This window comes from Schistocerca serialis, chromosome 9 (assembly GCF_023864345.2).
Source record: "Schistocerca serialis cubense isolate TAMUIC-IGC-003099 chromosome 9, iqSchSeri2.2, whole genome shotgun sequence".
In the NCBI taxonomy this organism is placed as follows: domain Eukaryota; kingdom Metazoa; phylum Arthropoda; class Insecta; order Orthoptera; family Acrididae; genus Schistocerca; species Schistocerca serialis.
Window position 1 is genome coordinate 101,543,623 of NC_064646.1, and position 72,089 is coordinate 101,615,711.

At 40.4% G+C, this 72,089-nt stretch overlaps 1 protein-coding gene and 1 pseudogene across 1 annotated transcript; one reads left to right on the plus strand and one right to left on the minus strand.

Annotated features, from left to right (window-relative positions):
- The first annotated feature begins 854 nt into the window (after nucleotides 1–854).
- On the plus strand, nucleotides 855–4,469 carry LOC126418961 (DNA repair endonuclease XPF). The gene has a single exon (XM_050086007.1). The coding sequence runs from the start codon at nucleotides 1,359–1,361 to the stop codon at nucleotides 4,002–4,004; it is 2,646 nt and encodes an 881-aa protein (XP_049941964.1). The 5' UTR covers nucleotides 855–1,358; the 3' UTR covers nucleotides 4,005–4,469.
- A 23,600-nt stretch (nucleotides 4,470–28,069) lies between these two features.
- Nucleotides 28,070–28,185, minus strand: LOC126420269 (5S ribosomal RNA; annotated as a pseudogene).
- Nucleotides 28,186–72,089: the final 43,904 nt, after the last annotated feature.

The following is a 72,089-nucleotide window of genomic DNA, read 5'->3' on the forward strand; positions in this document are numbered from 1 at the left end:
CAAAAGATTCTGGTTTAATTCTAACCTCCTAGAATAAAGGTGGATCCACACTTGACGCATTGTCATCGTCATGTCAAAATATTCTCATCGGGAGTTCAAATGGTGGTATTTACACACCAAGTCAATGGAACTTCATCAGCATGTCACGTCACGTCAAGGTTTCTCAGGAAGAATATTTCTGCGGGCCGTAGTGTAACCTGCTTGTCAAGCAACTGTTACACTAACTAGACAGTGTGAACTAATAGGAAAGTATTCACCACTGACTGCTATTACGAAAACATCGTAATATGTACTGGAAGACAATAGTAAGTTAATATATTTTGTTTTAGCCATTGAAGGAATGCATTGCAAAATAAATGATACATATCTTGTTCAGTGTGCTTTACTCACGATTTTTCCAGCGGAATAGCGAAAAGAAAACTGGGAGAAAAGCTTATTCTGCATGCAGAAGTTTAAAATAAGAGTCATATAAAATTAATGACGAACAGCAGGTTGCAGAAATAAGTGTAAACATAGTTCAAGTACACTAAAACAGTCCATCTAGACATACTGTAGACAAATCATCAGCTTCTGTCGTGGTGATATTGGACACCTAAATCTTGAATTTCTCTTCGTAATTTTTATTTGTATCTCGCTTAAGATGTAAAAAACTGTTTTTTTAGACATACTGAAATATTTATAGAACTATGACTCCTCCACTTCCGGCTTCTTGTATAGAATCTCGATTGTTTAACATTTTTTTCTAACACAGACTCTCTCTGTTCCTCATCAATAAGTGAAACAGCAATCACTACACGCTACTTTAAATTTCTCCGCATTATGACGATCTACCGTCAACTACGAAATAACGCCTTGAAGTTCCGGCAAATGTCAACGCCACCTAGGAACAAGGTGGCGTTGTAAATGTGGATCAGCTTACTGGTGTGAAAAAAAGGACATAAACCAACGCCATACTCATAAACTCTGGAGGAGAAGCAGCATCTTTGAACACCGTAAAGTAGTAGTTGTTGGTAAACTGATTGTAATGTTTGGTGGTTTTTAGAGAAATATAGTGAGTTGGACTTCAATGGTATGGAGATTTATAGAAAACGAAATCTATTGTGAAGTTCGAAAAGAATTTTCTTCGTCTGTGAAAAGCCGCTCGTTGGTTTTTGTTTTATGTGTAATACTAACAGCACAAAGTCGTCGTGACATCCAGATATCAGTTCATTGCAGTTATGGCCAACAAGAAGCGGAAGAAGGCAACACTTACATTACGTACGTGATCTACACCAAATTGTGTGATTCATATGCTGCGTGCTGACGCATGACATGGAACTTTTATTTTCTTATCAGATATAAATTAAACAGCAAGAAAAATGCTCGAATATGAGAATCAGATGTTTCTGGATGTATTGCACCAGGATGGACTTATAATTACGGCTAAAGGTCTTGGTTTGGAAACTGTGTTCATTAGTTTGTTGAAAGTTTATTCTGACCCAGGAAATTTAGTTATAGTCCTTGGCACAATTACGAAAGAAGAAGAGTATTTTATTTCCGAACTAAAGGCCGATGGTGTGACGCCTATTCCGAAAATTATTACTACCGAATTTCAGGCAGCAGAAAGAGAGAGACTGTATTTGGAGGGTGGTGTCCTATTTGTGTCTCCACAGATATTGGTTGTGGATTTGCTAAAAGAACGGATCCCGATTGCGAACGTCACAGGTTTTCTGGTTTTCCGCGCACATAACATTTTAGAAACATGCCACGAGGCCTTTGCAGTTCGCCTCTATAGGCAAAAGAATAAAACTGGGTTCATAAAAGCTTTTTCAAACTCAGCACAGGCATTCACGGTCGGTTTTGCCCAAGTGGAACATATTATGAAGACGCTCTTTCTCTGTAACTTATACTTATGGCCACGATTTCAGTCAACAGTAAATACCAGTCTGACAAAGTATAAACTCGACGTCATAGAACTGCATGTTACTATGACACCAGCAATGCTTCAGATTCAGGCTGCAGTTTTAGATTTAATAAGTATTTCAATAAAAGAGTTAAAGAATGGAAATTCAAGCCTGGATCTAGATGAGCTTACAACAGAAAATGCAATAGCAAAATCTTTCCACAAAATTCTTCAGAATCAGCTTGATCCAGTGTGGAATCAGTTGAGTGGAAAAACAAAACAGTTGGTTGCTGATCTCAAAACCCTTAGGTATATTTTAGTTTCATTGACTCGTTGTGATTCAGTAACCTTTTATTCTATAATAAATACTATGAGGCGCACTGAATATGCACTCAAAAGTTCTGGTTGGTTGCTTCTTGATTCTGCTGAGACATTGTTCCTTGTTGCAAAACAGAGAGCACAGGCAATCGTAAAGAGCAAAGATGAGGACTCTTCGGAGAAGGATACAGTCGTTGATCCTGAACAAGTGCCCAAATGGCAGGTACTGTCAGAAATTTTGAAAGAAATCGACGAGAATATGAGAAAAGGCCCACGATCCTCACAGTCCGAGAAGATATTAATTTTGGTAAATGACAAACAAACCTGCGAACAACTGAAGCAGTACTTAGTTCTTGGTGGTAAGACTATGTTGCTCCATTTATATCAAAAAATTTTTAAGTGTAAAGTACCAAAGTTCACTGAAGCTGCACCGGAAGTTAAAGAAGAAAATGAAGAGGATGTGGAAATGAATATCAATACAAGTCAGGAGATTGGTGGAGATTCAGAGCCACGTGATTCCTACATGTTGTCTCAGAAAGTTAAAAGTGAAAGTGATGGCCCAGAATCAGATGAAGGTCAGTATGTGGAATTAGATGAAGCTTCCCAGTCATCAAATGAAAGTGAATATTACCCACCTGTAATAATGATTCAGCCATTCAAGAAAAATGGAGATCCTCTTTCCCTTGTAAAGACTTTAAAAGAACACAAACCAAAATTTGTAGTTATGTATGATGCTGACATGACTGCAATACGCCGTTTGGAGGTTTTCCATGCCACTTTTCCAGAAGTCAATGTTGTTGTGTATTTCGTTTTGTATGGATCATCAGTGGAAGAACAAGCTTATCTGACAACATTGCGACGGGAGAAGGAAGCATTTGAATATTTGATTAGAACTAAATCTACAATGGTTATTGCTGAAAATCAGAGTGGTTTGAGTGATGACAATCCTCACCTGGCACGGGACAGCTCCAAAGCTAATGAAACAGTCAATACAAGAAAGGGAGGAATATTAATGAAACAGGAAGAGAAAAAATCAAAGCCAACAGTCATAGTTGATATGAGGGAGTTCCGCAGTGACCTGCCTTCGCTCATCCACAAACGAGGTATTGAAATTGACCCTGTTACTTTGCATGTTGGGGATTACATTCTTTCTCCTGATATTTGTGTAGAGCGCAAAAGCATAAATGATCTGATTGGGTCTTTAAATTCTGGTAGACTATACAACCAAGCTCTTACGATGACACGCCACTACAAGAAACCAATGCTGTTGATAGAGTATGAATTGAATAAACCTTTTGCCATGCAAGGTCAGTATTATCTGAGTGACAGCATGTCGTCAAATGACGTATGTGCGCGGCTCCAATTGCTTACTCTGCACTTTCCAAAGCTGCGTATTGTTTGGTCTCAGAATGCTTATGCAACAGCTCAGCTGTTTGAGGAGCTTAAGCAAGGCCAACCTGAACCAAATTCAGAAACAGCAGTTGCAATTGGGGCTGAACTGGAACAAGAAATTGACTTGGACCGCTTTAATCCAGCAATTCATGATTTCATAGCTAAGTTGCCAGGTGTAAATTCAAAAAACATACGGAAGTTGCTTATTTATGGCAGATCACTGGACCATTTGCTTTCACTCTCAAAAGATGAGCTTCTAAAATTGGTGAATAACAGTGGAGAGGCAGAGAGCCTGTACAATGCATTGCACAAAAGTTACCAACCTTCAGAAGATTCAAAATCTACCAAAAGGGGAGGAAAGTCCTTCAGAGGTAGAGGAAGAGGCATTTCATTTAAAAAGAATAGAACTTGAGTACAATTTGTTTTTACTGTTCAAATTTATGTTTCTAAATTTTGTAAACGTGTTATTTCATATCATATGGTACGAATTTAACAAATGTTATGTCAGAAGAAATTATTATGTGTGCAGCAGTATTAATGAATTGGCTACACAGCTACTATGATGTTCATTAATTACAACTCACACAAGTATGACACAACAGTACTTTCTTTTTTAAATATTTTGTGAATTCCTTTGTTATTCTTCAGCAGAAAGAACTTTGTGACTCAAGTTTTGCGAGTTAGGGGACTGCACAATCTCACCATACAGGCCTAAGTATAGCAATCCATATACAAGTGATTTTGAGACACATGGAGTTTCCATTTATTGTAACATGCTCGTTTGTGCTCCATGTTGGATAAATGTGTAACAGGAGAAAGATTGCTACAAGGAATCTGTGTGCTGTTTTGTTTGTAAATAAAGACCTGTTTGTAAATATTGCAGTGATGGTTTCTGATTCTTAATACACACATAATGAATTATGTAGATAATTATGGATACACAGATATCTTCAAGTTGAGTCACACTGCTCATGTACAATGTGTGTGCATGTTCAGACCGGAGCTGCTGGTTGGACTGGAGATGGCAGTCAAGTGTGCATGAGGTGTGCTTGGTTGTATGAATGCTTTTTGGAAGAAGGCTTTAGCCAGAGACTTAACGTATAACAGCCTGTTCATTGTGTCTGTCTGCTACTCTGTGTGTCATCTTTATGGTGTGTAGCAATCTACTTTTTCCTAATATTGCTAAGAGGATAAAGAATTGGTGCAACCAGTTATGAAGTCTGTTTTTAATGGTCTTTTTTTCTGTGCATACTCATTTATCTAAATTATAACTTATCCCCATTTGTACTTGCTTTTATTTTTCTGAGAAGTTTGTTATAAAGTAACTCATATGTGGGAACTGTTGATCTGGGTCAAATGTAAGTTTGGGGTTTGCATATTATAGTTGTAGTGCTTTGTTCCATAGATCAAATTTGCGATAAATGTTATGATGTGGAACATGTTAACAGATCAGTGCTGGCCATTTATAGTTCTTCCTCTGTTTTTTCTTCCTTTTCTTTTTTTTTAATTGACAAATAGTCTCTATTCAAGAATTTCTCTAGGGTATAGAAACCTCTTTAATCTATATTTGACAACCTTCTGGAATCTGTCAGACATTTTATTTCTATGAGTAGAGTGACAAAGAGTTTTATAGCTGCATTTTTCACCTCTTTCTGTCTCAAAGATAGCTTCATTAAATGGTAATGCAGATAACTTTTATTTCTAGAGTTCTATGTGTGAATATCTGTGGTACTCTGACTTAGCTGGATTGTTGATAACAAATTCCGTAAGTGAATAAATGTGCTGTGACTGTACTGCTTACAGAGAGAGGTACCAACGAGATGGACATTTGTGAACTCCACACATAACTTAAACTAGCCTACTTTCTTTTGTGCAATGAGTACTTTTTGGCTAAGTGAGGAGTTAGCTTAGGATACTGTTCCACAGAACATCAATGAGTGAGTGAAAATATGTTAATTTACTGACTTGTGACTTCTATATTCCCAAAGTGGGCAATTATTCTTATGACAAAATTAGCCAAAACTAAATATTTTAGCAGGTCTGCTGTGTATATTTTCCAGTTTGAATTTTCATGAATACAGTTTTCTGTGCTGTTTAGCATTTTTTTCTTTTTTATATACACCAGGATGAAAACAGTACAAAATTGGGTGACCTGTGTTTTTTCAAAGTTTAAAGCTAGCCCATTTGTGCAAAACCATTTAGTAAGTTTTACTAAAATGTCTTTTACTATTTTCTCTGCTGATTCTCCTTTGTCCAGCTTCATAATAATACAAATAATAACCCCCCCCCCCCCATGAACCATGGACCTTGCTGTTGGTGGGGAGGCTTGCGTGCCTCAGCGATACAGATAGCCGTACCGTAGGTACAACCACAACGAAGGGGTATCTGTTGAGAGGCCAGACAAACGTGTGGTTCCTGAAGAGGGGCAGCAGCCTTTTCAGTAGTTGCAAAGGCAACAGTCTGGATGATTGACTGATCTGGCCTTGTAACAATAATCAAAACGGCCTTGCTGTGCTGGTACTGCAAACGGCTGAAAGCAAGGGGAAACTACGGCCGTAATTTTTACCGAGGGCATGCAGCTTTACTGTATGATTAAATGATGATGGCGTCCCATTGGGTAAACTATTCCGGAGGTAAAATAGTCCCCCATTGGGATCTCAGGACGGGGACTACTCAAGAGGATGTCATTATCAGCAGAAAGAAAACTGGCGTTCTACAGATCGGAGTGTGGAATGTCAGATCCCTTAATCGGACAGGTAGGTTAGAAAATTTAAAAAGGAAATGGATAGGTTAAAGTTAGATATAGTGGGAATTAGTGAAGTTCGCTTGCAGAACTAACAAGACTTCTGGTCAGGTAACTACAGGGTTATAAACACTAAGTCAAATGGGAGTAATGCAGGAGTAGGTTTAATAATGAATAGGAAAATAGGAATGCGGGTAAGCTACTACAAACAGCATAGTGAACGCATTATTGTGGCAAAGATAGATACAAAGCTGACACCTACTACAGTAGTACAATTTTATATGCCAACTAGCTCTGCAGATGACGAAGAAATTGAAGAAATGTATGATGAAATAAAAGAAATTATTCAGATAGTGAAGGGAGACGAAAATTTAATAGTCATGGGTGACTGGAATTAGAGTGTAGGAAAAGGGAGAGAAGGAAACGTAGTAGGTGAATATGGATTGGGGCTAAGAAATGAAAGAGGAAGCCGCCTGATAGAATTTTGCACAGAGCACAACTTAATCATAGCTAACACTTGGTTTAAGAATCATGATAGAAGGTTGTATACATGGAATAACCCTGGAGATACTAAAAGGTATCAGATAGATTATATAATGGTAAGACAGAGATTTAGGAACCAGGTTTTAAATTGTAAGACATTTCCAGGGACAGATGTGGACTCTGACCACAATCTATTGGTTATGAACTGTAGATTAAAACTGAAGTAACTGCAACAAGGTGGTAATTTAAGGAGATGCGACCTGGATAAACTGACTAAACCAGAGGTTGTACAGAGTTTCAGGGAGAACGTAAGGGAACAATTGATAGGAATGGGGGAAAGAAGTACAGTAGAAGAAGAATGGGTAGCTTTGACGGATGAAGTAGGAAGGCAGCAGAGGATCAAGTAGGTAAAAAGACGAGGGCTAGTAGAAATCCTTGGGTAACAGAAGAAATATTAAATTTAATTGATGAAAGGAGAAAATATAAAAATGCAGTAAATGAAGCAGGCAAAAAGGAATACAAACGTCTCAAAAATGAGATTGACAGGAAGTGCAAAATGGCTAAGCAGGGATGGCTAGAGGACAAATGTAAGGATGTAGGGGCTTATCTCACTAGGGGTAAGATAGATACTGCCCTCAGGAAAATTAAAGAGACCTTTGGAGGTAAGAGAACCACTTGTATGAACATCAAGAGCTCAGATGGAAACCCATTTCTAAGCAAAGAAGGGAAAGCAGAAAGGTGGAAGGAGTATATAGAGTGTCTATACAAGGGCAATGTACTTGAGGACAGTATTATGGAAATGGAAGAGGATGTAGATGAAGATGAAATGGGAGATACGATAAGGAGTGAAGAGTTTGACAGAGCACTGAAAGACCTGAGTCGAAACAAGGCCCACGGAGTAGACAACATTCCATTGGAACTACCAACGGCCTTGGGAGAGCCAGTCCTGACAAAACTCTACCATCTGGTGAGCAAGATGTATGAAACAGGCGAAATACCCTCAGACTTCAGGAAGAATATAATAATTCCAATCCCAAAGAAAGCAGGTGTTGACAGATGTGAAAATTACCGAACAATCAGTTTAATAATCCACAGCTGCAAAATACTAACACGAATTCCTTACAGACGAATGGAAAAACTAGTAGAAGCCGACCTCGAGGAAGATCAGTTTGGATTCCGTAGAAATGTTGGAACACGTGAGGCAATACTGACCTTACGACTTATCTTAGAAGAAAGACTAAGGAAAGGCAAACCTACGTTTCTAGCATTTGTAGACTTAGAGAAAGCTTTTGACAATGTTGACTGGAATACTCTCTTTCAAATTCTAAAGATGGCAGGGGTAAAATACAGGAAGCAAAAGGCTATTTACAGTTTGTACAGAAACCAGATGGCAGTTATAAGAGTCGAGGACATGAAAGGGAAGCAGTGGTTGGGAAGGGAGTAAGACAGGGTTGTAGCCTCTCCCCGATGTTATTCAATCTGTATATTGAGCAAGCAGTAAAGGAAACAAAAGAAAAATTTGGAGTAGGTATTAAAATCCATGGAGAAGAAATAAAAACTGTGAGGTTCGTCGATGACATTGTAATTCTGTCAGAGACAGCAAAGGACGTGGAAGAGCAGTTGAACGGAATGGACAGTGTCTTGAAAGGAGGATATTAGATGAACATCAACAAAAGCAAAACGAGGATAATGTAATTAGTCAAATTAAGTCGGGTGATGCTGAGGGAATTAGATTAGAAAATGAGGCACTTAAAGTAGTAAAGGAGTTTTGCTATTTGGGGAGCAAAATAACTGATGATGGTCGAAGTAGAGAGGATACAAAATGTACACTGGCAATGGCAAGGAAAGCGTTTCTGAAGAAGAGGAATTTGTTAAAATCGAGTATGGATTTAAGTGTCAGGAAGTCATTTCTGAAAGTATTTATATGGAGTGTAGCCATGTATGGAAGTGAAACATGGACGGTAAATAGTTTGGACAAGAAGAGAATAGAAGCTTTCGAAATGTGGTGCTACAGAAGAATGCTGAAGATTAGATGGGTAGATCACATAACTAATGAGGAAGTATTGAATAGGATTGGGGAGAAGAGAAGTTTGTGGCACAACTTGACCAGAAGATGGGATCGGTTGGTAGGACATGTTCTGAGGCATCAAGTGTCACCAATTTAGTATTGGAGGGCAGCGTGGAGGGTAAAAATTGTAGGGGGAGACCAAGAGATGAATACACTAAGCAAATTCAGAAGGATGTAGGTTGCAGTAGGTACTGGGAGATGAAGAAGCTTGCACAGGATAGAGTAGCATGGAGAGCTGCATCAAACCAGTCTCAGGACTGAAGACCACAACAACAATAATAATAATAATAATAATAATAATAATCTGCAAACAGGACTATTACTGTCACCTGATTTAAAAAATTACAGATTGTTAACATAAAGCAAGAACAATAGTGGGCGAGTGATTAGTATGAAGGTGACAAAGTACATGTGTTATGCATTCTGCACTGCTCTCTCTTTGCAGCAGGATTTTAATGAGCAAATTTTGCCTCTGGGTGCTTATTTGCTTTGCAAACGAATTTACAAGCATTTGGCCTCTGTACTCTTACCGAATGGCTCATCATTGAGCTCATCATTGATACAGATAAATAGGATGTACATAATCATGTTTAGAGCATTATGAAATTTATTATGAAGGGATTATTCTATAGCCAGTTGCTGAGTTGTTTTGTGACTGTTTACCGATTCCTGTAATTAACCTCACATTCCTGCTTTAATGTAATTGATGTGTCATCTACTGATATGATAGTTTTATGAGCTTCCACATTTGAGCTTAAGTCATTAATGTACAAAAGTAACAGAAGTTGTGCTATTACTGATCCTTGACTTGGGTTATGCTCTGGTAATTCTTCAGATATGTCAATCATTAAAATGAGTCTGCAATCACAGTTGCATTAGATAATGCAGTATCCACCATGATAGCTTTTATTCTATGAAATTTACAATTTTGTGTGTTTCTGCTTCAAGCTGTCTTCAGAATCTGTCATATAAAAAGACAACAATGAGAAGTAGTTATCCTACAAAGCATAAACTGGTAATATATTTACATAAAAGCAACTCACACCATATAAAGAGGACATTGCTGCAGAGTATCTTGTCAAAAATTTCCAGTGTACAGAAATCCCATGGACTACTATTGTTACAGTGTTGTAGCATAGGGTGCCATGAGCACAAGAATTTATAGCCGTTAGTTTATGTTACTGCAGAAACATTACCGTAAACAGCATCAAAAAGTATTAGTGTTATGCATACATTAAGTTTCTATAAAATAATTAAAATACATAACTGTAATGAAATGTGCTATGAACTAGTGTGACAGTGGAAGTATTGTAACATGTGGCACATAATTATAAAAACAAACGTAAGTTCTTATATAGGATGTATGTAAAAGCAAAATTTGCATAAAATAAGTATGAAGACTTTATTATTACAATAGTAGCTTTTTTTGCCCATAACTTCAGTTGAATATGCCTGTGTCACTTATATTTCACATACATTTAGCCAAGTTCATACATATTTGTACACATATTTCTTTTATATTCGTCTGAATTCTGAGGAAACTTATAATACTCCCAATAACCGATGGCCGTTTCAAGAAAAAGTACTGTTGCTGGGAATGGCCTAATTCTCCACTGATTAAACATATGTGGCTGTAGAGAGGATGTTAAGTGTAGTTGTGGTATTGAGCCTAGTGGCATGATCTTTAGTCCTGACACATGCTAGCAAAATTATCATTTTGCTGCAGTGCTCATTCTCATAATGCGGTTGATGCAGTGAACAACGCAGATAAGAGATAATGTGTGTTTCATACATGTAAAATATTCCAAGTCAAGTTATTACAGGGGAGAAATATTAACAGATCATATTCGAACAATTCTACATGCCACTCCTTCTCATCGTCACCTCTATCCGTAGCGGTAGTAGGAGTACCTTACTCTCCGATACTTTTATACAAATAACAGGTCATGTACAGTATGTACCAAACCTGGTTGTAATTCTTTCTGGCTTTCTTGAGTTAAGCTTTTGTGTCGTGTGTTTTCACCTCAAACCCTCAGTCATAGGGGTGTCTTGCTGTCACAGTAAATTTTTCCAGAGAACAAATTATAAATGTGCAAAATTTGGTAGAAATTCCTTCAAGTGTTACAGAGAAATGCAGGTATGTTACTGCCTTTGTACCCCCTCCCTCCCCCTCCCCCAAGCCCCAAACTCTAGGGGTGAAATGTCATTGTGACTGTCAATAATAAATGCAGTCATCTTGAAAACTGTGGATGCGATACAAAATTTGTTGTTGTCAAGTGTTTCTACATGTCACACCTTCGCACTGCTAGGAGTAGTTGGAGTATATCAGCCCACAATATCTTTATACAGGTAATGAGTCATGTATATACAAAATTTGACTGAAATTGCTCCAGATGTTTCTGAGTTTAGCTTCTATGTTACCTCCTTCCCACCCTCACCCCTATGGATTTATTTGGTTCTTACCCCCACAGAAACCTTCTCGTGTACATGCACAACTTACCAAAGTTTCATCGCAATTGACTGAATGGTACAGGAATGCATAGAAGACAAATGTACAAACAAGTATTAATTTTTATGTACTAGATATGGCAAGGGTGTTAGGTAAAATGAAAATGGAGTGTTGGACATTGGTATCATTGCCATTTTGTGGCTGTTGTGTTCACTTGGGATTTTGTCCCTGCTATTGTGGCCAGGTAAGCCACGGCTTGTGGGTTATGTGCACCCACTGTGAATGTTGTGCTATGTTGGAGTTGATGCTTACATGTCTTACAGTGGGTCTTGTCACCCACAGGGCATGACTTATGCAATCAACAGCACCCCAAGTGAAAACAGTGGCCAGGAGATGGTGAGTACCAATTTCTAACACTCCATTTTAATTAACACCCTTGCTGTATGTTCAAATAATAAAGTCATCATTGTGTTACATCATCCCTATTTTATGCAGATTTAGCTTTTACATACTTTTGAAGAACTTGTACTTTTTTTTTATAATTGTATGTCATAGATTAAAGTGCTTCCACTGTCACACTAGTACATAGTACATTTTATTATGTTTATAGATTTTTATTATTTTATAGAAAATTAGTGCATGCATAATACTAATACTGTTTGATGCTATATTAAATAACACACTGATGTCATACAGTGGCTGTGACTTCTTGTACTTAAGGCAGCCTGTGCCACCAAACAGCAGCACTAGGCCATAGTACTCTTTTACACTGGAAATTTTTGACAAGATACTGTGTATTTATGTCCTCTGGATATTGTATGACTTACTTTTACATACATGTATGAAACATTTTGTGCTCTGTGAGATTGTGTTTTCTTTTTATCTGACAGATTCTAGAAATGACTTAAAGCTGAAAATATAAAATTGTGAACTTTATTCAATAAAAACTACTAGGTCAGAATATATTATCTTGTTCAGAAATATTTTTAAGGTTGACATTAATGTGCTTGATGCTTACTGCTTATTAAATTGGAGAAGAAAGGAAGGGAATAAATATCTCTAAATAGGGGACACTGGAACAAGGTAGTAGAAAGAATTTAGTTGAAAACTGAAAAAAGCAACAGGCTTCTGAAAGTAGCATTTGGGGAGTCCTACTTACAATATACCGGTACTGACGCACTGTTGTTCAGGTACAAGATACAAATGCAGAAGGTGTTGAAAAAGTTACCAGGTCCACTGCATTGTGTTTTTGTGGTGTGTATTCTCCAATGATGTTCTGGAAGTATCTGTGTCCATTAAACTTACAGCAAGTTTATACCAGTCATTTCAGTGCCAAAATGTGCATATATCATACATAAGCAAGTTAATGACTGGGATGCTTTAAGTTGTTTCATGTCTTAATTATATAATTTTTAGTGACGACATTGGAACATATTTTCCCTCTGGCTTGAATGGACAGTAGAGGATCAGAGATCAAGATACACTATTTAATTTTGTCACAACCTCTTGAAAGTACATTGCTGTGACAGAGCAGAGGGATAGGGGTGAAGGAATTCTGAGGTGGCATTTATATTTTATAACCTGCCACTCAGCCTAAACTCAAAAAATTTCTTTTATAACCTCAGGCTTGTTCTACATAATGATTTCTTTCCATGTGCATTCTTAATATTTCACTGTTTACCTGGCTGTGCATCCAGTCAGCTGAAGTTACTTACTTGCTCAGGATGTTTCATGTTTGAGTCATGACCAGAAATAAACCCTGTCCCACCATCAATTTTTGTTTGTCTCCATTTGTCTTCAAGAACTATATTAAGAGGAAAGTCCACCACTCAGATGCATCTGATTGCTAGGTGGCACATACAGCAGCTCAGAAAATTGCAATAGCTCTAGAGCGATGATTTTGTTTCTATTCTAAGATGCATGCGCGCGCGCACACACACACACACACACACACACACACACACACACACACACACACACACACACACACACTCCCCCCCCCCCCCCCCCCCCCCCACCATCACCACCACCACCACCACCACCACCACCTCCTTACTTCTGCCTGTGCAGTCAGTTGGTGCCAATGTAAGCATTAAACATGATAGTAGTGAGTTATTTAGCGAATTTTTATTCCATTTGTTGTATGTTGTCACTGCTGATGGCATTGGTAAGCAACAAATTCTACATTAACAAGTGAGAGCCATAATTTGCAGGAGACATGCTTTCGTAAAGTGTGATGCATGTGTGTGCTTGTACTGCAGCAGTTGCTTTGAATTGGTGACAGTGCAATCTCTGTGCATGCCTCAACCTGCACGAACCGCTGTCGTTTGTGAATCGGACTTTAGTAATGAATTCACCACAGTCTTTGTTGCTCAATAAATTTGTATCCCTATTTGACAAGTCCCCCCCCTCCCCTTTTCCAAAAAAATTGAATGTGGTGCTAGGAAATAAGCTAGGAAACATTCATTGGGTATATGTATTAGTGCATCTTTGGAGAGAAAAATGGAAATCTACAAAATAGCCAATATGGCCAATCGTCTGGAAGTACATTAGTACTCAGCAATGACAATAAAATCAGACAAATATTGAATAGTATTAAGAAAGACATAAAAAGGGTAACACAATTCACATCAAACGGAATACAACTTTTTAAGGGTGGTATACATATAACAGGTTCCAATACTAGTCACTTTTGAAAAGGCGAGAATATTTGTTAGAGAAGTTTAAGACAGAAGGCAGAAGAAGTTATACACAGAAAATAGAGTGCAGTTAAAAATTTTGCTATGCCCCTATGAGTTAAGGGAACTCTTATAATCAATCAGAAATAAAAGTGAATTAGGGTTGACAATACTGGTCTTTAGAATGCGTCATTAAAATTTGTCACTGTGTGATATGTGAGATTCTTTGTCACACACAGTAAATAATGAATTTCCCAGGCAGGTTAAACTATACCCTTGTTAGGGCAATTTCCCACATGTCAGCTATCAGCTAGCCTCTCTTATTGCACTATTTACTACGGATTTTGAGAAGAGGACTTGATGGTTATTAGGACTCACAATGGATTATGTAATTTTTGTAAAGACGAGTTAGGCATGAAATCAGTTAGGACTCAACACATTTTAACTGGCAAACTGAAAATTGATACAGAATACTTCCAGTACAATGTAAACTGTCCAAGTAAACATTTCTTTCAAAGTACAATTCCACAGTAACAGAGTTCCGCTAGTAATAAACAAGAGTCGAGGACATTAGCACCATAAACTGAACCATTATGTCACGCAGTGAGCACTAAGCTGATCACATTATAAACTAACTCTGACCATCCCTGGGCTGGCTTATGTGCGGGAGTATGGTGTGATCTCGTCAGAGGAACTCAAATGTTGACAAGTACCATCTGGGTAGTGGCACCACTGGGATTGACACTCATGTCATGCAAGCAAATCAGATTCTGTAATGACATTGGTTGGTGCCTCTAAATCCTCTTGAGGTAACCCTGTAAGTTGCTGGAAGGTCACAGAGGACATTAGATGCATTGTTGGAGATCATTTCCTTGTGGGTGGTGGCCATGACATAATGTTCCATTTATTGGAGTCCCTTGACCAAGAGGGTGAACCCAGACATGTCAAGAATGATTGTGTGAAAGAATACTCGAGTAGGTTGCATTTTAGACCTTTTGTTGCCAACTTCAGGAACAAGAGCTCTAGGTTGCGGAGGTGATCTTCAAGTTGCGCTTGGAATTGAGATATCACCAAGGTATGCAGGACTGTTTGGAATTCCTGGTAGGAAATGATCCATGAAATACTGGAATGTTGCAGGGGCTGAAGGGATTTTGAATGTTAACCAATTATAATGGTAGATGCTGTATAGAATATTGAGGATGAGGTCTAATAATATTGTGGCTTATGCAAAGTGATATACTGACTTTTGGAATAGGGCAACATTAATAAAATTTGCTGATCCTCTTCTGGTTGAGCTGGTGGTCTTGAAGATTGTTAGATATCACCGCAGGTCCTGCAGTGACTATTTTATTCAGAATTTTAATATTCATATCTCATTGCGAGGATTTTCTTTATCTGAAAAGTCTTGAATCAATTCATTTTGAATATTTTAATTTATTCACGCTAACCAAATGCAATACAACAGCATTTCTACTAAATCAAATTATTACTAATAGTGAACTCTTCTGCTGTATGGTTGCAGCCAATGTCACTTGTACAATATTATGACAATTTAAACAATCTTAAGTGTTATCAAAATTTACATTATATGTAAATTCAAATAAAAAAGTATTAATACTATAGTGACCATATCTGCAGTGACCACCACGATGGGGTGGGAGAGCCGTTCTTCTGGTTAGTCGAGGCGTTCAGCCCTCCGACCTAGACGTACCATATTCATATGGCTAACAAGGGAGACAGGGGTCTGCTGTGGGTAGCAGCAACAAGACAGTCAGTGTGCGTGAAATTCTCTTTTATTCCAACGAGCTCGAATAATCACAGGTTAACACCTTCATCCTGGGGGCAAACTGACATTGGCCCATGATATCCCTATATCAAAACTGTAGCTGTAGCTGTGGCTGATGGATCTGCAGTTTACGCACATGGATAGGAAGTAATGTGCTTACTCGGCGCACTGGGTGCTGAGGCAGTGGTGGTAGTCCTAGCTGTGTGGCCTGGCTGGTACTGGCTCAACTATATCATCAGGTGTGGTGGGTCGCTGCCCCAGAGATGCAGCAGTTGGCTGTGTTACTTGGGATCAAACCATGGACTGATGGCTGGAGAGCAGCATCTGACATCAGTGGATGCCTGTGGGCAAGGAACTGGGAGGACCTCTGTTCATACATTGGACCATATTGTGGTTGCTGAGTGAAAGTGAACTGATGGCTAGGCCATCAGGCAGTGGTCATTGGTTCACACCTTGCCTCTGACGATGGTAACTGCAGCAGGAGAGTGTTGTCAGCTCCATGATAGAGACTGAAACACGGCAGATGTCGATTATATATATGTGGCCAAAGTGGGCATGCTAATGCAGAAGACAAGTATTGCCACATACGTGCTGTTGAACTTCCTGAAGACTGATCACTGCCCAGACAATTAAGTGGGTCATTGTTAAGGATACTGCCAGTGTTCCAAAATGCTGCATTGACTGGTTGCGACTCAGACCCTGACTATGGCACTGGTCTCATGTTTTGTGGTGTTACAATACAAATAATTTCATATGTGAGAATCAAGAAAAAATGTAAATATGTTTTTGAGTAATGCTTTTGTCAATTAAAAAGTTTTTCTGTGCTAAATTTTGTAAAATAAATGTGTAACAATTACTATACAAATATTTACGTTTTCATAAAAAAATAAATCGGCATTCTAATTCCTTTCAGTGTTTGTGCCATGAATGTTAAAATTTTATCTTCTTGTAGAAAGAAAAGCATTACAAATAATACTGAATAATAGGACTGAGGTAACTATTTACATTTTGAATAATCAATTCCAGTAAATCATTTCATATGACTGAAATAAAATTTCTGTTAAACATTATTTGATCTGTCATTACTTAATGGTGATTGTAAGTGAAAGTTAAGCCTCATGGCGTAAAAAAGACATTAAGTATCATGTTGTTTACCGATGAGGCGTATTGTATACTACAATAGTTGAATCTCAGTCTGTTACATTACAATACTGAACACTAGGTAAGCTTGTAATACCACATCCAAAGGAATATGAAAAATATGCCTCTGTGAGGTCAGTTTTATTGAATAATATGGTGTGGCCCAGTTTTGCCAAGAGTTCATTTTGGGCCGATGGGAGATCAGTTCCCGCTTAACCTTGTGGATTTATCATTATTTTAAAATTGCCACAAAGTCATAAGGTGCCATTTGGCTTGTGTACTGTCACCAATGGAGTGGTCCATTGACTTTGGGAAGTGGGTGTTAACACATCTTCATGAGTCCATCTGATTCTGTTGTAAGGGTGTCATTTAGAGCCGGGAGCAGTGGTTGAGCTTTGAAGAGTATCAGGGCAGCCTTTACCTTAAGAGTGAACTGAGCTTTGAAATCAGTGGTCTTCTCTAATCCAAGTGAGAAGATTTGAGTACATATGTCACGAAGAGTCTTTAGGGCAGTGCGAGGTCCTTCAGATTGTGTGGTATGTACTGTTTCATGAACCATAAATCCAAAAGTGTAGATACAGTCTGTTCCGAAAACAATGTCCACTTTGGGGTCAGCTACTACAAGAAAGTTTAATGGACAAGTAAAACTGAGAACTTTTCAAGCAGAGGCATATGTTGGCGTCCATAGGCCCAAAGATTTGTGTTGGCTGTGTGCAAGGGTGGCTACCCCAAACTCAAGTACTTGGAGTGGTTTAACAAGGACACAGAAGCACTGAGAATTTGCCTATGAATGCAACAAAGTACATTTCCTGGTTACTTTGTGAGAAATCTCCACTTCCATAGGTGTGTGTGTGTGTGTGTGTGTGTGTGTGTGTGTGTGTGTGTGTGTGTGTGTGTGTGTGTGTGTGTGTAGCAGTGTTTACAGCCAGGCAATGTTGCTGCCACTGATGTGACACATCGCTACTGGTATAATTGTTTACGGGGTTGTCTGGGTTGCCAAGCAGTTGAGGGCCCCCTGGAGGTTGTATGGTGTCTCGCACTACCAGTGCATGAGCAGTTTCATAGGCTTGAGCTGTTTGCATTACTTCTATCGAAGTAAGTATCCTTAATGCATGGCTCCTCACCTTCATGTAAAGGGTAAGACACACAATAACATACCTGATATGAGAGACTGTATGTTCTGTGTGCACAAATATTTAATGTTGCAATTTCTACTTTATCCTTGTAGATCAGCAGCTCAGTCTGCATAAGACTGATTGGGGCCCTTTTTCCACTGCCAAAATTCTAAGTTGGCTGCAGTAAATAGTTTCTTCATCGAAAAATATTCTTGCAGTAAAGAAAATATTCTAGGCAACTCAAATTCCAGTGGATTGTTAGTGGCACTGATTTCTGTATTAGATGTTCAAGTTCGGAATTTCCTGACAAGAACAGCCTCTTTTGTTTTTCAGTGTCAGAAATGTGGCAAGCTGTAAAATGTAATTGCAGTCATCTGTGATAAGTGTTTCATTCTTCATTTTATTCCTCGAACAGTTGAAAAGCTGTAAAGACAGGTGGTATGGAACGTATACCAGTTCCTCTCACTAATGCTTGCACTGCCTGTAATATTGCTGCCACTCACTTGGGATAACTCTGGATGGTTTGCGTTAGCAGTTGTAGTAGTTCCTCCATGGTTGAAAAACCACACTCTTGCCTATTTACAAAAATGTTTGAAGTCTGACTTGAATGTGTCCCAGATATCGTCCTCATCATCACTTTTGTAGATGTTGGTTACACACAAATCGATTGGGGACTCACCCTGATTTATTCATCAAAGTAAAAGCTAGTCCAGAACAGTTGCAGAGCAGTGCAAGCTGTCTTAAGTAAGCATTCCTATCAAAGTCCAATTTGCACAGTTTTGTCAGTACCAAACAGAGTTAAAAATGTCAACACCATAAACCAAACAAATATGCTGATTTGCATTCACTACACTGATCGCATTACTGGCTGAGTCAAAGCAGACATGGGCTGGGGTATGTGCAGGAGTGATTACGAATGATCTCATCAGAGGGCACTCGTGATTACAAGTGCCATCTGGGTAATGGTGCCATGGTGGTTGACAGTCATGTTGTGCCAACTACTATGTTCCCACAGTTACATAGTTCTCCATACACTTCTGACTTAGTGCATCTGCTCATTATTCATTTTATGTCTTGATTCATAACAGTTGTAGGTTCAAAATGGTGGCCTTTCGGAAATGCCCAAAAGAACAGACACCACATATATAATTAAAATGAGGCTGGCCTATGATCCCTTCAGTGAAGATGCACACCATGCTCTACTCATACAGGAATCGACAAAATGCTTAGTAGTCCATGGATAAGTTGGGAATTTGTGTCTGATGGGAGGCATGCTAGGATAGCCTATGCAGTCGCGATGATGGCTGTGCCCTGATGGCTCGGTGGTCAGAGCATCTGCTTAGTGAGGAGGAGACCTGGGTTTAAATCCTGGTCCAGTACAAATATTTAACTTTTCCATTGTTCTAAATCGGTGCCCACTAGCAGCCAAATGTTGTTATTTCCTTTGTGTCTAGATTATTAAGCTGGCCACCCCCAGGAACCAGCTGCAAAACAGCACTCACTTGTCACCCAATACCATTTGACACTGGATCAATCAACTATACCCTCTGCCAGGGCTCTAACTACTATCTATCATAGATGGAAATGAGGATCATCCTAGTCACAATTTTTTTCGCCGCTCCCCAAGTCATATTCCGCTCTCCACTCAATCTACACGACATCCTGGTACTTCCTTATTCCACAACTCTTCTTATTCCCTGCCCATATGGATCATACCCCTGTGGAGGACCTATTCAATACACTCACCCAGCACATCCTGCTCCTGTATTGTTAGAGGTTTATCTTATTCTACCAGAGAGTGGCCACCTGTGAAAGCAGTCATGTCATATAACAGCTCTGCTGGAATTTATGCTCAGCATAACGACTGAACAATGAATGACAATTGCCCCATCACAGACCTCTCAGTCTTTTCACAGACAATTATTTTTCATTTGCTATATACACTTTACTTTTACTAACAAAGAGATAGAGGGGCTGGCCAGTACTTACCTCAACTAAGTACAACCGATAGATACACAAAACAGAACAGAAAATTTACGTATCCTAGCTTCCGGAACTTTGTTCCTTCATCAAGGAGGAGAGAGGGGAAAAAGGGGGAAGAAGGGAAAGTGGATTCAGTTACTCACAACCCAGCTTATGAAGCAACAGGGGAAAGGTGAACAGGGAGGGTAGCAAAGATGGAGGTATGGGTGTCAGAGGAAGCCAAAGATATTCTACTGTAAGTACTGTGCCATCTTCAAACCATAGAGGATGCATATAGAAGTAAAGAGGTATATAGTATAAAGATAAACACAACTGTGTAGGATGAAAAGATGCGTGGATGGCTAAAGAGGAAAGGGAAAGAGGAGAAGACTGAAGAGTAAGTGGGAGTGAGGTTGGTTAACGTAGGTTCAGTCCAGGGGGATGGTGGGACGAAAGGATGTGTTGGAGTGCAAGTTCCCATCTTCGCAGTTCCGAGGGACTGGTGTTGAGTGGGAGAAGCCAAATGGCACATACGGTGTAGCAGGTTCCTAGGTCCCTAGAATTATGCTGGAGGGCATGCTCTGCTACTGTCTGTGCCCGTTCATGCGCTCAGCCAGTTTAGTTGTCGTCATACCAATGTAAAAGGTTGTGCAGTGCAGGCATGTCAGCTGATAAATGACGTGTTGTTTCACATGTGGCCCTGCCTTGAACTGTGTGTGTTTTACCAGTATCAGGGCTGGAGTAGGTGGTTGTGGGGGGATGCATGGGCCAGGTTTTGCACTGGGGTCGGTTACAGGGGTAGGAACCGCTGGGTAGAGAAGATGGTCTGGGAATATTGTAGGGTTTGACAAGGATGTTACGGAGGTTAGGGGGGCGACGAAAGGCAACTCTGAGTGGTGTGGGGAGAATATTGTCAAGGGATGATCTCATTTTAGGGCTTGACTTGAGAAAGTCATATCCCTGGCGGAGTAATTTGTTGATGTATTCGAGGCCAGGATAATGTTGGGTGACAAGGGGGATGCTTCTGTGTGGTCTGGGTGTAGGAACAATGTTGTTGGACGAGGAGGAATGTATTGCTTGGGAGATCTGTTTGTGGACAAGGTCTACAAGATAGTTGCGGGAGAGGAAAGCACTGGTCAGGTTATTGGTGTAATTGTTGAGGGATTCGTTACTGGAACAGATACGTTTGCCGCGAATACCTAGGCTGTAGGGAAGGGAGCGTTTGATGTGGAATGGATGGCAGCTATCAAAGTGAAGGTGCTGTTTGTTTGTGGGTTTGATGTGGACAGAGGTGTGGATGTGAGCTTCAACAAGATGAAGGTCAACATCCAGGAAGGTGGCTTGGGTTTCAGAGAAGGACCAGGTGAAATTCAGATTTGAAAAGGAGTGGAGGTTATGGAGGAAATTAAGGAGTGAGTCCAGACCACAAAGATGTCATCTATAAACCTATACCAGGCCAGGGGAAGCAGCTGTTGGGTCTTCAGGAAAGCCTCTTCCAAAAACCTTGTTCCTTATCACACTTACCAACTTCATCCTCACCCATAATTACTTCACTTTTGAAGGCCAGACCTACAAACAAATCAGGGGAATGGCCATGGGAACCAGGATGGCACCGTCCTATGCCAACCTCTTCATGGGCCGCATGTTGCTTTATATTAAGAGTGCTTCATTAAGTGCTTATTACTCATAAATGCATAATCTGCTGAAGTATGGTGTAGTGTTCTGGGGACATACCTCTTTTGCAAAGCATTCTTTCAAGCTCCAAAAGAAAGCTGTAAGATTAATAAATCATGTTGCTTACAGAGTGCCATGTAGAGGTATCTTTAAGAAATGAAAAATCATGACCTTACCATCTATATTTATATTTGAAAGCATCTGCTCCATTAAAACCATCAAGTTTCAGCTTTGAATAGTGAGATCCACAATTGTCAAACAAGGAACAGGGATGACTGTCATAGGGTTGTACACAGAAAATCAATATATCAGGATAGTGCTGTTTACAAACCAAAAATTCTGTATAGTGCATTGCCAGATAGCATCAAAAAACATACCAAACATTAGTACATTCGAAAAAGAACTAAAAAATCTACTAATAAACAACAGCTTCTACAGCATTAATGAATACCTGGAATTTTGCTCAAATTTGTAGGTCTGCTTCACAACTCTCTAAACAAAAATTCGTAATTGTCAAACCATTCCCAGATAAAACCAAACTTCTTTCAACCATGTATGTTATCTAATCATGCACCTAGCTTTTGTGCCATATGTTAGTATGCTTAGTTAACTGAAGTACTGGTATTTAACAGTTTTAGTAAAATCAATCAAGGAGTTTTGCTAGCTTTTATTCTATCTGTATGTACGTATATAATTTTATAATCTAATCAAGCAGAATAATGTTTTTGTTATAAAAATGTGTTGATAACAATGATAAGATTTTATACATGTTGTAAATATGTAATATTTTATACTGTTCTGTACCTTGACAAGTCCTGTGTCATGAATGTGATAATATGGTTCTAAATAAATAAATTGTGGAAGAGTCTGTAACTTCCAAATGTTTGTCTGAATTTAACCATTCAGTTATTTCCACATTTTCTGCCTCTTCATAGCGTTGCAACCTTAAGACTGAACTACACTCACTATCAAAATCTTCATTTTATGTGTTATTCCCTCTGTTCTGTAAAATTGTTTTTCCATGACTTAGAAACTGTATCTGACTTTATCTCACTCCAAGACTTACTGATACAGTACTTCACAGTCACTTCCTTTTAAGCTCCAACCATGCTTTCATTGTCTTCCAAGTGCTAGATTGATTGTAGCAGTTGCCAATGATACTTTTTCTTCAGGCATTCCGGAACACCCTGATGTATTGTCTGAATCAAATGGGAGAAACAAGGCGCAGATCCAATCACACTTTAGTTATTCTACCCTTGGATGTGAGGATGTATTATCCATTGTCAAGACAGCTTTGCATGGCAATCCCTTTTCTTTTAAAAATGTTCTGCACTCCAGTACAATGAGATCAAAACACATGTTTTGAAGATTTCCTGAGTCATCCAGGCATTATTTTTATTCATGTAGCTAACTGGAAGAGTTGATATAGTTACATTCCTGAGTGCTCTTGGCTTGGCAGAGTTCCCAATTCCAACCAGTTTTAGTATGTGGTTTTAGCTGATTTGAAGGTGCCATAACTGTGAGCTTCTCTGTACCTTTTTTGTCCTGAAGTACTGTTGTATTCCTGAGAAACAAGTTGTTGTTGTGAAAACAATTTCAAATTTAATCTAATTTTGTTGCAGTTGTAAACTTGTTCATTATATGAATTTTCTTCACTTATGATTTTTTTGAACTTTGCAATAAATTCTGACACAGCCTCAGAGTCACCAGAGAGTTTTTCTCCACATATATCTAGTTGATATACTCCATAGAACTTGTTCCACTCGTCAAGCCAGCCCATGCCAATGGTAAAACTGTCGTCTCCCTCCTGCACCTGGTTCCTAAAAAAACATACCTTCTCCTGCAAGACTGGGCTGGAAATCAGAGCCCCCTTCTGCATCTGTTGTGTAAACCAGTTGAAGAATTCCTCACTTGTTTCTTCAGTTTCTGATTTCTGTATAGTTTTCTGATTGAGATGCCTGAGAGTTTCCTTTGAAGAAAACTTTTCGAATGTATGTTGGTTTCTTCACCAGCCACCATCAGTAACGTTGCCAATACTGTACTCGAGCAAGTTGTTTTTATTGTTTGTCCTTTGTGATGTTGTTTCAAAGCTTCTAATTTAACATTCAAAGGCACAGATTTCCTTGTATTCATTTTTAATTTTTAGAAGGTATACAAACAAAAATAGCCAATAAAGAAAACAAAGCACAACACTGTACTGTACCAATGATGACAAACCATCTTCAACAAAAGGTTTGCTTTTGTAAACAATTAAAAACCAGAGGAAGCGTATGAGTGGTGTCATTGTTACAGAGACAGCTCATGGGAGTGAATTGTCATTTTCTTTTGTTTTTTGTTTTAAAGGAAAGTTAAGATGTTATGACTAACAGTAAAACACAAATTTGTTGTAAGAAGTCAACATTCCTCTTAAATTCAAGGAAGTATAGTATACTCTGTACAGAAGGGGCTGTTATTTATTTTAGAAAGAAGAATAAATTGTCGGTATGTAAAAGGATGGCAGATCATCAGAGGCATTCTACAACAAAATTGTAGCACCAGAGGTTTAGTTACTCTTCAAATGTTTGTGAAGTTTCTTCTCCTTCTGGGGATTTGTAGAATACAGGCTTTGTAGGTGCTTTCATTTTTTTCCATCCAGAAATGTTTCCCAGGTTTTTTGTTTTGTTTTCATTTGAATGATGTGGTATAATGAACAGATGTAACTGCACAAATATACCTTTTCTTTCTATATGTTCAGTGGAGAGTTGAGGATAGTAGCACTTGTGCTTCAGAAGTTACTCTGTCTATTTCACTAACTTCTACATTGGCTTAATATGGATCTCTAATTGAAGTAAATAAATGCTTTGATGTGTAATAGGGTAGGAAGTGTAGACACAATTAATGTCTGGATGATCGTCTCAGGATGGCATGTGCAGGTTGACGGGTTGCATATTAACAGCTTCCCAGTGGCTGTGGAATCAGAAGAGCTCAAGTAGTGGTAATATTTTTTGTTCTGTAATATACATATACAGAAGTTGAAGGTGGCAATTGGGAGGCATGCGAAGACTCCCAGGCAGCAGCTGGTAGCTCTGCATCACATACAGCAATGCGCTCAGCTGTTACAGTGCGAGGTCACTGGGGAGGAGTCCTGCCTCAGTGAAGTGGCAGCAACTGGTGGCTCTGCAGGCTTCAGACTTATGTCAGATATTCAGCTGTGTGCTGGGCAGCTGGCCACTCCAAAGGTCAGTCTGGTGCACTGGCCTGTGTGCCTTGTACACAGGACTCCCTGGAGATCCCCAGAGACCCCATGAAGTCACCATGGAGGTGGCCCTCTCTTGATGGCACCGTTGCAGGACCCAGAATCATCAGGTCCATCAGTGGCTCGAAGCCCATCAGCCAGCTGAGGACATGGTTAAAGGTGGACAAAGCTCTTTGTCCCACATGGAAATGTCATCTGGCATGGAGTATGTTTTGGCATGGCACTAGCCGAAGACAAGGTACTATTAGGGTTCAAGTGGTGAGTGTTTACAGCGCTTCTGCCCAGCTTTGTTGTTGTCACATAAGTCACCAAGCCTGGATGGAGGTGGTGTTGCTGCAACATTCCTCTTCCCTCAGGAAGATTCAGTTCACTGAATCCCAGTCTGTTGCTGAACCTCTGAATTACTTAGAATAACATAGTATTATTTACATTCTCTCCCACTCTTATTTACAACTTCCACACTGTCATTCCTTCTTTACTCACTTCCTCATATTGTGTTCAGGGAATGGTACAAGCACACTGTACAAACATCAGGGATGACTCACTCGGTTGGTATGTAATGAACTGGGAGTTTGGGAGGGCAGATGGTTCTCTGCCAGTGATGGACATAGGATTAAGACGGTACCTGGAGCCAAGATTCCTGTTACCATGATCCTGATCTGGTACCTGCTGCAGCACTGCTATATATATATTGGGAAGTCTGTTCTGTGCTAATGAATCTCTTCCTTGCAGCTACAAGCTCATCGAGAGAAGTGTGCACATCATTTCAGAAATCGACAGATCACATAATAAAATAAAATCTGTATGAAATATTGTTAGAACAGAGGCAGGGAAAGATAATTGATGCACTGTAAAAGAAAGACTATGTGTAGCAGATATTATTAATAATTACTTTTTAAAAGCAGGTGATAAAATTGGTGAAAATAGTTCAGAAGAGAAAGTGAAACAGTACAGTGAAGGAGCAATACAGAAGACATTTAGTAAATTAAAAATTAATCTCACATGCCCCATCTGAAATAAAGAAGATCATCATTACTCTAAAAGGTAAACGTTCATATGGGGTAGATAATATCTCCAACAAGACACAAAAAAGTTGTGACCCTATAATATGTGAGTTCTTAGTCACTTATACATCATCAGCTTGGGGTGTTTTCCTAGAAAGATTGTAATACACCATTGTTGGGTGATAAGTGCCACTCTCTGTCACTCCAAACATCATTTTCTAACACTTTTGAGCAGGTAATGTGCTTCAGGGTTGTAACCCAACTGCATAGATGTGGGATACTTAGCCATTCCCTGTTTGGTTTTCAAAAGGGCTATTCTGCTGAGTTGGCTATTTACACATGTACTGAGCTCACAATAAAATCTTTGGACTATAAAACATCACCAACTGGGATCTTCTGTGTCTTACCAAAGGCATTTGGCTGTGTCAGTCATTCTGTTAGTGAAGTTAAGTTTTTATCGAATATGTAGTTCAGCAAATGCCTTGTTAAGATCTTATTTATGAAACAATTGACTTAGGCTATTTGAGTAATACCCAGGAGGACACCACATCGTCTGCACTGGGAGAAATTACAATGGGAGTCCCACAGGATTCAATCAGTGGTCCACTACTCTTCTTAGTCTACGTTAATGATGTGCCGTTTTATTTGAAGCAGAAAGCAGAGCTAGTGTTGTTTGCAGATTATACAAGCATTGTTGTGAAGCCAAGAAAAAGAAGCATCAATAGGGAAAACAGTATACGACATTTTTGTAAAAGGTACTAAAAATAAGAAAAAGAAAGAAACAAAAGGAAAAACAAAACACAATGCAGATCATGTGGTTTTGCACTGTCAAAAATATCCCACATCCTGTTAACCTAATATACCAACAAGAAATAATAAACAGGGTAGAAAATTGTAAGTTATTAGGTATGCATATGCATGAAAATTTAAACTTTAAAAACCATACAGCAGCCCAGCAAAACGTTTATGTTTGGCTACTATTGCCTGAAAAGTAACTGCTAACGTTAGGGATACAGAAGTCAGTAAGTTAACATATTTTGCATATTTTCAGATTGACATTTTCTGGGATAATATTCTGGGCAAACTCCTCGCTTAGGCAGAAGGTGTTAATTCCACCAAAGACAGTAATTAGAATTATGTGTGGAGCTCACAAACAAACATCTCACAGAGACATGATCTAATGGACCAATCTACTGTGAACTTGGAAGTGAATAAAACAAATGTTAGGCTTAAAACAATATGTAACAAATTTCACAATGTGTCTTTGGTAAACGTCAGTAACCTAGATAGAAACCTGCACACAACTCGTAGTATGCACGTGAACAAGAGAGGTAAAAAGATTGTGAGTAAATTAATTATTGATGAAATCAGACAAAACATCACACAAAGCAGTGTAAATAAGTGCATTGCTATGGAATGGCACAACTCACCCAAACAGGACTTGCCACACAAAGAGCTACAGCTAAGAAGCCAGGGAAACTTGTAAACCCTGCTGGACAGCCTGGTAGCTCTAAATCTCCCTGTATGGTCTAGCAGGAGAAACGTAGCCCTAATATCGTGCAGTGGAACCCTTGTACGCTTAAAAACAACCAGTCTGGTAGGGTGACATGTCCGTCAAGTGTTCAACAATCCAAACTCACTTTCAAATTAATTCAGCAGAACTTTCAAAGTCTTGGCAATAACACTAGTTGGGTACCATAGCAGCAATTGATAACCCTGATGTTTTAGTTATAAGTGAACGCTGGTACACAGATGAGCTAATTAGTGTATGTAAGCCACTATACATGATCTTTTGCTCTGCCTTCAGTAGAAAAGAGGAACGTGGTGGTGGGGTAGCTATCTTTGCAGCCAGTGGTAGTAATTATAGCGTAATAGATGTAAGTGCTTTCCACGTTGAGGGTGTAATAGAATTAGCAGCAATTAATTATAAGTGGGGGAAGCACTCCATCTTCAGGCCACGAGTAGCCTACCGGGGACATCCGACCACCGTGTCATCCTCTGAGGAGGATGTGGATAGGAGGGGTGTGGGGTCAGTGCACCGCTCTCCCGGTTGTTATGATGGTAGTCTTGACCGAAGCCGCTACTGTTCAGTCGAGTAGCTGCTCAATTGGCATCACGATGCTGAGTGCACCCCGAAAAATGGCAACAGCCCATGGGACTGGATGGTCACCCATCCAAGTGCCGGCCATGCCCAACAGCGCTTAACTTCGGTGATCTCATGGGGACCGGTGTATCCACTGTGGCAAGGCCATTGCCCATAAGTGGGGGAAAGAGAATGCAATTATTATAGGCCTATACAGACCTCCATCTGGTAGCCTAGATAGTTTCTTTGATGTTCTTAATGACCTGTTTGTTGACATTGACAGTAAACACTGCAATAAAAATGGCTGGGTTAACATAATAACTAACTGGAGATATAAACATTGACTTGCTGTCCATTGACTCTGTATCGAAAAAACTAATGCTAATACTAGCTCAATTTAACTTAACATTTCTGGTAAACGAGCCCACTAGAGAGGTCAATAGTGTAAAATCATGCATTGACAACATTATAACTAACATGTCCCACTTTATATGTAGTGGATCAGTTCTGAAGCTTGCCATTTCTGACCACCACGCAATACAGGTATTGATAGAACCTGAAAATCTTCATGTCAATAGAAAAGAGAAACAATATGTGACAAAAACGATCACCAATGATGGCAATGTTAAAGATTTCAACAGTTTGCTGAAAAGCTTACAATGGAGTGAAAAAACAGCATTACTTTCAGTGATTTTTCATCAGGTTTTTATTATTGCTTCAATGTCTCATGCCCAGAAATGACCTTTACAGTAAATGACTGCAAAAAGATACAAAAAAATAACTGGATAAATCATGAAGTAAAAACAGCAAGAGAGAAACTTAGACTTTTCCAATATGCAATGATAAATAATAACAACAATAATAGACTAAAGGTGGAATTTAAGAACTATCAGGATTACTATAAAGATTCTCTGCTAGAAACTAAAAGTAAATATGTAGCCACAATGTTAAGGAACTCGACTAACACTGGTTTAGCTGTTTGGAAAGTAATAAATAGCTTTAGGGATTGTAAGCACAGATCAACAAGTGATTTTACTATAAACCATAAAGGGCATATCATGAAATGTCAATGTCAGATTGCAAATGTTTTTAATGAGTACTTTTCTTCTGTTGGAAAATCTGTCAGTGACCGTTTTAAGAATCTTCAGCATAGATATAAGGGCATTCCAATCAAACAAAGCATATACTTGGCCCCAAACAATAGCAAGGAAGTCAAAAACATAGTAATGTCATTAAAAAAAATACAAAATCTGCAGGCCATGATGGATTGTCTAATCAGTACACTGAAAAGATGCATAGAAAACATATCTGATTCCATGGCCACAGCAGTAAATGATGTAATTGCATCAGGTTGTTTCCCAGATAGTCTAAAGATAGCACAAGTAACCTTGATTTACAAGAAAGGTGATAAAACTAAAATTGAAAACTACCGCCCCATCTCAATCTTACCTGCATTTTCTAAGGTAGTTGAGAAAGTTATTTATACTAGGCTAACGACATTCCTGAGTCAACACAATTTAATATTTGAAAATCAGAATGGCTTTATGAAAAACAAGTCAACTTCAGTAGCAGCAGCACAATTAATAGACAAAATAATAACGGCCATAGAGAACAAGGAGTATGTAACTGGAATGTTTCTTGATCTAGAAAAAGCTTTTGATTGTGTCAACATCACTATATTACTTGACAAGCTGTGGAACCTGGGTATCAGAGGAACTGGCTATGAGCTAATAAAATCACATATGAGCAATAGAAAACAATTTGTCTTGCTTAAAACAAACAGTGGGTCTTACAAATCTAAAATTACTGAAATAAAATATAGAGTACCTCAAGGTTCTGTCGTGGGACCCCTTCTTTTCTTGATTTGTGTTAATGATAAACAGTATTGTTCTTCTAACTGTACAAAAATGTTGTATGCAGATGACACATCAATAGTGTGTAAACACAAAGACTATGAGAGTCTGGAAGTGCTGTGCAACAGTGTAACTAATGAAATAGTCAAGTATTTTAATGACAGCCATCTAAATGTAAGTGCTTCAAAGGCTGCAATAATGGAATTTAACACAAGGAAACAAATAGAATCTGACATGAAATTATCCATAGGAAATGACATTGTAAAAAAGGAAAAATGGACAAAGTTCTCGGGAATTACAATCCAGGACAGCCTCAAATGGGACATGCATATCGATTCCTTAGTATGTAAGCTGTCGAAGAATGTGTTTGCTATAAATATGATTAGCAAATATTGTAAGGACGTGTGTACTAAAAACTGCTTATCATGCCCTATTCTTATTAAATTTAAACTATGCTGTAGAAATATGTGGTGCAACAACTCAAGCCAACCTAAGCACATTATTAATACTACAGAAAAAAGTTATCAGAATTATTTGTGGTGCCAAACCTCGAGAATCATGTCGGAATCTGTTCCCAAAATTAGGTGTGCTTACCATTATAGGTGTGTACATATTGAAAGTCATATTGCTTGTGAAAACAATAAATCCAAATTTCAACTGTGACCTGCACCAGTACGATACAAGGCAAAAGTTCATATACCATGTAAATAGCCACAGAACAGCTTTATGTGAAAAAAAAAATGCACTTCATGCTGGGCTGAAGGTAGCCAATGCCCTACCACAAAGTCCCACAACCCTTCCTACTAACAAATTAAAAGATCAGCTAAAAAGAATTCTAATTGAAAACCCTTTTTATTCCCTAGACAAGTATTATATCTGTATGAAAAGTGCTTCATAAGTATGCCAAGCTCATAGTTTTAAGTAACCTACAACTAATATAATGTTGATAACAACAATATTTGTAATATTGTGGTTGTATACTACCAAATGTAAAATGCATCAAAATGTAAAATTTATTAATACAAACAAATCTTTAGTTTGTAATTTATAAACTGGCGTATTCAGAAGAATATTCTGTATGATGTCCTGAAACTGTATTATTTCTAGGGATTATATTTGATTATTCAATGTTGAATAAATATTATTATTTTTATTATTATTATCATCATCATATATTTAAGGTGCCGGGAATACTAAGCACAGCCTCACAGTATATTTATTCACCTAACAGATTTGTTATCAACAATCCATTTAAGTTTGAAAGTAACAGAGATATTCACAAGTGTAACATTAAAAATGTGAGGGAATACTGAAATATACCCTCTCTGGCATCACCACAGCTCACCTGCTGACATCAACAAGTGGTTCTGTCTATCTGGTGTAACCAGCAAAATTTCCTTTTTCACAAGACACAGGTGAATTGTGAAACATTCATATCTGGTATTGGTACTCCACATTGGTAAGCATATTACAGCATGGACTATAATCGTATACAAAATAAACAGCCACTATCTCCTGTCCTCGCAAAGCAAAAATCATCCCCCAAATAACTACACTAACAAGATACCAGAATCAATTCAAGTTAACACCAGTCACAGTAACTCCCAGATATCTATTAGCACACCGTAAGAATTAAATCCATCTACACATTACAAGTTTAAATTAACATTTCAAGCAAATTACATAAATAGATAACATAACAAACACTTCATGAGAGAATGCACCTAACAGAACTCCAGAAATTTACAATACCCTTCCTCTTTATATCTGCTTAGTCCTAGGTCATAATACATAAGGCAAAGCACACATAGATTGTACAGGCAATATCTGCTCTCCAGCCTACAAGGGTTCCAACAAACTTCCCTGTGGCACACATGACATTACCTCTACATCTGTCACTGACTCTCCATCCAAGCAAACATGCTGTTCCCTTCCTACCAAGATATCCTCAAGCCAGTCAGGAATTTTGTTGATACGAGGATGATCACATTTTCATTAATAAACAATGGTGTTGTACTGAGTTAAATGCTTTTCAGAAGTCAAGAAATACTGCATGTAACTGACTTCTTTGATCCCAGTCTTTCAGGATCTCATGTGAGAAAAGTGTGAATAAAGTTTCACGTGACTAATGTTTTTGGAATTCATGCTGGTGGGCATGAAGGAGATCATTCTGTTCGAGATACCTCATCACATCTGAGACCGGAATATTTCAAGGAAGGAACTGGGTGTAATGCCAAAATACTTGCTAACACGCAACCTGCAAGGCACCTGCCACATTCCAGTAGAGTCAGACTTGCACAGGTATATAGGTTTATAGTGGACTTCTGTTTTCATACATTCAGTTGAGGTGGAAATGACTGGACCACCGTAGAGCAGCAACATCCCACAAAGATAAAAGTGTTGCGGTTTTGTGCCCTGATGAAAGCTTCACCAGAATTAGAGTCAGGTGGGGTATTTGTAAATTAGGGGTAATTAAAAACTGCAAGTAGAAAACTTTTCTGGAGAGACAATTGGTGTAATTGTTAGCAGCACTATTTCCAGCATAATTTTTTATTTTGACATCACTTCCCTCTATTTTTTGTTATCAAATTTTTATAATGGTTGTTTTTTTTTATGTTTATGTGCCTAGCATCTTTAATTCGATGTTCACATTGTCCTGTCTCCATATTAACTGATCTGTCCGAACCCTACTGATTCCACACAGTGGTGATGGAAAAGGGAGGAAAAGTTGTTGAAGACACTCTATGTGTTGCCAATATGTTCAATGACTACTACATTAAGTGTAGTAGCCACCAGAAAGATCGCGGGAGGTGCACACTGGCACGGCGCGTTGCCGCAAGTAGAGTCCCGTCCACCAGAGGGCACGCGAGAATTCGGACGCGACCTCTGCCGGCATGACAACAACAACAACAACAACTCCGGCAGCACGGGCCGTGCCCAGTCAGTTAACATCGGGCATGCCTAGGACACAGTCCCGGTATACGCTAAGTGAAGTGCGACGTAAACGTGAACAGTGTTACTACACAATTGGCGACGAGGATGGGATCGTTCTTTCGCGTGTTGCGTCGTTGTTCCAGTTTCGCAGCTTCTCCACGGCATGGAGGATTTGGTGCGAGTTTTGGTTGCGCAGCAGATGGAACTCATGGCCACCATGAAACAAGTGCTTCCGGCGTTGCTCTCCACGCCGTCTGCTCCGGCGCCGTTCCCTCCTCCCTTTCCCCCGTATGACGAGACGGCGGAGGATTGGGACGCATATGAACATTGCCTTCGGCAGCATTTCCAGGTGTTTCATGTTGCCGATGCGGAGGTATGTCGTGCTCTCTTCTTGTCTTGGATATCTCCCTCGCTTTATCAAGTTTTGCGGCAGCTCGCGCCGTTGCAGGAACCCTCGTCTTTGTCTTTTGACGCATTGTGTTCATTGCTGTCTTCATATTATCGCTGCCGCACACATGTTGTGGCAGCTAGGGTCGAGTTCTATCAATGCAAGAAACAGCCCCATCAGTCTTACCGGGCGTGGGCCGCTACCCTGCACGGTCTTAGTCGCAAGTGTCATTTTGTCACGGAGCAGTCGCGAGAGTCGTACGCCCACGTTATTGTACGCGATGTCATTGTTCATTCGGCCCCTGATAGGGAGGTCTGGCAACGGGCCCTGCAGTTAGAAAACCCTTCCATCGAGGAAGTCCTGTCCATTGCTCAATTGTATGAAGTCTCTCACGCAGCAGGTCAACGGCTGGAAGCGTGGTGCGACGTCACGGAGGTTCAGGGCAGCGCGGCCGCGTCCACTGTGTCAGGGGTGGACAACGTGCGAGCGGTCCAATCCGGCCGTTACGGCCACTCCCGCACGGCGCGTAAACAGAATTCCGGCCGCCGGCCCCTGTTGCCGTCCTGTGCGTCGTGCTATATACATCATGATCGGCCAGAGTGCCCCCAGCGTTGGGCCGTTTGTCGCAAATGTAATAGAAAAGGTCACATTGCTAAAGTTTGCCGCTCAGCCTCCAAAGAATCGAAGGAAGCAGGTACAGAGGACATGGACGTTGACATTCAGGAAGTTTCATCGGGCCAGGCTCCCGACGCATCGGCACGCAAACTCTTTATTGAGGTGTCGGTTCGGTCGCGCCTGTTACAACTGCAAGTCGATACGGGCGCGGCAGTTTCGTTGTTGAATGCACAAATTTATTCCGACCTTGGATCGCCCCCGTTGGCGCCAGTTTGCCGGCGTCTACGCGGTTATGGTAAACAGTTCATTCCCCTACTGGGTCAATTCACTACCGACGTGACTTACAAATCAGTCACTCGGCCTATTACTTTTATTGTTGTCAGTGATGCGAGTTCAGCTAACCTTTTTGGCCTGGATGCCTTTCGGTTTTTCTATCGCTGACACCATACAGTTGGTCTCCAAAGACGTTCCCTATCAATCATTGGAATCTTTGATCTCCGACTTTCCAGATATTTTTGAGGAGGGCCTAGGGCGTGTTTCAGATTTTGAAGCTCACTTAACGTTGCAGGCGTCGGCTCGCCCGCGTTTTCTACGCGCGAGGCAGATCCCCTTGGCTCTCTGCCCTCAGGTAAAGGAAGAGCTAGACCGGCTGACAGCCCTAGGGGTCGTTCTTCCCATTTCTTCCAGTGAGTGGGCTTCGCCCCTCGTTATTGTAAAGAAGCCCTCGGGAAAATTACGTCTTTGCGGCGATTTCAAGGCCACCATTAATTCCCAGTTGGTGGTGGACACCTATCCTTTGCCTCGTGCTGATGAATTGTTCTCCTCTGTGGCGGGAGGCCAATATTTTTCGAAAATCGATCTGTCAGAGGCTTATCATCAGATACTACTTGATGAGGACTCCAAACGGTTGGCGGTCGTCAACACACCGTTTGGCCTTTACCAATACCAGTGGTTGGCCTTTGGGATATCCAGTGCCCCGGCGATATTCCAGCGTTATCTTAAGCATGTCACGTCGACAATTCCTCATTGTATTAATTACCTGGATGACATAATTGTCACAGGCCGCAGCACGAAGGAACACTTGCACAACCTTCGCACCCTCTTCCTCAAATTCAGGTCTGTGGGCTTGCGTTGCAACCTGCATAAGTCAACATTCTTTCAACCATCCATTGAGTATGTAGGCTACACCATCTCTCGGCACAGTATCCAGCCACTAGGAAGTTTGGTCCAAGGTATCATCAACCTTCCTCGGCCCGCTTCGCTGAAAGAGTTACAAGCTTTTTTAGGCAAGATAGCCTATTACCACCGGTTCATTCCCAGGGCTTCCACTATAGCCCACCCCCTGTACTGCCTTCTGCACAAGGGTGTTCCTTTTGATTGGTCGCCTGCATGCGAGCAAGCGTTCACCTCATTGAAGGACCTCCTCACGTCAGCCCCTTGTTTGGCTACTTTTGATCCCCATAAGCCGTTGGTCCTGGCTACAGATGCTTCGCAGTATGGGGTGGGGGCGGTCTTGGCCCATCGCAACGCAGATGGTTCCGAGCAACCACTGGCGTTTGCGTCTAAAACGCTTAGTCCTGCTCAGGCCCATTACTCCCAGGTGGAAAAAGAGGCTTTGGCCATTGTCTACACTGTTACCAAGTTTCACCCTTTCTTGTATGGCACAAAGTTTCAGTTAATCACTGCCCATAAGCCGTTAATATCGTTATTTGGCCCCGCTTCTCAGATTCCGGATAGGGTGGCCCACAGACTACAGCACTGGGCCTTGTTCCTCTCTAAGTACCATTATGACATTCATTTTCGCCCTACAGGACAGCATGCCAACGCCAACACTCTTTCCCGTCTCCTGGAGGGCCCGGATCCTACGTTCAATTGAGAGGAGATTATGTGTTTTCATTTGGACGTGGCGTCCCGCCAAGCGGTTGATGGCTTCCCGATCACTAGTTCTCGAGTCGCCAGGGAAACGGCAGCTGACCCGGTTCTCTGGCAAGTAGTTCGCCTCATTCAGCAGGGGTGGTCATCCCGCCCTCCGGGCCGGGCCTCGGACCCTCTTCGTGATTATTTTCTTCTACGGGACCACCTCTCGGTCTTGGACGGCGTTTTCCTTCTGGCTACCGATGATACAGCTCCTCGCGTGGTTGTTCCTGCAAGTTTACGACAGGAGGTCCTCACGTTATTACATGCGGGGCACTGGGGTGTTTCCCGTACTAAAACCTTGGCTCGCAGACATGTGTACTGGCCCGGTATTGACAGAGAAATTGAGCACTTGGTGGCCGCCTGTTCCCAGTGTGTGAGCTAACAAGCATCTCCCAGGGCAGCGTTCTCTTCATGGCCGCCAGCAACCCAAGCATGGGAATGTGTTCACATCGATTTTGCGGGCCCGTTTCTCAACGGTTTTTGGCTCATTGTTATTGATGCTTATTCCCGATTCCCATATGTGGTTCGCTGCTCCTCAATCACTTCAGAAGTTGCAAATCCAGGCACTAGCAAAAATCTTTTCTGTGGAAGGTCTGCCAATCACCCTGGTCTCGGACAATGGACCGCAGTTTATTTCGCAGATCTTCCAGGATTTTTGTAGGTGCTTTGGTATTCGGCACATTTGCTCTCCCCCCTTCCATCCACAATCGAATGGGGAAGCCGAGCGCATGGTGCGCACATTTAAGACGCAGATGAAAAAGTATGTGCACGAATTTCCTGCGGAGGAAGCATTGACGTTTTTCTTGACGGCATACCGGACCACACCAATGGGAGAACGCAGCCCCGCAGAGCTCCTCCATGGGCGTCAACCTAGGACTCTGCTGCACCTCCTCCGGCCTGGTCCTCGCCAGTCTTCACAAAACGGAGTACCTGGCTTTCCAATGGGTATGTCGGTCTGGGCTCGTGGGTTTGGTCGCAATCCACGTTGGATACCAGCGGTTGTCCTGCGCCGCAATGGCCACCGGCTCTATACCTTGCAGGCGGGGGACCGGGTGGTACGTTGTCACCAAAATCAGCTACGTCCATGTTCGGGCACCCACCCTCCGCCCTCTCGGACACCGGCTTCCCCATTACCGGCACCTGTGTTGATTTCACAGGGGATGTTGCCTCCTCTCCCCGCTGTGCCTCTGCCGCACTGTGATGGTTCTCAGCCTTGGCAGCCTCCAGTAGCTCCAGCACTGGCATCACCATCATTTGAGATGCCCCAGCGAGAGCCGGCCCCCCTAGCAGGCCCGGTTTCTCAGGAGGTTGGTTCACCTATGGTCGTCCCTTCCTGTTCCACCCCTCCCGGGGTGGAACAGGATCTGGAGTTCGGCAGCTTGTTGCCCGTTCTGTCCTGGGCTCCGGTTGTGGGACGATGGGGGCCTCTTCGTGTGGGTCACTTCCAGTCGTATTCGAAGGTTCCGGCTCGAGGGTTGGCAGATCCCCTCGACTCCAGCCATCCAATGGATGTGGAGGTCATCGCTCCTGCCTGACGCTCCACCTTCCGACGTAGTGGATCACAGTGGCTTCACCCCCCGAAGGAGGAGGAATGTAGTAGCCACCAGAAAGATTGCGGGAGGCGCACATCGGCAAGGCGCGTCACGGACGGTAGTTGCCGCAAGTAGAGTCCCGTCCACCAGAGGGCACGCGAGAATTCGGACGCGACCTCTGCCGGCATGACAACAACAACAACAACAACAACAACAACTCTGGCAGCACGGGCCGTGCCCAGTCAGTTAACATCGTGCATGCCTAGGACACAGTCCCGGTATATGCTAAGTGAAGTGCGACGTAAACGTGAACAGTGTTACTACATTAAGAGTGCTCAAAATCTTATCAAGACTCTGGGGAACTCAAAAGGTAGTAAGTCAAAAGTTCCCATAAATGAAAAGACAATGTTTTTGTACCCAGTTACACAGTCAGACGTAAGAAATGCAATTAATAACATGAAAAATAAAATGTCCTATGGATGTGATGGTATTCTGGATAAGGTCGTAAAATATAGTGCAAACAAAATAATAACTGAACTAGTTGACATTATCAATACATCATTTAAAACTGGTGAATTCCCTTCTGCACTTAAAATATCAATAATAAAGCCACTTTATAAAAAAGACAGTCCACATACCATACAAAATTATAGGCCATTGTCACAACTGTCAGGTTGTGCTAGAGTAATTGAGAGGATTATGTATGAGACTCTGTTGAGTTTCCTAAACAAATGCAACATTCTAACCAATGCACAGGATGGGTTCAGGAAAAACAGGTCTACAGAAACAGCTGAATATCACTTCTTGGAACAGGTTTTAACTGCAATAGATAATGAGGACTTAAACTGTAGAATATTTTTAGATCAATCCAAGGCATTTGACCTCATCAGCCATGATATTTTGCTAGAGAAACTATATTGCTATGGAATACGTGGAAAAGCATACAGCTGGTTTCAATCGTATATGTGCAACAGATATCAAAGAGTTGAAATAATACATAATAGCACAAAATATTACTCAATATATCTGAAAGTCAACTGTGGTCTCCCCCAGGGTTCTGTTCTAGGGCCTCTACTCTTCTTAGCTTTTATTAATGATTTTCCCAACCATCTAACAAGAGCAGAATCAGTACTTTTTGCAGAAAATACGAGCCTTTTTATCAAGGGAGTTAGTGAAGCTGACCTATAAGAAAAAATAACTTCAACAATGAATGAGACAGCTGAATGGTTCGAGACAATAATGACAAAAAAATCACTTGGATGAATTTTAGACACATAAGGAACAAAGTAAGAAATAACATGAGAGTAGAGATTTGGAAATGTCTAGTAGAACAAACTTAATTTACAAAATTATTAGGTGTATGGTTTGACAATAACTTAAGATGGGAAAAACGTGTTGAACTATTGAATAAAGAACTTAGTACAAACTGTTATATATGAAGAAAACTTAAAGAAAATTGCAATTTTGAAACAGTACTGTGTGCCAACTACTCTTACATACATATTAATCTAAGGTATGGTATTATATTTTGGGGGACTACAGGTTTCACAAACAGTTGTTTTAACATCCAAAAGAGAGCTATTAGTATTCTGAAGGGTGTAGCCTACAGAGATCCATGTAGAGGTTTTTTTTTTTTTTTTAAGGAGTTGAAAATTTTGACCCTCCCTAGTTTATTCATTTATGAATCACTATGTTTCCTGAAGTCAAATCAAGAATTCTCTTCTCTAAACAGTGAAGTACATGACTATCAAACAAGAAACAGGCATGATTTCCATAGAAACATACATTCAAAAGCCCTGTACCAACATAATGTATCTACCCAAAATGTTGTTGAATGCCTTACCAAAAGAAATGAAAAGCATACAAAGCTACATATATTAAAAAAAAAAATTAAAGAGGCTACTATTAGGTCAAAGTTTTGATAATGTAGATGAATTTCTTTGCTATCTAAACAAATAGTGCTCATCTTTTGAGTTTTCTGGATAAACCTTCATTTTTTTCACCTTGCATGTAAAAAGAAGACAAAATATGTAAATTGTAATTAAGAAAATCTCCCCCATGAACCATGCATGGACCTTGCCGTTGGTGGGGAGGCTTGCGTGCCTCAGCGATACAGATGGCCGTAACGTAGGTGCAACCACAACGGAGGGGTGTCTGTTGAGAGGCCAGACAAACGTGTGGTTCCTGAAGAGGGGCAGCAGCCTTTTCAGTAGTTGCAGGGGCAACAGTCTGTATGATTGACTGATCTGGCCTTGTAACACTAACCAAAATGGCCTTGCTGTGCTGGTACTGTGAACGGCTGAAAGCAAGGGGAAACTACAGCCGTAATTTTTCCCGAGGGCATGCAGCTTTACTGTATGGATAAATGATGATGGCGTCCTCTTGGGTAAAATATTCTGGCGGTAAAATAGTCCCCCCATTCGGATCTCCGGGTGGGGACTACTCAAGAGGACGTCGTTATCAGGAGAAAGAAAACTGGCATTCTACGGATCGGAGAGTGGAATGTCAGATCCCTTAATCGGGCAGGTAGGTTAGAAAATTTAAAAAGGGAAATGGATAGGTTAAAAATAGATATAGTGAAGTTCAGTGGCAGGAGGAACAAGACTTCTGGTCGGGTGAATACAGGGTTATAAAAACAAAATCAAATGCAGGAGTAGGTTTAATAATGAATAAAAAACAGGAGTGCCGGTAAGCTACTACAATCAGCATAGTGAACGCATTATTGTGGCCAAGATAGACATGAAGCCCATGCCTACTACAGTAGTACAAGTTTATATGCCAACTGGCTCTGCAGATGATGAAGAAATTGATGAAATGTATTATGAGATAAAACAAATTATTCAGGTAGTGAAGGGAGACGAGAATTTAATAGTCATGGGTGACTGGAATTCGAGAGTAGGAAAAGGGAGAGAAGGAAACATAGTGGGTGAATAAGGATGGGGGAGAGAAATGAAAGAGGAAGCTGTCTGGTAGAATTTTGCACAGAGCATAGCTTAATCATAGCCAACACTTGGTTCAAGAATCATAAAAGAAGGTTGTATACCTGGAAGAATCCTGGAGATACTAGAAGGTATCAGAGAGATTATATAATGGTAGGACAGAGATTTAGGAACCAGGTTTTAAATTGTAAAACATTTCCAGGGGCAGATGTGGACTCTGACCACAATCTATTGGTTATGAACTGTAGATTAAAACTGAAGAAACTGCAAAAAGGTGGTAATTTAAGGAGATGGGACCTGGATAAACTGACTAAACCAGAGGTTGTACAGAGTTTCAGGGAGAGCATAAGGGAACAATTGATAGGAATGGGGGAAAGAAGTACAGTAGAAGAAGAATGGGTAGCTCTGAGGGATGAAGTAGTGAAGGTGGCAGAGGATCAAGTAGGTAAAAAGACAAGAGCTAGTAAAAATCCTTGGGTAACAGAAGAAATATTGAATTTAATTGATGAAAGGGGAAAATATAAAAATGCAGTAAATGAAGCAGGCAAAAAGGAATACAAACGTCTCAAAAATGAGATTGACAGGAAGTGCAAAATGGCTAAGCAGGGATGGCTAGAGGACAAATGTAAGGATGTAGGGGCTTATCTCACTAGGGGTAAGATAGGTACTGCCTACAGGAAAATTAAAGAGAGCTTTGGAGAAAAGAGAGCCACTTGTATGAATAACAAGAGCTCAGTTGGAAACTCAGTTCTAAGCAAAGAAGGGAAAGCAGAAAGGTGGAAGGAGTATATAGAGAGTCTATACAAGGGCAATGTTCTTGAGGACAATATTATGGAAATTGAAGAGGATGTAGATGAGGATGAAATGGGAGACACGATACTGCGTGAATAGTTTGACAGAGCACTGAAAGACCTGAGTCGAAACAAGGCCCCGGGAGTAGACAACATTCCATTGGAACTACTGACAGCCTTGGGAGAGCCAGTCCTGATAAAACTCTACCATCTGGTGAGCAAAATGTATGAGACTGGTGAAATACCCTCAGACTTCAAGAAGAATATAATAATTCCAATCGCAAAGAAAGCAGGTGTTGACAGATGCGAAAATTACCAAACTATTAGTTTAATAAGTCATAGCTGCAAAATACAAATGTGAATTCCTTACAGACGAATGGAAAAACTGGTAGAAGCTGACCTCAGGGAAGACCAGTTTGGATTCCGCAGAAATGTTGGATCATATGAGGCAATACTGACCCTATGACTTATCTTAGAAAATAGATTAAGGAAAGGCAAACCTACATTTCTAGCATTTGTAGACTTAGAGAAAGCTTTTGACAATGTTGACTGGAATACTCTCTTTCAAATTCTAAAGATGGCAGGGGTAAAATACAGGGAGCAAAAGGCTATTTACAATTTGTACAGAAACCAGATGGCAATTATAAGAGTCAAGGGGCATGAAAGGGAAGCAGCGGTTGGGAAGGGAGTGAGACAGGGTTGTAGCCTGTCCCCGATGTTATTCAATCTGTATATTGAGCAAGCAGTAAAGGAAACAAAAGAAAAATTTGGAGTAGGTATTAAAATCCATGGAGAAGAAATAAAAACTTAAAGATTTGCCGATGACATTGTAATTCTGTCAGAGACAGCAAAGGACTTGGAAGAGCAGTTGAACATCAACAAAAGCAAAACGAGTATAATGGAATGTAGTTGAATTAAGTCAGGTGATGCTGAGGGAATTACATTGCAAAATGAGACACTTAAAGTAGTAAAGGAGTTTTGCTATTTGGGGAGCAAAATAACTGATGATGGTTGAAGTAGAGAAGATATAAAATGGAGACTGTCAATGGCAAGGAAAACATTTCTGAAGAAGAGAAATTTGTTAACATCGAGTACAGATTTAAGTGTCAGGAAGTCGTTTCTGAAAGTATTTGTATGGAGTGTAGCCATGTATGGAAGTGAAACATGGATGATAAATAGTTTGGACAAGAAGAGAATAGACGCTTTTGAAACGTGGTGGTACATAAGAATGCTGAAGATTAGATGGGTAGACCATGTAACTAATGAGGAGGTATTGAATAGAATTGGGGAGAAGAGGAGGTTGTGGCACAACTTGACAAGAAGAAGGGACCAGTTTGTAGGACATGTTCTGAGGCATCAAGGGATCACCTATTTAGTGTTGGAGGGCAGCGTGGAGGGTAAAAATCGTAGAGGGAGACCAAGAGATGAATACACTAAGCAGATTCAGAAGGATGTAGGCTGCAGTAAGTACTGGGAGATGAAGAAGCTAGCACAGGATAGATTAGCATGGAGAGGTGCATCAAACCAGTCTCAGGACTGAAGACAACAACAACAAACAACAATTAAGAAAATGTTAAAGTGTAATTAAGAAAATGTTAATGTGTAATGAAGGAAATGTTATTTCCCTTAATAGATTTTTTTGTATGAAATTCATAATTTTTTTCTCATCTTGCTTGTAAAAAGAAGACAAAATATGAAAATATGTAAAGTGTAATTAATAAAATGTCAAAGTGTAATTATGAAAATGTTATTTCCGTTAATTGTTTAAAATATAAATCATGCTCACTCTCTCTCTCTCTCTCTCTCTCTCTCTCTCTCTCTCTCTCTCTCTCTCTCTGTATCTCTCACTATGACAATTGCTATATCATGTATATGATAAAATGGATGATAATAAATTGAACGGAATTGAATAGCACTTTCACATTCAGTGATTTTTCCATACACATCGTGGAGAGCCGTTTGAGTCTTCTGCCTTAGTATAAAGTCATGTACATCACTCCCCAACTTGTAATGAATCTTTTCCACTTTTAAATCCATCAATTTTTTACATAATCTAGTTTAACATGAATGTAGCTGACTTCATCAGCAATTTTCCCATTTTGATTTTGCAACAAGTAGGAGAATAAAACTGTTGCTTAACCTAACAGACACTTTCAATTTAAAGCAAATAATTACAGCCCCAACAAGAATTACAAAAACGTCTGCCACTACTCTGGACCAAATATTTGTTAATACACCCTACACTGCAAAGTGTGTGAACACAAATTATAGTGATCATGAAGCTCAAATGGTAACCCTCTCAAACTGTTTACTACCCAGGCAAAACCATAAAAGGACTGTGACTGGAAGAAGTTTCAACACACGAAGCATAGAAATGTTCAATCACTTGTTATCAAGAGAAACGTGGGAAGAAGTTTCTCAGTTGCATCACATGAACAAAAAGTTTGAAAAGTTCTCTAACATATTCAGCTATTACTTTGAAACAGTATTTTCCCTCAAAACACGGGTGGTAAGGAACACAAATGTAAAATCAAAGTCATGGATAACAAGAGGCATAAAAGTCTCAAGCAGTACAAAAATAAAATTGCTCAGTTACCAAAAAACCACAACATATCCCCCTCTCCTCAGCAGTTATATCACGAAATATATTCAGGTGTATAGAAAAGTCATACGTCAGGCAAAAATAGTGGCTAATGGTAAGTTTATAACAGAGTCAGAAAATAAAAGCAAAGCAATCTGGAAAGTAATTAAGCAGAAAGGAAATAGTAAAAAGGAAAATATCACACTGAACTGTGACAACAAGAGAGTTACTGACCCACAGCAGACTGCAAATCTCTTCAGGCAGTACTATGAAGATAATACAAAAAACCTAATAGTTAATAATAAGAAAGTTAGCCCAATTAACCAACAGAATAAAGTAAATTCTTGCCTTCACTCAATCTATCTCTATGACACATCCATGAATGAAATCATTCACACAGCAAAAACCTTTAGGAAATCTTCCTCAGGAATTGATAGTATTCCAGATTTTATCATAAAGGAATGTGCTATAAACATTGCAACACCCCTTGCAGAGATAATCAACCTGTCTTTCTCAACTGGAATCTTTCCAGAATGTCTTAAAATTGCCAAAGTGATTCCTACTCATAAAAAAGGTGACTAAGCAAATTTGTAGAACTATAGACCTGTCTCATTATTGTCAGTTTTTGCCAAACTCATTGAAAGAATCATGTATAACAGATGAATAGAATTTCTCGATAAGATCAAAATCCTTTCTGATGCCCAACATGGTTTTCACAAAAATAAATCTACAACCAGTGCCATATGTAATTTCTTTACCATGCATATCTGCTTGCCCTGCACAGGCACAATTATGTACAATAATAATTGTTGTAATTTTAAAAAAAATGTATTGAACACACTGACGATGCCAATTGTATGGAAAACATACTGAAAGGCAAATAAAGATTCTATTCTATTCTTACAAAATGCTCTAGAAACACTGGATATTAAACAAAATGCTGCTGGTATTTTCTTAGATCTGAGCAAAGCTTTTGACATTTTTGATCACGGAATCCTGTTGGAAAAACTCCAAAGGTATGGCATTAGAGGCACCGCACTAAAATAGTTCTCCTCATACCTGACAAATTGGAAACAAAAAGTAGTAATAACAAATGAACTAAATGATAGCACTAGAACACATTTTCCAGATGCAGGAATAATCAAAGCTGGAGTCCCTCAAGGATCCATTCTTGGGCCTATTCTTTTCCTTCTACACGTAAATGATGTAGATGTAAGCATAGAATCACAACTAAATATTTTGTTTGCAGATAACACAAGTATACTTTTATAGGGGATACACAAACACAGCTACAAGAAAACATAAATAAAGCTACAGACCAGCTAAATGACTGGTTTGGCACAAATAAACTAATAATAAACACTTCCAAAACAACTGTACTTAATTTCTGTTTGAAGGGGGAGGTGTGTGACAATAAACGCCAGTGGAATTACACTCTCACTAGAAACAAAATTTTTAGGCATGATGATTTAGGCATGAATGATTTTAACAAATACAACACTGAAGAAAGTATGCTGTAGCCTACACTTACTTACACACAAAGCAAGCTTCCGCACTGTTAGAATTGCATATTTTGCCCAGTTTCACAGTATTTTACAGTATGGAATTATATTCTGGGGCAGCACAGCTGCTAGCTCAGTAATCTTCCAGACCCCAAAAAGAACTGTAAGAGCAATGCACCATGCAAAACAGACTGACTCATGTAGGCCCCCCTTTCAAAAATCTTCCATCCTCCCTCTCCCCTGTCTTTTTATTCTAGAAAATTGTAAATATGTGAGGAAAAACATCAAAGAGGTAAATAAAAACCGTAATGTACATGAATATAATACCAGGCAAAAAGACAAACACGATGTTCAATCAGTATAGACAACAGCCTATGAAACCTCCAGTACAAATAGCGCAGTACAAATGTACAATAGTCTGTCACATAAAATAAAGATATTTCTTCATTTTCTCTGTTTCACAAATCCCTAAGGGCATTCTTATTAGATCACTGCTTCTATTCAATGGTAGAATTCTTAAACCATGTGAAGTACAACAGACATGAAGCAAGAACATGCAAAAATTGCTAGTGCTGCTAAAGCAAGAAAAAATATAATTAATTTATTGTACTATTAACATAAATGTTGAAGTTATATGTAACCTGTGCATGTGTGTGTGTTCTGCAAATTACATCTGACCATCTATAGAGATTTACTGGATGAATAAATAAATAAATAAAAAGGAATTTCCAAAAGTATGCATGTCTGTATCAACATTTCACAAAAACAGATGGATAACAGCAGGTATTAATAAGTCGGTTCCATGAAAAAGATTCGCAATGATCCTGAATTCTTAAATTTCTATCATAGATACAAAAAGATCTATAGGAAGGTGCTGATAGCCGCAAAAAAGTCATTTAGTGACAAAATAATATATAACACAGAGAATAAAAGCAAAGCAGTCTGGATGTTATAAAAAAGGAAACGGGGAGAGGCAAACAAATGCAGAATAACATACTGCTAAGGGAGGAGGATAAGGTAATAAATGATCCACAACACTTAGCGAACTATGTAAATGAGCATTTTTCAAGTATTGCAGAGAAGTTACAGCAAATATTCCCTAAAACAAATATAACACCTGTAAATAATGTTGCACTAAATACAATGATGTTGCTTCCAACCACAGAGAATTAAAAAAATTAAAGAGTCAGTAGGCTTGGATGAAGTACCAATGTGTGTACTGAAACAATGCATAGAGATTATACAAGGCCCCTTAACAAATATAATAAATGAATCCTCCACATCAGGGACATTTACAGAGCAGTTAAAAGAGGCAAGAGTTGTACCTTTGCTTAAGAAAGGTAATGCAGAAGATATAAAAAATTACCAGCCCATTTCCCTGCTGTCAGCATTCTCAAAAATAACAGAAGCAATTATGAAAGACAGATTAATGAATTACCTAAATAAATACAATCTTTTAAGCGAATCACAGTTTGGTTTCCGAAGTGGCAAAAATATGGAGTCGCCATAGTAGAATTCGCAAAAGTTGTACTTGATGCTCTCGATAAAGATGAGTGTGTCACAGGCATATTTTTGGATCTTTCTAAGGCGTTTGACACAGTCAACCACAAGGTTCTATTAAATAAATTAGAATCATTAGGAATAAGAGGGGTAGCTAATGACTGGTTTCGGCCATACCTAGCAGATAGGGTACAAAGAGTAGAGATAACACATACTTCAAATAGATCTAAACATTTAGTAAAACACTTATCAGAACCAAAATACATTACCGAGTGAGGTGGCGCAGTGGTTAGACACTGGACTCGCATTTGGGAGGACGATGCTTCAATCCCGCGTCCGGCCATCCTGATTTAGGTTTTCTGTGATTTCCCTAAATCGCTCCAGGCAAATGCCGGGATGATTCCTTTCAAAGTGCACGGCCGACTTCCTTCCCCATCCTTCCCTAATCCAATGAGACCGATGACCTCACTGTCTGGTCTCCTTCCCCAAACAACCCAACCCAACACCAAAATACATTAATATAGGGGTTCTGCAAGGTAGCATATTAGGACCAATACTATTCCTGATATATGTCAATGACTTTCTCAGTAGTGTTACTCGTGGTGAAAAAATTCTCTTCGCTGATGACAGCAATATTATAGTCACCGAGAAAACAAGAGAACTCCTTGCTAAGAAAGCAATGAAACTCTCAAGGAAGTTTATGATTGGTCAATAAGCAATAAAGTGATGGTGAACATAAAGAAAACTAATGCCATGAATTTCAGTTTGAAGAGGAAAAATGACAATGTTAAATTTAATGTAGATGGCACTTCTATAGACTGTGTAACAAATGCAAAATTTCTAGGAATGAATATTGATTCTCAGTTGAAGTGGTGTGAACACGCAAAGGTACTTGCAAACAGAATGTCATCAGCATGTTATGCCCTTAGAATCCTGTCATCAGTGTGTAATAGGCAGTGTCTTTTAGTTTCATATTATGAGTAACTACCATGAGCCACACTGAAATGTGTGGCAGCCCCAGTATTTAAGATGCAGAGGTTGAATTGAGACAGTAAAGTTTCGACATCTCTGCCTTGGCCAGTAACCCCACAAGGGGTTATGGGCATTAAAATTTCCCAAAAGTAGGAAAAGTTTAGGGAGCTGATCAGTCAGTGCAGCTAATACATTCAGGGGTATTGCACCATCTGGAGGAAGATATACATTGCAGACAGTTATTTCCTGCGCTGTCCTTATTCTGACAGTTACAGCTTCAAGAGGGATTTGAAGGGGCACAGGTTCACTACAGACTGAGTTTAGGACATAAATGCAAACTCCACCTGACACTCGATTACAGTCACTAGGGTTCTTGTAATATCCCTTATAACCGTGGGGAGCAGGGGTCTGCATTGCAGAGAACCAGATTTCCTGGAGGGCAATGCGGATAGCAGGTGTAAAGCTTAACAGTTGCTGTAGCTCAGCCAGGTGGTGGCAAAAACCGCTGCAATTCCACTGGAGGATGATGTCATCTTGAGAGTGGGAAGGCATGGAACATTCAATGAAGTAGTTTACACCTCAGAGTCACCTGCAGCCACCGACTTATTGTCTGAGCAGTCTGTAACCATTGTGTCTGAGGGTCTGGCAAGATCTAGGTCCTCAGCGGACACCAAAATCTCCACCCCATCCTCCGACACAGAGCTTGTAGGTAGCAGTGGTGTGGGTGCCACCACAATTTCCTTGGTCTTAGGGATTTTATTTTTGGATTTCTCTCGCTGCTACTTGGGTTTCCCTGGCTGGGAGGACTTCACTGGCTCAGTATCTAGGACTGAGGATGAGCGTGAAGCCCTACGACTTGCTGCTTTTGGGCTCTTCAGCAGCTGGCAAGTGTCATCTTTCCCACTAGCTGAAACCTGGGAAGGGAGTGACCCAAGGGACCCCTTCCTAGCAAGAGAAGCTGAAGAAGACTTATGGTTCTCTGGCTTAGAAGTGGGGACAGATGTCCCCAATGATTGGGGGAGGGGGGGAGGGGATGTTGCTCCCGAAGTAGGTGATGCAGGGAAATGCCCCCCCACCATCAAGGGGGCAGGTGTAGTCTTCCGGCTCTGAGAGATGGCTGTGGTTGGCGGAGCTGATGGTGCCAGAACTGTTGTAGCAGCGGCATAAGACGATGTCATACGCACAGGATGCAGGTGTTCAAATTTTCTCTTAGCCTCAGTGTAGGTCAGTTGGTCCAGGATCTTGTACTCCATGATTTTCCTTTCTTTATGGAGAATCCTACAGTCTGGTGATCAAGGTGATTGGTGCTCTCCACAGTTGACACAGATGGGAGGGGGGGCACATGGAGTATTGGGATGTGATGGGCATCCGCAATCACATGTGACGCCGAGAGTATAGCGGGAAGACACATGGCTGAACTTCCAGCACTTAAAGCACCGCATTGGGAGAGGGGTATAGGCCTTTACATCGCAACAGTAGACCATCACCTTGACCTTCTCGGGCAACGTATCACTCTCAAAAGCCAAGATGGAGGCACCAGTGACAACCTGATTATCCCTCAGACCCCAGTGGACATGCCGGATGAACTGTACAGGTTGTCACTCTAAATTTGCGTGCAGCTCATCGTCAGACCGCAAAAGAAGATCCCTGTGAAATATGATACCTTGGACCATATTTAAGCTCTAATGGGGCATAATGGTTACAGAAACGTCCCCCAACTTGTTACAAGTGAGTAATGCCCATTACTGGGCAGAGGATGCTGTTTTGATCAAGACTGACCCAGATCTCATTTTGGACAAGCCCTCCACCTCCCCAAACTTGTCCTCTAAGTGCTCAACTGAAATGTGTGGCTTCATCATCATGAAAGATTCCCCATCAGCTCTCAAACATACAAGGTACCAGGGAGAATAAGATCCACTGCCATCCTTAGCCTGATGTTCCTCCCATGGTGTCGCCAGAGAGGGGAATGATTTGGGGTCATACTTCTGTGTGTTGAACTGAGCTCATGAATGCTTAGAGACTGCTGGTGTTTCACCACCAGCAAGAGATGATGGATTACGCTTCATCGCGTGTCATCCACCCTGATACCACCCCCTCCTGCCACCTGGCAAGATGACCATTGCTGGGAGTCCCAATGCCCTAGGGGGATGGGCATCTGCCCCTCGGCATATGTGGGGAGTTAGCGGCGCAGGCATCAGCAGAGCGATCCCTGTGTGGTCAGGTGGCTACAGCTAACAGGGTACATGGCGGCCCCACCACAAGACTGGCTACCGTGCTCGATATCAGGTGCAAAGAAGTCCATGGTCATCGTCGATGTAGAGAGTGACACTGCATAGTGCATGGTGGAAAACACACCCAGAAAGATGTCCTCACCCAAGAGATGGAGAATGGGTGGGACTGCAATGCGACAATGAGAAAGTGGGATAAAGATTTCAATGCACAGTGGACACAATGCACCATGTAAGGTGTCTTTCCTCAACTGGCTCGCCCATCGGGAAAATTTTGAAGAATCGAGGTCAAACCCTGCAGGGGACCATTACATAAAGGCCGAAACTTGTGAAACTCCTTTTAGTCACATCTTATGGCAGCCAGGAATACCTCGGGTCTGTTCTAACCCCCAAACATGCAGGAGGCCAAAATTAGGAATGGCAAATCAATTGCGGGACAGTGTTCAAGAGAGAAGAATACAATAACATAAAGGTGTCTCGGGTTCAGCAATGGAGACATAAGCATCAGTGCAGGCTTCAGCAGCACTATGGCTTCGACAGACAGAGCTTCACCATCAGCATTGGCAGCTGCTCTAGCATTGACAGACTCCTTTACTTTTGGGGTCAACAGTGCAATAGAGGCATCATCATAGTAGTAAAGTTAAGTACTTGTAAAGAAAGTGTAAACATGTGATTCTGTAGGCTCAACATCAGAAACAGGTGTTGTCCTAATTAAATAGTCAATGAGTGCTTATGGTTTGGAAAATCATAGTTTATCTCATACCCCTAAAGCAAAGCTGGAAGGTTTGGTTATGGAAGACCCAATTGCAAAGATGTTGCAAATGATGGGAGAAATAAAGCTAATATTTCAAATGTGAGTTCTGAATCGAGAACTGGCATGGAACCAGACCTAAAAAATAGACCTAAAAATTGAGATTGGGAAAATTAAAATGATATAGAGGGTATTATTTATGGTAAAGTAACAGATTAGTAGCAGCAGCAGCAGTAGTAGTAGTAGTAGTAGTATTAGTAGCTTTATTCATCTGTATATCTCTTTTTGCAAGGATATAGGACATCTCAAAGTATTTACAAGCTTAGACCAATTTAAAAGAAGCTAATTTGTATACACATATATTTGCAGACTTCTAGTTAGAGACAATAATTAGATTTACTTCTGGTATACAATACTTTTTTTACAAATAACTTATTAAATAATGTAATGCCACACTGTTCACTCATATCTCACTATCAGTTACTTCACACACTACACACACTTTGTTTCATAACACTTCTATCACTAAAAACACACACACACACACACACACACACACACACACACACACACACACACACACACACACACACTGGTAATCTCTGGGCCATTTTCGGTACTGCAACCTCCCATTTGCTGTCCTGAAAAACTGAGTCAGCATCCCTCCACAATGAGTGAGATGTTGAGCTCAGAAAGAGGAAGAGGTGTTAGTATCGTGCTATGCATAGCTTGGGGGTAAGTATTTCTAGAAAGGAAAAAACCTAAAGTGAAGGTGGTATGTGGAATGTTGGATGTTTTATAATCATCATTATTATTATTATTATTACTATTATTTATTTGTACAACTTTTTTTATCAAACCCCTACTCTGTTTTATCTAAGTAATCCTTCAATGTATAAAGTGTAGCGCATAATAGGCATCTTTTAGTTGCCTTTGTAAATAAGTGTATTTTTGCAATTTCTTTAATCTCTCTTGGTAATTTATTGTACAGTTTTATTCCTTGGTAGAAATTGCTGTTTTGTGTTTTATGTTTATTTTCTTTTTAATAAATATAAGTTGAGTCTATCTCTTGTTGCGTAGTGTGTACAACTGACTGGTAAATGTATTCACATGGACTAATTAAAATCCCCAGTGTTTTGAACAGATCTTTACAATGATCTCAACTAGTATTTTTAGTTATTATTCTAATGGCTCTTTTCTGGAGTTTGAAAATTGTGTTCGTATTTTGTGCGTTTATGTCCTAAACTCAGTTTGTAGTGAACCTGTGCCCCTCAAACCCCTCTTGAAGCTGTGGCTGTCAGAATAAGGACAACACAGGAAATAACAGTCTGCAATGTATATCTTCCTCCAGATGGTGCAGTACCCCTGAATGTATTAGCAGCACTAATTGATCAACTCCCTAAACCTTTCCGATTTTTGGGAGATTTTAATGCCCATAACCCTTTGTGCTACCCCCAAGAACCATGGACCTTACCATTGGTGGGGTGGCTTGCGTGCCTCAGCAATACAGATAGCTGTACCATAGGTGCAACCACAACGGAGGGGTATCTGTTGAGAGGCCAGACAAACGTGTGGTTCCTGAAGAGGGGCAGCAGCCTTTTCAGTAGTTGCAGGGGCAACAATCTGGATGATTGACTGATCTGGCCTTGTAACACTAACCAAAACGGTCTTGCTGTGCTGGTACTGCGAACGGCTGAAAGCAAGGGGAAACTACAGCCGTAAGTTTTCCCGAGGGCATGCAGCTTTACTGTATGTTTAAATGATGATGGCGTCCTCTTGGGTAAAATATTCCGGAGGTAAAATAGTCCCCCATTCGGATCTCCGGGCGGGGACTAATCAGGAAGACATCGTTATCAGGAGAAAGAAAACTGGCATTCTACGTATCGGAGCGTGGAATGTCAGATCCCTTAATCAGGCAGGTAGGTTAGAAAATTTAAAAAGGGAAATGCATAGGTTAAAGTTAGATATAGTAGGAATTAGTGAAGTTCGCTGGCAGGAGGAACAAGACTTTTGGTCAGGAGAATACAGGGTTATAAATACAAAATCAAATAGGGGTAATGCAGGAGTAGGTTTAATAATGAATAAAAATAGCATAGTGAATGCATTATTGTGGCAAAGATAGACATGGAGCCCATGCCTACTACAGTAGTACAAGTTAAATGCCAACTAGCTCTGCAGATGATGAAGAAATTGATGAAATGTATGATGAGATAAAAGAAATTATTCAGGTAGTGAAGGGAGATGGAAATTTAATAGTCATGGGTGACTGGAATTCGAGAGTAGGAAAAGGGAGAGAAGGAAACATAGTGGGTGAATATGGATTGGGGGAGAGAAATGAAAGAGGAAGCCGTCTGGTAGAATTTTGCACAGAGTATAACTTAATCATAGCTAACACTTGGTTCAAGAATCATAAAAGAAGGTTGTATACATGGAAGAATCCTGGAGATACTAGAAGGTATCAGATAGATTATATAATGGTAAGACAGAGATTTAGGAACCAGGTTTTAAATTGTAAGACATTTCCAGGGGCAGATGTGGACTCTGACCACAATCTATTGGTTATGAACTGTAGATTAAAACTGAGGAAACTGCAAAAAGGTGGTAATTTAAGGAGATGGGACCTGGATAAACTGACTAAACCAGAGGTTGTACAGAGTTTCAGGGAGAGCATAAGGGAACAATTGATAGGAATGGGGGAAAGAAATACAGTAGAAGAAGAATGGGTAGCTCTGAGAGACGAAGTAGCAAAGGCAGCAGAGGATCCAGTAGGTAAAAAGACTAGAGCTAGTAGAAGTCCTTGGGTAACAGAAGAAATATTGAATTTAATTGATGAAAGGGGAAAATATAAAAATGCAGTAAATGAAGCAGGCAAAAAGGAATACAAACATCTCAAAAATGAGATTGACAGGAAGTGCAAAATGGCTAAGCAGGGATGGCTAGAGGACAAATGTAAGGATGTAGAGGCTTATCTCACTAGGGGTAAGATAGATACTGCTTACAGGAAAATTAAAGAGACCTTTGGACAAAAGAGAACCACTTGTATGAATATCAAGAGCTCAGATGGAAACTCAGTTCTAAGCAAAGAAGGGAAAGCAGAAAGGTGGAAGGAGTATACAGAGAGTCTATACAAGGGCGACATACTTGAGGACAATATTATGGAAATGGAAGAGGATGTAGATGAAATGGGAGATACGATACTTTGTGAAGAGTTTGACAGAGCACTGAAAGACCTGAGTCAAAACAAGGCCCCAGGAGTAGACAACATTCCATTAGAACTACTGACGGCCTTGGGACAGTCAGTCCTGACAAAAATCTACCATCTGGTGAGCAAGATGCATGAGGCAGGCGAAATACCCTCAGACTTCAAGAAGAATATAATAATTCCAATCCCAAAGAAAGCAGGTATTGACAGATGTGAAAACTACCAAGCTATCAGTTTAATAAGTCACAGCTGCAAATTATTGACACAAATTCTTTACAGATGAATGGAAAAACTGGTAGAAGCCAACCTCAGGGAAGATCAGTTTGGATTCCGTAGAAATGTTGGAACACATGAGGCAATACTGACCCTATGACTTATCTTAGAAAATAGATTAAGGAAAAGCAAACCTATCTTTCTAGCATTTGTAGACTTAGAGAAAGCTTTTGACAATGTTGACTGGAATACTCTATTTCAAATTCTGAAGGTGGCAGGGGTAAAATACAGGGAGTGAAAGGCTATTTACAATTGTACAGAAACCAGATGGCAGTTATAAGAGTCGAGGGTCATGAAGCGGAAGCAGCGGTTTGGAAAGGAGTGAGACAGGGCTGTAGCCTGTCCCTGATGTTATTCAATCTATATATAGAGCAAGCAGTGAAGGAAACAAAAGAAAAATTTGGAGTTGATATTAATATCCATGGAGAAGAAATAAAAACTTTGAGGTTCGCCGATGACATTGTAATTCTGTCAGAGACAGCAAAGGACTTGGAAGAGCAGTTGAACGGAATGGACAGTGTTTTGAAAGAAAGATATAAGATGAACATCAACAAAAACAAAACGAGGATAATGGAATTAGTCAAATTAAGTTGGGTGATGCTGAGGGAATTAGATTAGAAAATGAGGCACTTAAAGTAGTAAAGGAGTTTTGCTATTTGGGGAGCAAAATAACTGATGATGGTCGAAGTAGAGAGGATATAAAATGGAGACTGGCAATGGCAAGGAAAGCGTTTCTGAAGAAGAGTAATTTTTTAACATCGAGTATTGATTTAAGTGTCAGGAAGTAATTTCTGAAAGTATTTGTATGGAGTGTAGCCATGTATGGAAGTGAAACATGGAAGGAGGTATTGAATAGGATTGGGGAGAAGAGGAGTTTGTGGCACAACTTGACTAGAAGAAGGGATCGGTTGGTAGGACATGTTCTGAGGCATCAAGGGATCACCAATTTAGTATTGGAGGGAAGTGTAGAGTGTAAAAGTCGTAGTGGGAGACTAAGAGATGAATACGCTAAACAGATTCAGAAGGATGTAGGCTGCAGTAGGTACTGGGAGATGAAGAAGCTTGCACAGGATAGAGTAGCATGGAGAGCTGCATCAGACCAGTCTCAGGACTGAAGACCACAACAACAGCAACAACAACAACAACAACAACAACAACGACCCCTTGTGGAGTGACACCATTCCTATTGGGCGAGGCAGAGATGTTGAAACTTTACTGTCTCAATTCGACCTCTGCATCTTAAAATCAAATGTCTTTTCAGGTACCAGACCCCAACAACTGTTCCCAGTGTTATCAAAAATGGCGTGTTATCTACCGATGCAAACGCGATTGCCGAGCACTTTGCTGAGCACTATGCTCGAGCCTCTGCGTCAGGGAATTACCCCCCAGCCTTTCGCATTCTCAAACAATGGCTGGAAGAGAACCTCCTCTCATTCACTACACGTCACAATGAATCCTATAATGCCCCATTTACAGAGTGGGAGCTCCTCAGTGCCCTTGCACATTGCCCTGACACAGCTCCTGGGCCTGATCAGATCTATAGCCAGATGATTAAACATCTCTCATCTGACTACAGGTGACATCTCCTTGTCATCTTCAACCGAATCTGGTGTGATGGCGTCTTTCTATCACAATGGCGGGAGAGCACCATCATTCCGGTGATCAAACCTGATTAAACCCGCTTGATGTGGATAGCTATTGGCCCATCAGCCTCACCAACATTCTTTGTAAGTTGCTGGAACGTATGGTATGTTGGCAGTTGGGTTGGATCCTGGAGTCACGTGGCCTACTGGCTCCATGTCAGGGCAGCTTCTGCCAGGGTCACTCTACCACTGACAGTCTTGTGTGCCTCTAGTCTGCCATCCGAACAGCCTTTTACAGACGCCAACACCTGGTTGCTGCTTTTCTTTTATTTATGAAAAGCATATGACATGACCTGGCGATGTCATATCCTTGCCACATTGTATGAGTGCAGTCTCCGGGGCCGGCTCCTGATTATTATCCAAAACTTCCTGTCGCTTCATACTTTCCAAGTCAGTGCCTCCCATAGTTCCATCCATATCCAGGAGAATGGATTCCCACAGGGCTCTGTACTGAGTGTCTTTCTATTTTTAGTGGCCATTAATGGTCTAGCAGCAGCTGCCGGGCCATCTATCTCACCTTCTCTGTATGCAGACAACTTCTGCATTTCATAATGCTGCTCCAGTACTGGTGTTGCTGAGCGTCACCTACAGGGGGCCATCCACAAGGAGCAGTCATGAGCTCTAGCCCACAGCTTCCAGTTTTCAGCCGCATAAGTTGTGTGTCACGCACTTCTGTCGGCATTGTACCGTTCATCCGGACCCAGAACTTTACTTTTATGATGATCTACTCATTGTAGTGGGGACATATCGATTCTTAGGACTGGTTTTTGACACTTGATTGACTTGGCTTCCTCATTTTCATCAACTTAAGCAGAAGTGCTGGCAGCACCTCAATGCCCTCCGTTGCCTGACAAACACCAATCGGGGTGCAGATCGCTCTACACTGCTGCGGCTGTACAGAGCGCTTGTCCAATCCTGGATTGACTATGAGAATGTGGTTTATGGTTCGGCAGCACCTTTAGCATTGCATTTACTCGAACCTGTGCATCACTGCGGGGTTTCACTAGTGACAGGAGCTTTTAGGACGAGTCTGGTGACCAGTCTGCTGGTGGAGGCTGGGGTCCCTCCACTGCAAATCAGACATGCACAATTGCTCGCCAGTTATGGAGCACACATTTGTAGTTCTCCTGAGCATCCAAATTACCATCTCCTTTTCCCACTCACGGCAGTCCATCTCCCATATCAGTGGCCCAGGTTGGGGCTAAAGATTTCGGTTCACGTGCAATTGCTTCTGTCTGAACTGGAGTCCTTGACTGTACCACCTCTCCTCATGGTCCATTCACATATGCCTCCATGGCGTACGTCTTGGCCGCAGCTTTGTCAGGACCTTTCACATGGTCCTAAGGACTCCATTAAGCCTGCGGCTCTCCGCTTTCACTTCCTCTCGATTCTTGATGTGTTCCAGGGAGCCCTGAAGTGGTTTACACCGACGGCTCGATGGCCGATGGTCGCATTGGCTTTGCCTAAGTTCACAGTGGCCATATTGAACGTCATTCCTTACCCGATGGCTGCAGTGTATTCACTGCAGAGCTGGTGGCCATTTCTTGTGCACTTCAGGATCTCCGTCTGTGCCCTGGGGAGTCTTTTCTTTTATGCACTGACTCCTTGAGCAGCCTGAAAACTATCGACCAGTGCTACCCTCGGATTCCTTTGGTAGCTTCCATCCAGGAGTCCATCTAAGTCCTGGAATGGTCCAGTCATTCAGTGGTGTTTGTCTGGACCCATGGTCACATCAGAATCCCAGGAAACGAACTTGCTGACAGGCTGGCCAAACAGGCTACACAGAATATACTTCTGGAGATGAGCATACCAACAACTGACCTGCGTTAGTTATTATGCTGCAAGGTTTTTCTCCTTTGGGAGACAAGATGGCAAAATCTCAGTACGCACAATAAATTGCGAGCCATTAAGGGGTCCACAAATGTGTGGAAGTCCTCAATGAGGGCCTCTCACAGATTCTCTGTGGTTCTCTGTCGGATCCACATTGGCCATGCCTGGGTGACCCACGACTACGTCCTGTGCCGTGAAGGACCTCAGTTTCGGTGCAATGCCCAGTTGATAGTGGCCCATATTCTTCTGCACTACCCTTCTTTGGCTGTCCTGTGACTTCAGCTTTGGTTGCCAGACTTGTTATCATTGATTTTAACAGACAATGCCTCATCAGATGATTTGGTTTTATGTTTAATCTGTGAGGGTGAGTTTTATCATTTGATCTGAGTTTTAGTGCGTGTCCTTTTCCCTCTGTGTCCTCCACCCTAGTGCTTTTAGGGTAGAGGTTTTAATGTGTTGCAGAGTGGCTGGCTTTTCCTTTTTATTTCCATGGTCGGCCAGCAACTGTAATCTGCTTTGTCCTCTTTTCTTCCTTTTAGTGTTTGTTGGCTTTCCTTTGTTCTTGTGGTCTTCCTTTCTTTGTGTTTTGTGTTATATGTCTCTTCTGTTTTATTCTCACACTTGTAGCATTGTTTTATTAGGAACAAGGGACCGATGACCGAGTTTGGTCCCTTCCCCCCCCTCTTTTAAGCCAACCAACCAACCATGCCTAATTACTAGCTGCTTCGGTATTTTCTACTACTGATGAATTTTAAACTTGGAGTCCCTACGCAAAGTGCTTACACGACTCAGGACCTGGATCATGCATTCCAATATGCAGCTTCAACATGGAATGAATGTAAGTTCCATCCATGACGAGAATGCCATTTGTGATGATACTGCTCTGCTTTTCATGTGTCAGGTGGGTATGGCTCTGGTTAAAGCTTTGCTTGTAAAGGTTCTAGGGATGAGCCATACTCTGACTGATTTATGCCCTGTTGCTGTATTAGCAAATAATTGCTTAAAGATGATCCTGCAGTCAAATAATTGTGGGTAGATGAGTTACACAAATTATAAATTAACGAACATAAATGAATGGGGAAACATTTGCAATAAATCTAGGCAACACTGCAGATTTAATTTTTAAGATCAGATGGTTTATTCACTAAGATCCAAACTCCTACTCAATTGTGATCCTACGAGCAGGTTTATACATAAATAAAGTTAATTACTGAAATATATCAATAGCTCTTGAAGTATCTAATGTGACATGAAAGATGACAGAATCCTAACTAATCAAGCCACAATGTATACTCAAGTTCCATCATCTGCATTCTTAGAAGCCCGTCACGAAAGTCTTCGTGCCTCTACATAAATAAAATCACACCACTCTGCCATACTCTTCGATGGCAGAAAACTAGTGTGTCTCCTTCTCGATCAACATTCCCAAATGTTCTCCCTTTTTTTCTCCATCCATCCTGCTCCCAAGAGCATCTCTTCCACACCAACATCCAATGACATCATGACACTTCAGCCAGTGAGAGCTTGAGCAGCTCACCACCAATTTACACACTTTGCACAATGTTTTGATGTATATGCAAATGGACCACCATTCCTGCATTAGTGATTATATAATTAAAATATGTATAGTAATTGTTAGGTTATGTCATGATGTACCTGCTGACTCCAATTCTTATCCATTACCCCATTAACATAAACAAGTTTGTGCAACCTCATTCATATTATAATCAGCATTGATCATAGGTTAATAAATCAATTCCCTAATGACTATGTTCTGCTTCATTTTATCAGTGTAGATGTGGAGAATGGTCTGGTTTGACCCTCTTAGGCATATGAACTTAATATTATTTAACTACAATGTAATATTTGGTTGCTATGATGGCTACTGTGCAATGCCATTACCGGATATGTGATTTACCGTGTATCATAGAGTTATTTATCACTCAGTAAGTGTAAACATTTGTTGTGGAATGGTTTCATGGTAAATTTGTATGATCTCAGTTGGTAATTTTTTATATGACGCATTTATTTTCTGTTGATTGAATTAATGCTCTTGAATTTACTATAGCAATCTTTCTGGCCTCATTTCAATTAAAGTGCTGTTGTTAGTCAGTCACATATGCTATTTAGGGTCCAGCTCTCTGGTGTCCAGCATGGCTGACTTGTGGCTATCGGTAAACACTATGCCAGTAAAACCCGGTTGCTCGCTTGTGCTAATCTTCTTATTATCCATAGGTCTTCCCCGTACCTTCACAGCAGAAAACATTTCCAACCTTCTACATTTCTGTTCATATTTACCCAGACTCAAGATCCACTTTAACTCTTTGTTATGATCCACTGCAGCCTTGGGATTCTCCCAAGACTCGTTAGGTTACAGTCTTCTACTGTAAGTGGAGACTTTACCTTGACTGCTCAACAAACATTAATTGATTGATATGTTCAGTTTCCATCAAGGGTTCTCCCTAGACTTATTATGTTATAAACTCCACTAATGACTTCAAATAGGCAGACTTGTCTTTTACCAACAATGAGGATTAATTATGAAAAAATTCTATTTTTTGGTGTAAATTCCAGATTACAATGATTTTATCAGAAACAAAATTAAAAGGAACTATTTCTGTAAATAAAGCCATACTCTTTCCTTTTGAAAATGGTGAAGATTTGTTTCTTTATTTATGTTAATCAACAGTATAGAAGTCCAGATGCTTCACTGAGCATTCCTGTTCATTTTTGGTACATTCCAACTCCCCATGCTCTTAAGATTTAGCTACATCAAAATTCCACTACTGATATTGCTTCTGTCTAACATATGTTTGCATTAATTGTGCAAAAAAAAATCTATAAATCTTGTATGTTCAGAAAATGTAAATTACTTTCTTGTGTTACGAAAAGTGCCTTAAGTTTATTCTGATCAGAATTAAGGAAAAAGATGAAAATGTTACAGGCTGAGCTTTGTGCATGACCAGAACATGAACATCTGTGATCTAATAGCGCTTTTGGATCATTACAAAGTAAACAGTAAGAAGCCACCAGTGTTGCTGAGTTCTACGTGGCCCTAACATACAAAATTTGTGGAGTTCTTCTATTCTTTGACAAACAGGCACGGATCTCCTATGCATATTAATAGCAATACATTTCATACAGGATGGGGCCAACAAATCAAATTATTTAATCTTTTACTGTATAAAATCATTGTTTCTCGTTCTTGCATAATTATGAGGGAAACATCTCAATACATTTAATATTAATTGTGCCATATGGTGCCATCATTCATTATTATTAGATCAACAGTTTGACCAGACGAACTATGATATGCATGCACTTCTTCATGCACCAAATCATAAATATTTTGGTTTATTCAACCTAATGCTTTGTGAAACAAGCTGCTGGGGATTTCTCAGTACTCCAGTTGACCACCAACTGCACTGATTGTTCCAGTCAAACTCAGTTCAATACTTTGGCAGGAAAATGAGAAAAATTGTTAGCTTGATGGGATCAGGATGAGTGGTGACTTCATACCAATATCATGTTGTACATCCATATTTTTATCAACAGGATACACTTACAAAGGACAATATTCAGGTCAGTTATTAACAATAAAAAACGTGACATTCCATAGGCAACACATACGTAATATGACTCCCTACATGCACTCCTTCTACACATGCTCTTCCCTGGGATCCATTACAGTATACCTATCATTCAACCCAGCATTGCACACCTAACATGACTCCCTGCAGGCTCTGTAAAACAAAATACAGCATTCCAGGACCTCACCACTATTATTTTTTACTACTGGAGTAATTTATGGAATGTAGTTACTCTGTCCTATCTTGAGCCAACTGACTCAGTAAGGTAAGTCCAACTGTACCAATAACTCTTAAGATAAGTCAAAAAGACTGTCTATGTCTACCCCACTTTCCTCTGATCTTTGACACCATATATTTTGCACTGTGAACATTCTTTGGTTTTGACCTTACTCTGCTTCACATTCATTTGCTTAAGAGTGATCTCACAACTACATATATCCATACCTTTGTGTACATTCAAAGTCTCTTCTTTCTAACAAATTAATCCTCTCACTTTTTGCTCCATTATGGAATCACTGTAGGTGATTTTACACTGGTTCGCAAAACATAAAGGACAAGAGTAGCTTCTGCATGATGTGTCACTGCCAAGTATCATAGCTCAATGAAACTTGGACCTTATTTGTACATAGAAAGAACTGCTTCAGTATAGTACAGAAGGTAAGAAGGTAAGTCTGGACACTACAAAATGGGAGGGAGGCATGACTCTTTACTAGGGTGTGTGATCACCATGGATGACAGTGCATGCCCTGCCATGTGCCCACAAGCTGGCCACATAGTTGATAGGGGGTTTTGTGAGAGGACATTCCATTCTTCCACCAGCATAGTGGATGGTTGTTAGTGCATGAAGTGTTGCAGCATGTCTCCCAAATGCTCCTCACATGTGCTTCATGGGATTTAAGTGAGGGAAAGGGGCAGGCTAGTGATGCGGTCGCACATTGCCATCCATAAAAATGAAATGAGGGCTGAATGCACCCCAAAAAAGATGCACGTGGGGAACAAGTGTAGTGTCACAATAACACAGACATGTGAGTGTACTGTGTCCAAAGACCTGGAAGTCAGTATACCCACAAAACATTATGCCTCCCCACATCATAACACATGGAACACCTTAATCATCATGTTCGACAATGTTCCTGGGTGAATAATGTGTTAAAGCTCACACCATATGATGGGACATATTGCACTGAGGAACATTGTCGAACAAGAACATTTTGTGGTCTGCGTGTTATGATGTGGGATGTAATATTGAATAGGTGTAGTGACAACCAAATCTTTGAAAATGGTACTCTCACTGATCAGTGTTTGTGACATTGTACCCCTTCCCCATGTGTATCTTTTCAGGGGTGCATTCGGCCCTGACTTCACTTTTGTGAGTGACAGTGCATAACCATATCAAACGGCACAGGTGGAGGAACTCTTGGCATGAGGGGGTATTCAGCGAATGGACTTGTCTACCCATTCCTCTGACTTCGATCCCATCGAGCATGTGTGGGATGCATTGGGACTGCAGTACTTCCACATGCATCAATGACCATCCAGCACTTACCACCTGCACTGATGGAGGAATGGAACACCCTCCAATAAGAACTCTTTACCAGCCTTGTGGCCAGCATGACAATACATTGTAGAACATGTGTTACCTGCTGTAGTGATCACAAACCCTGTTAAGAAACTTGTCCCACCTTTTGCGATGTACAAGGGACCATGGTACTCGTACTTCTTTTAAAATTCCATTGTCAGATGTTGTACTGACATAAAGTGATCTAAATTTAACATGACTAACAATAAACTTACTTTTGCTTATGCTATTCCCTGTATCAGGTAAGACTACATGGAATGATTTTAAAAAAATGACTAGAAACACATTTCCTTGCGACTTGAGTATAATATAATTATTCTTTGAGGTGAAACAAATTTCTTCTCTATATCTAGGCCTAACTTCATTTTCCATCCTAGATTGCAGAGTAACAAGCGCATTTAGTGACGAGAAACGGCCACTTCATGTGGGAGGAAACTTCGTCACATACACTTGTGTAACAGGTGAAAGCTGGCCCCAGATGGTCCCAAATGTTTCACGCTAAACGGCGCTAAAGCCTTGTGGAGATGGGTGTAATGGCTAGCTAAAGTACGTCCTTCCTTGCTGCCAAAAATACGATGTTAACTGCTGAAATACAAATGGACAAATGGCAAGCCAGCACTTGAATTATGAATGTTCTCTTTACTATAAGAAAGGTTATTGACATAATTACAAATAGTTAAAGAGCGCATGTGTTCCAGAACATCATTTGGGGAGATTTTCTTCTTTTGTACAGCCACCAGTTGATACAAAAATCTGTTGTTGTTGTTGTCTTCACTCCTGAGACTGGTATGAAGCAGCTCTCCATGCTACTCTAACCTGTGCAAGCTTCTTCATCTCCCAGTACGTACTGCAACCTACATCCTTCTGAATCTGCTTAATGTATTCATCTCTTGGTCTCCCTCTATGATTTTTACCCTCCACGCTGCCCTCCAATTCTAAATTGGTGATCCCTTGATGCCTCAGAACATGTCCTACCAACCGGTCCCATCTTTTAGTCAAGTTGTACCACAAATTTCTCTTCTCTCCAATCCTATTCAATACCTCATCATTAGTTATGTGATCTACCCATCTAATCTTCAGCATTCTTCTGTAGCACCACATTTCGAAAGCTTCTATTCTCTTCTTGTCCAAACTATTTATTGTCCATGTTTCACTTCCATACGTGGCTACACTCCATACAAATACTTTCAGAAACGACTTCCTGTCACTTAAGTACATACTCGATGTTAACAAATTTCTCTTCTTCAGAAACACTTTCCTCACCATTGCCAGTCTACATTTTATATCCTCTCTACTTCGACAATCATCAGTTATTTTGCTCCCCAAATAGCAAAACTCCTTTACTACTTTAAGTGTCTCATTTCCTAATCCAATTCCCTCAGAACCACCTGACTTAATTGGACTACATTTCATTATCCTTGTTTTGCTTTTGTTGATGCTCATCTTATACCCTCCTTTCAATACACTATCCATTCCGTTCAACTGCTCTTCCAAGTCCTTTGCTGTCTCTGTCAGAATTACAATGTCATTGGTGAACCTTAAAGTTTTTATTTCCTCTCCCTGGATTTTAATACCTACCCCGAATTTTTCTGTTGTTTCCTTTACTGCTTGCTCAATATACAGATTGAATAGCATCGGGGAGAGGCTACAACCCTGTCTCACTCCCTTCCCAACCACTGCTTCCCTTTCATGCCCCTCAACGCTTATAACTGCCATCTGGTTTCTGTACAAATTGTAAATAGCCTTTCACTCCCTGTATTTTACTCCTGCCACCTTCAGAATTTCTAAGAGAGTATTCCAGTCAACATTGTCAAAAGCTTTCTCTAAGTCTACAAATGCTAGAAAGATAGGTTTGCCTTTTCTTAATCTAGCTTCTAAGATAAGTCATAAAGTCAGTATTGCCTCACGTGTTCCCATATTTCTACAGAATCCAATCTGATCTTCCCTGAGGTTGGCTTCTACCAGTTTCTCCATTCGTCTGTAAAGAATACGCATTAGTATTTTGCAGCCGTGCGTTATTAAACTGATAGTTCGGTAATTTTCACATCTGTCAACACCTGCTTTCTTTGGGATTGGATTTATTATATTCTTCTTGAAGTCTGAGGCTATTTCGCTGGTCTCATACATTTTGCTCACCAGATGGTAGAGTTTTGTCAGGGCCGGCTCTCCCAACGCTGTCAGTAGTTCTAATGTAATGTTGTCTACTCCCGGGGCCTTGTTTTGACCTAGGTCTTTCAGTGCTCTGTCAAACTCATCACGCAGTATCATATCTCCCATTTCATCTTCACCTACAACCTCTTCCATTTCCATAATATTGCCCTCAAGTACTTCACCCATGTATAGACCCTCTATACAAAAATCTATAGATATAAAAATGGCTGTATATGTGCGTATGTATGTACCACATCTCCTTCTAAACCAATGGACTAATTCCAACAATATTTGCTATACATACTACTTTTTCTCTGGAAATAAGTTCTGTGGGACTAATTACAACCTAGCATTGGGGTGAAAAAGCATTGGTGACACCTGATATCTGAGCTAAGCAGCACAACTGGTATTCTGTGCAGGTAGCACTAGAAGGCACTGCTGGGTATACATGCACATGTTCTTGACTGAGCAGAAAGAGAGGGGAGGAGGAGATGGACAGAGACAAGGTGGAGGAGGAGATAGATGGAGAGAGGAGGAGGGGAACATGGACAGAGAGAGGGGGAGAAGGAGTTAGAGAGAGAGAGAGACAGGGGGAAAGAGGAGATGGACAGACAGAGAGGATGTAAGAAGAGATGGACAGAGAGAGGGAGAATGAGGAGATGTACAACAGGAGGAGGCAGGAGATGAACAGAAAGAAGTAAGGAGTAGGAGGTGTAAGAGACAGGTGGACGCTGGAGAGGGGTAGTAGGCAGCTGGAAAATGGAGAGAGGGAAGGAGCGGATGGAAAGAGATAGGGGAGGAGGAGTTGGACAGAGAAATGGGGGAAGGAGGTACTGGAAAGAGAGAGGGAGGAGGAGGATACGGCCAGAGAGAGAGAAAGAGAGAGAGAGAGGACGAGGAGATAGTTGTGTGAAATATATGCGCCTTACACTACGCGGATAAAGCCATGGGTAAAGGCTAGTTAATAATGAAGGCTGGAGTAAGGTGTAAGGAGGTGCCGGCTCCTTATTGGTTAGTACAACGTCTTGCATGACCTGCCTGGAGATAAAAGTTCGAAAAGAAACTTGCTGGGATCTCAAAAGGTGCAGAGATGCAAGACAATGTCAGGTTCGAGTAATGTGCTACTTCAGTCAGATGTTGCACTTACATTTTTGTGTTGGTTTCTGGAATACCATTTTTGGAAAATAAGCTGTACGGTACAAAATAAGTTGTCAGAATATTTTCAACACACTCGTACTCTATTAAAATATCTAAACATTCATTACTGTTCTAAATAGTTATTTCTCTTAAGTTCACCGTTTCACCGTTTGTTACTGAAAATAATAAGTAACCCGTTATTACGATAGGAAATAATGACGATAATGATAATCTGTAAAGAAATACTTAAAATTTTACGTTTTTTTACAACATGCGCATAGAAAAATGAAATTTCGTCACGTAATATACACGATGGAGAACATAATATTAAAAGAATTCAGCAGGATTTCAAATTGTCACGGGTGGTTCTCTAAATATCCTAATTTGTATCAGACATATTTCAGTACCTTGTTAAGCCTCGGTGAAGAGAACTGATTTTGTACTAGTGATTTCAGCTTGACTGTATCGTTTCATCATAAACATTCAACAGAAATAGATCTGAAAGTCTTCTCACAAAATTCTTCCAACGTCGAAATCTGCATACATTCCACGGCTGTGCCTGTGCCGTCGAGCCCTTTGGGATCACCAATTGTTTCCCGTGCTCGGGTACGACGCTCAAAACAGTTTTTCCCCACTAAACCCCCTCGTTTTCCAAGTTTTAAAAGAAACTACTGTGAATTTGGACCGAGAATTTGAGAATCTCTTTTTGAGGCCCCAAATGTCCTTGTGACGGCATAGAAGTCTGGTATGCAAATAACTGACCGGTCAAAATATATTTAAAAGATGTTTTCTTCCCCATGAGGGAGGAATAGCTGTGTCGTTGTGAATTCTTGCGGTGGTCAGTGTGGGAGAACCGTATAGGGCAGGGGTCGGCACGTTATTTTAGATGGGGTACTTTTGAAAATTTTTGTTGAGGTTCAGAAGAAAAAATTCATTTTTCTTACGAATTTTTTTTATTTTAATTTTCACTTACAAAATAATATGAAATACAATAGCTTGGCATATTTGTATTCAAAAATCCAGAAAAAAGCTCATATTCATTACTAATATTTTATTTTAATTTTCATTCTCAAACTAATATGAAATACAACAGATAGGCATGTTGTTGTTGTTGTGGTCTTCAGTCCTGAGACTGGTTTTATGCAGCTCTCCATGCTACTCTATCCTGTGCAAGCTTTTACATCTCCCAGTACCTACTGCAACCTACATCCTTCTGAATCTGCTTAGTGTATTCATCTCTTGGTCTCCCTCTACAATTTTTACCCTCCACGCTTCCCTCCAATACTAAATTGGTGATCCCTTGATGCCTCAGAACATGTCCTACCAACCGATCCCTTCTTCTGGTCAAGTTGTGCCACAAACTTCTCTTCTCCCCAATCCTATTCAATACTTCCTCATTAGTTATGTGATCTACCCATCTAATCTTCAGCATTCTTCTGTAGCACCACATTTCGAAAGCTTCTATTCTCTTCTTGTCCAAACTATTTATCGTCCATGTTTCACATCCATACATGGCTACACTCCATACGAATACTTTCAGAAATGACTTCCTGACACTTAAATCAATACTGGATGTTAACAAATTTCTCTTCTTCAGAAACGCTTTCCTTGCCATTGCCAGCCTACATTTTATATCCTCTCTACTTCAACCATCATCAGTTATTTTGCTCCCCAACTAGCAAAACTCCTTTACTACTTTAAGTGCCTCATTTCCTAATCTAATTCCCTCAGCATCACCCGACTTAATTAGACTACATTCCATTATCCTTGTTTTGCTTTTGTTGATGTTCATCTTATATCCTCCTTTCAAGACACTGTCCATTCCATTCAACTGCTCTTCCAAGTCCTTTGCTGTCTCTGACAGAATTACAATGTCATCGGCGAACCTCAAAGTTTTTATTTCTTCTCCATGAATTTTAATACCTACTCCTAATTTTTCTTTTGTTTCCTTTACTGCTTGCTCAATATACAGATTGAACAACATCGGGGAGAGGCTACAACCCTATCTTACTCCCTTCCCAACCACTGCTTCCCTTTCATGTCCCTTGACTCTTATAACTGCCATCTGGTTTCTGTACAAATTGTAAATAGCCTTTCGCTCCCTGTATTTTACCCCTGCCACCTTTAGAATTTGAAAGAGAGTATTCCAGTCAACATTGTCAAAAGCTTTCTCTATGTCTACAAATGCTAGAAACGTAGGTTTGCCTTTCCTTAATCTTTCTTCTAAGATAAGTCGTAAGGTCAGTATTGCCTCACGTGTTCCAGTGTTTCTACGGAATCCAAACTGATCTTCCCCGAGGTTGGCTTCTACTAGTTTTTCCATTCGTCTGTAAAGAATTCGTGTTAGTATTTTGCAGCTGTGACTTATTAAGCTGATAGTTCGGTAATTTTCACATCTGTCAACACCTGCTTTCTTTGGGATTGGAATTATTATATTCTTCTTGAAGTCTGAGGGTATTTCGCCTCTTTCATACATCTTGCTCACCAGATGGTAGAGTTTTGTCAGGACTGGCTTTCCCACGGCCGTCAGTAGTTCCAATGGAATATTGTCTACTCCGGGGGCCTTGTTTCGACTCATGTCTTTCAGTGCTCTGTCAAACTCTTCACGCAGTATCATATCTCCCATTTCATCTTCATCTACATCCTCTTCCATTTCCATAATATTGTCCTCAAGTACATCGCCCTTGTATAGACCCTCTATATACTCCTTCCACCTTTCTGCTTTCCCTTCTTTGCTTAGAACTGGGTTTCCATCTGAGCTCTTGATATTCATAGAAGTCGTTCTCTTATCTCCAAAGGTCTCTTTAATTTTCCTGTAGGCGGTATCTATCTTACCCCTAGCGAGATAGGCCTCTACATCCTTACATTTGTCCTCTAGCCATCCCTGCTTAGCCATTTTGCACTTCCTGTCGATCTCATTTTTGAGACGTTTGTATTCCTTTTTGCCTGTTTCACTTACTGCATTTTTATATTTTCTCCTTTCATCAATTAAATTCAGTATTTCTTCTGTTACCCAAGGATTTCTACTAGCCCTCGTCTTTTTACCTACTTGATCCTCTGCTGCCTTCACTACTTCATCCCTCAAAGCTACCCATTCTTCTTCTACTGTATTTATTTCCCCCATTCCTGTCAATTGCTCCCTTATGCTCTCCCTGAATCTCTGTACAACCTCTGGTTCTTTTAGTTTATCCAGGTCCCATCTCCTTAAATTCCCACCTTTTTGCAGTTTCTTCAGTTTTAATCTACAGGTCATAACCAATAGATTGTGGTCAGAGTCCACATCTGCCCCTGGAAATATCTTACAATTTAAAACCTGGTTCCTAAATCTCTGTCTTACCATTATATAATCTATCTGATACCTTTTAGTATCTCCAGGGTTCTTCCATGTATACAACCTTCTTTCATGATTCTTAAACCAAGTGTTAGTTATGATTATGTTGTGCTCTGTGCAAAATTCTACAAGGCGGCTTCCTCTTTCATTTCTGTCCTCCAATCCATATTCACCTACTATGTTTCCTTCTCTCCCTTTTCCTACTCTCGAATTCCAGTCACCCATGACTATTAAATTTTTGTCTCCCTTCACAATCTGAATAATTTCTTTTATTTCATCATACATTTCTTCAATTTCTTCGTCATCTGCAGAGCTAGTTGGCATATAAACTTGTACTACTGTAGTAGGTGTGGGCTTCGTATCTATCTTGGCCACAATAATGCGTTCACTATGCTGTTTGTAGTAGTTTACCCGCATTCCTATTTTCCTATTCATTATTAAACCTACTCCTGCATTACCCCTATTTGATTTTGTGTTTATAACCCTGTAGTCACCTGACCAGAAGTCTTGTTCCTCCTGCCACCGAACTTCACTAATTCCCACTATATCTAACTTCAACCTATCCATTTCCCTTTTTAAATTTTCTAACCTACCTGCCCGATTAAGGGATCTGACATTCCACGCTCCGATCCATAGAACGCCAGTTTTCTTTCTCCTGATAACGATATCCTCTTGAGTAGTCCCCGCCCGGAGATCCGAATGGGGGACTATTTTACCTCCGGAATATTTTACCCAAGAGGACGCCATCATCATGTAATCATACAGTAAAGCTGCATGCCCTCGGGAAAAATTACGGCTGTAGTTTCCCCTTGCTTTCAGCCGTTCGCAGTACCAGCACAGCAAGGCCGTTTTGGTTATTGTTACAAGGCCAGATCAGTCAATCATCCAGACTGTTGCCCTTGAAACTACTGAAAAGGCTGCTGCCCCTCTTCAGGAACCACACGTTTGTCTGGCCTCTCAACAGATACCCCTCTGTTGTGGTTGCACCTACGGTACGGCTATCTGTATCGTTGAGGCACACAAGCCTCCCCACCAACGGCAAGGTCCATGGTTCATGGGGGGGAGGAGATAGGCATATTTGTGTTAAAAATAAAAAAGACTGAACTCCTCACTATTTTTTACTTTTATTTTCACTCACAAAAATATGAAATACAATAGATAGGCGTATTGGTATCGAAAAATCCAGAAAAAACTTAATATTCGGTACTATTTTTTATTCTAATTTTCACTCACAAAATATGAAATACAAGAGACTGGTATATTGAATTAAAAAATAAATGGGAGAAATTACATTTGCAGTCTTCAGCCAATTTATTAAAGTTAGGTTCTCTTGGGGAGCAGGTTATGCGAATAGTGCTTTCAAGGTGGGTGGCCGAGAATTTTGAACGATATTTGTTCTTCAACAAATTCATTTTTGAAAATGAAATTTAACAAATATACGAGGAGGCAAACATAGTAGCCAGGTGTCTGTTAATTTTTTGCAATTTTAATATTTTTCTGGAACATGTTTACTCCAAATTTCTTCAGCGTGTGCAGTTTTATACGTTTGCAAGGAAATGTCTTCCTGCAAAGTCTATTATCTCGATCTGGAGTAAAGGCTTTGAAAGGCAGAACAACTTTGCACCCACATCCTCCCACTCTGCCCATAGAGTGTTCTGCCGCTGTAGAAACTCAAAAAGGCGATCTTAAGAATCGCGACAGCTACTTTATCTCTGAAAGTCTTGGAATCTTGCTGCAAATTCCATCTCAAGATCTGACATAAAATTTGAGACTACTGAAAAGTCTATTTCAGAATTAATTTTACATTCAAAAATTGTTAAAAAGTGAAAAGTTTCTTGACTTGCAATGTCTTTTTCAAAAATATCCAGCATGCGTCGGAAAGAAGACACGCTTTGTACCAGATCACATATTAATTTCCCATTTCCTTGTAGCTCGGGATTGAGCGCATTTAAATGTTACAGAATGTCTTTCACGAAAGCCACAGCTAGCTTACTGTGTTCGTTTGCTAGGAAATCCAAATGGTTTCGCTTTTCTTGTGAATCCAGGTTTTCTTAGAAGGGTGTTACTTCCTCTTTTATTTGCCAGAAACGTTCAGTCTCTTGACGTTTACTGAGCCAAGGAACACTGTTGTACTGCAGTAAGTCAGAATCCGCCGAATCAAACTCAGAAAAAACTCTTTGAACTGTTTGTGCTGAAGAGCAGAACGAGACTTTATGAAATTAATCAACTTGATCAACCTGTCCATTACTTCTTTCAGAGCATGGCTTAGTTTTCCACGAAGGGCTGCCTGGTGGATTGTGCACTTACGAGATAGTAGCCCAGCAGTGTTAATGTGATTCTCTTTACCAGTCCTTTTTCTTTGCCAATCATCGCTGGGGCCCCGCAAGCTGAAAGGCACGCCTTGTGTCATAACTAATGTTTGATTTTGTCCAGAAGTCATCAAAATTCTTGAATAAATCTTCTCCATGAGTATTACCTTTCAGCAGCAAGATTGTTAGCAATCCTTCCCTAAAGCCTGCACTTTCAGTATTCAAAAATCGCACGAAAATTGACAATGTTCTTCATCAACAACGTAATATGAGTCATCTAGTGCCATGGCGTAGCAAGGCGCCTTCTGCATATGTTCTAGCAAATTTCTTTTATTGTCAGCACCCAAAAGTGCCACGGCCACTCCCAACATACAGTTTTGTGCTATCACAGAGTCTGAAAATGGCCCTTGGTGTTTATTAAGCGTACATCAAAACAGCACGCATCGCTGGTTTTGCAGATTTTTCTTACTGTCATAGAGCGAACTTAGAAGGCCTTGCCTTTATTTATTTATTTTTTTTTTAATATGCT

Coding starts and splice junctions, on each gene's coding strand:
- LOC126418961 (XM_050086007.1), top strand. CDS start 1,359: ATGCTCGAATATGAGAATCAGATGTTTCTGGATGTATTGCACCAGGAT.